Source organism: Sardina pilchardus, chromosome 12, assembly GCF_963854185.1.
Source record: "Sardina pilchardus chromosome 12, fSarPil1.1, whole genome shotgun sequence".
NCBI lineage: Eukaryota > Metazoa > Chordata > Actinopteri > Clupeiformes > Clupeidae > Sardina > Sardina pilchardus.
Window position 1 is genome coordinate 8,718,699 of NC_085005.1, and position 55,847 is coordinate 8,774,545.

A 55,847-nucleotide genomic window follows, 5' to 3' on the forward strand; every position below is an offset into this window, starting at 1 on the left:
TCAAAGAGAAACAGCTCTTTGCTGCCCCTAGCTGCTGTACCTGGTACCCTACATGTCAGTTTGACTATAGATCCGCATTGCAGCCCATTATCACAGCCTAGTATTGTGTCAGCCTAACACACACACACACACACACACACACATACGTACACACACGCGCGCGCACACACACACACACACACACACACAAGCATGCATACGCACAAGCATGCACACGCACACATACACACACATTCACACACAGACACACAGAGGCACACACAGACACACACAGAAACACACACACATACACACACTCACATAGAGGCATGCACACAGACACACACACTCACATGCACACAGACAGAGGTGCACTCATACAAGTAAATATTCAGACATTCTTTATATTTATAAGTGTGCCAGATTATGGTGTATTTATATTATAAGCATTCCAAATAAAAACCTGTCACTTTAGTTTGCAGGGAGGCTGGCTGTGTTTCCCCACATACATTTCTTAGATCGGAAAAAATGAGCGGATTATTAGCGAAGTACAGAGCCCAGGAAAGTCCCAGGATGTTGCGTAACAGTGCCCCTCGTCGCTCTTGGAAAATAATTGCTTTTGACACTTCATTCTGTCCAGTTCGATCACAGACAATATACCACAATTCAATTAAGTGTAATGCATGAAATGAAACACAATAAAACTCCATTACAGTCGTGTCCGAGGGCAAATTGTTTGCTCATAAACTGGAATGACTGACAACAGTGTGGGGAAAAGAGAACGGTGGTGCCCCAAGCAGGAGACTAAAAGGTGTTGACAATAACAGGAACACTTTCACACAGCTTGTCTGTATAGTTAAGTCAAGTCAGTACATTTTAAAACCATGTATGCTGTTACCCAACAAACACCATGACTGCTCAAATCCCCAAGTAATAGTTTATACATCTTAGAGCTTTGTGGTGATTTCTTCATTTGATTTCTTGTCTTAGATGTGGTCATCTTAGATGTGGCGTAACAGACAATCACCTCATGATCTTTTCTCCCATTCTTCTTTCCCCAGTTTTTCCCGTACGGCGATGCCTCCAAGTTTGCTCAGCACGCCTTCAGGACCTTCGATAAGAACAGCGATGGCACGATCGACTTCCGGGAGTTCATCTGCGCACTGTCCATCACCTCCAGGGGCAGCTTTGAGCAGAAGCTCAACTGGGCCTTCAACATGTACGATCTGGACGGAGACGGAAAGATCACACGAGTGGAGATGCTGGAGATCATTGAGGTGACAGAGTCCACATCATGTCACTGTTTAGTTTTACATCCACAAGCTCCGTTAACTAGCTGTGTTAGATAGTCGGAACGTCAACAAGCTCTGTTAACTAGCTGTGTTAGATAGTCGGAACGTCAACAAGCTCTGTTAACTAGCTGTTTTGAATAGGTTAATATCTACAAGCCCTGTTAACTAGCTGTTTTGTTATTTTTCGCAAAAGTAGCTTGAGCAGTGAAGAAATTCTGAAGCTCTGAATTCACAAGTCGGTCACACGCATCCTTTAATGCACACTTTAAAATGAATAATAGCACTTTAATATGTATTTCCTCATAAGGAGTCCGCTAACCCTGCTGCCTCTGGGCAAATCTGCCAGTGGTTCCCGGCCGAGACTTGGCATACTTTGATGAACTTGCTCAGCCTTTTTCCCCAGGAAACCTAATTAGGTTGAACAGTTACATTACATTCTTAGAGTTGTTCTTCTTGCCCTGAAGTCATCCCTACACAGTAGCTGCCTGGCCATTGATAATGATGAACTGTGACGAATGGCCATATGTGCATGTGGTCTGTTGTTACCCCCCTCTGACGTTGAATGCTTGCCTGTGTCGATGATAGTCTCTAGTTATTTATTCTACTTCTGTTTGAAAAAAACAAAAACAGGCAGTTTGACTTGCTGTATAATACAGCTATGAAAAAAAGACTGTCATCTCTTGTTTTTTTGGGACAGTTTGGAAGTTTTTGGGACATCAGGGAATTTAGGAAACACAGTTCCACAGAAGATAGAAAGGAGCCTGCAACCTAGCCTAGCTCCGCCTTCTTACGTACTTCCGCTCAGTATTCATTTCGCTTGACTACGTAGTCTGGGTCTGCGGCATATTCGCGGGTTTTCTCAAGACAAAAATGTGCAGGTCCAATCAGCGAACAGAGGGAGTAGCTGAGAACGATGATGTTGAGGTCGTGCACTAGTTTGAGCACGTCAAGTCACGACCAAACGTTAGCGATTGGTAATGGCAGATCTGAGTTGCTCTGGGCAGATCCAATAGTTTTAAACATCAACAGAGTATCCACATTCAAGGAAGTTCACGCTTGGCAATGGAAATTGGCCAGAATCTCTGTACATTATGAATGCACAAGAGTATGGTAGGACCAGGCTAGGTGCAACCACAGTTGGAGAAAAGAAAAGTGCTTTCTTTTTCTTTTCCCCTACTCTTAAAGAAACCAAAGAGTATGAAATATAGCTCATAACCAGGTGATGAACATTTCTGCATTTACATTTAGCAGATACTTTTACCTGAAGCAACTCGGGGTTAAGTGCCTCGCTCAAGGGTACAGTGGTGGAAGCTGGGAATTGAAGCCACAACTTTTTTTTTTTGTTTTTAAGTATACATGTATTTTTTGGGGCTTTTCATGCCTTTTAATGAAAGAGATAGTAGAGAGTGACAGGAAGCGAATGGGAGAGATAGAAAGGGGTGGGATACGGAAAGGACTTCCCCGCGGGAATCGAACCCGGGTCGCCGGTGTACGGTGCAGGTGCCCCAGCCAGTTGCGCCACAGCTGGGGCCTTGAAGCCACAACTTTTACCGGATACTGCATTCTAGCCAAGCTCCTTAGCCACTCTGCTACCACCACCCTCATTTTTTTGCAAAGAAAGATTTAAGAGCACCTGTGCTTACTTGGGTTTGTTTGTTTGTTTGTTTCTTCTCTCCCTGTCACACTCTGCAGGCTATCTATAAGATGGTTGGCACGGTGATCATGATGAAGATGAACGAAGACGGCCTGACGCCAGAGCAGCGCGTGGACAAGATCTTCAGCAAGATGGACAAGAACAACGACGACCAGATCTCGCTGGAGGAGTTCAAGGAAGCGGCCAAGAGCGACCCGTCTATTGTATTACTGCTGCAGTGCGACCTGCAGAAATGAGCAGCCACCCTCTCTTCTTCACTTGTACAGAAAGAGGAAGGGGAAGAGAGAGAGAGAGAGAGAGATAGAGTGAGAGAGAGAGTGAGAGAGAGAGAGAGTGAGAGAGAGCGAGAGAGAGCGAGAAAGAGGTAAAGGCGAAGGCGCCATGGACTGCACAGAAGATTAATGTTCCATTCAGTTTGCAGCTATTTCCACTGATAAAAAGAAGAAAACATTATAATTATGATTATAATATGCTTGGACTACCTTTCAACAGATTCCGCTTCTTGTGTTTGAAACACTCGTGTGCATGAGAATGTTATTTGCTGACAAATATTTGCCACACTACAGAGTTGTCCCACACACAAACACACACATGCAGACAGACAGACACACACACACACACACACACACACATTCAGACATGAAACACCATGCACAAATATATATATATATATATATATATATCACTGATTCTTGAGAATTTGCCAAAAACATGTCTCACTAAGAAAAGTGCTGATTCTGTTGGAAATGAATACCATTTCCATGAACAAAAAGAATCAAGGTTATAATCAGGGGGTCCTTTGCACAAATGTGAGGTTCTTTTAAAGGTTTATTTTATTTTTGTATTAATTTAATGATTATATGCTGGCCCATACCCTACAAAATCAGTTGTCCTCGAATAGGAGATAATCATTTTGACTTGATTAAAAACACTAAAAGCAATCATTTAATTTAATGATATCTTTACCACATGAAAGAGTACATTGTATTATGTATTAGAAACTCCAAACAGTACGTTTTGAGCAATATTTACTATTATTTCGTGGCTGCTCAAAATGTGTCCCACATTTTCGTCACCACCGTCAGATATTTATAAAAGGCAATAAAATCAGGCAACTACAAGGTCAACTACATTCTTGAGGACCTCATTTTCAAACCTTCAGCCGTACTGCATGCTTTAAGATCACTCAAGCTCCCATTAGTTTGCTATTTTCTCTTAAAGTTGTTCATATTTTTGGACACTGCTACTGTCACAACCATAACATGTCAACACCGTCTCTTTTGTATACAAAATATTAGATTAGATTATAAAATAAATGTATACTTTTTAAGAAGAGGTTTGAAGTAGCCAGCAATAGGATGCAAACAGGGTGGATAATGTGAACAATTCATGCATATCATGTGAAAGAGTAGATTTTTGTCACCACCGTCAGTTGTCACCCTCCGTCAGGTTTTCTGCTTAACAGTGGTGAAAAAAGCCTCCAAATGGTCCTCAACGGAGGCTTTTTGGACCAAATAGTTAAATAAAGTTGTCAAGCAAGACTTGAGTGGTATTCATTTTGGAATTTTATGTTGTAATGAAACCACTGTCAACACCGTCAGATTAGTGTCACACCGTCAGATTCATTTTTTATTTGTTTTAAATAAATATGCTTACAATATGTTTCTTCAGTGGTGTAGTTATTAAAGTAATAGTCTGTTGTAATTCAAAAATATGGTTGTTGGATTAAAAAAGCATACTTTTTCTATTTCGGCCTAAAAAAACGTTGTATAAGTACTGGAAAAATGCCTATTTTATGAAAAAAATACAAAAAGGGGAGGTTGCACCGGTACATTGCTGAGCAGCTAAGACCTTGGTCTATAATGACATACCTTCAGATTTTGTAATTTAACTAACTTTTTTTTTTCAAAATTAAAACCTGTTTTAGGCAAATTCTCAAGAATCAGTGATATATATATATAATTCTATAAATATATAAATATATATTAATTATTTAAAATAAACTGCCAAAATGTGAACAGTGTGCAAAGTACTTCCTGTAGAGTCCCATTCCACTGGAGCCTGCGCATCAGTGCTGTGCTATGTTGAATTAAGCTACTATTTATTGTTCAAGTTTACTGATGCTAGCTATGTGGTTCATTTACAGAGTAATGTTGACGAAAAACCAAAATCTCACCCCAATGTAATCCTGTCTAATTTATACATTTATCCACTCCTTATGGAAAATTTGAATCTGAGTAGACGACACGCTGAATTATGATCTCTCCAACTTCACCTTCCAAATGTGCTTGTAATGTGGGTGATTATAATAGTAGTTTATTTGCATGCCGTTAAGTTTTGCCTTACAAAGAAATGACACTTTGCATCCTTCCAGACTGATGAAAAAATCGCCTTATTGGAAAATGCAATTGAAAACTGAATACAAAAGACGGAACAGGATACTCACGTTACATTAGATACAGTATTGTGTGGGATGTATGTTTGTGATTTGTCTGAGCATTTTTTTATTATTATTATTAACATTATTATTTTCCTCTATACCTGTTGGAGCATGTTTTCCACAACACAGTATAGAATAGTTACTACTTCCCATCAAAGCATTTTCCTAATTTAAATCCATTTCATGAACTTAGTTTTAGAATGGTAATCTTCAACATAACATTGCAAATACCAAAAACTACTAACAGTCACTTAAACTCCTGTAGAGGTATGACATATGAATTTGCCTGTATGCTTTGCATCTCCAAGGCTTATAGATTGTGACCCTCTTATGAACAAATTTTTCCATTTAGAGCATTAGAATCACCCAGTGTCATTGTGTTGTCCAAGTACGAACAGTACTATGCTGTAACCACAGTTATAGCATGCACCTCCACTGCCTTCAGTGTACATATTTTCCAACACTGTCTCTTCAAGCCACGTATTCCTGTCACAAAGGCACAGCTTGCATATCAGAGCGATAACAGTTTTCTCGGTTAGTTTCCGAACGGAGAGGGTTAAAAATGGAGCGAAAGCTTCTTGTTCTGCTTTCTGCTCCTCCTACTCTCACTCTCTCCCGGCACAAACTGAGAGGCGAGGGTCCAAACACATATAGAACCAGTCAACAACGCATCCTATTCAATCATTTGTGGCAATAGGACATGGGATGGGTAGATGGGTTTGCTTAGTGTCACCCTGAGCTTGATGTGTCTCTTTTTGTATCTTCTTTTTTTTCTCTTTCTTTCTAACTTTTCTCCTCTAATTTCCAGTCCACGTGTCTTGATGCATACTTGTATGCCAGCTCTTTTTCCCTGTTTGTCTCTGTGGAGAGTGGATGAGGAGTCCTTTGTGTCTTTGCTTGTGAATGTTGATGAAAACATTTTTAGAGGGCCTCCAGCCTAGTCTCTCTCATTTGTGCAGTCTGGAAACAACGCTGTTAGTTCATGCACTGTCTGACGCATTAAGAGCTCTGTCCAACATAGATTGGATTTTAAAAATGAGAAACGCTGTTTCCAGATCAGGTCAGTGATGACAAGATACACTGGGTCTTGATTATCCAAAACTTCTTTGCCAAGCCGTATGTACTTACCCTGTATTGTTATCAGACTCCAGATTGAAGCAACTGTTGGTAAAAATGTCAAGGATTCTTTTGTACATGTAGCATGTATTGTTCCCTTGATGACATGGCTGCACTTCTCCTTGTGTTGTGGTTTAAATAAAACATTTACAGGCTGTTTTCTGAAGGTGTGAATTGAATTGAACATGTTCCACTTCTCACACAATAATCATTCAGTCTTTTCCATCATTACATTTACACAACAACAGCGGCCAATCAATTCATCCATTGTACAACACATCCGTATCAATTATCAATGAATGGTCGTCTTCTGCACTGAGTAGGCTATTGTAACACTGACATTGAATTACCTGATAAACAAATGAATGTTTAAAATAGGCCACTAGATGGCAGGAGAAGGCACCAAACGCCTGAGCCGTAAATAGAGAGTTCAGACAACTCAAATCATTGCGGAAATGCTATGTTGAATCGAATAAGTAATTTTCACCATAAACAAGCCTATAAATGTTATAATCAATGCATGCCAATATGTAAAGGGACCATACAGAAATATCCCAATGTCTATTTACCTTCGATATCTTAAATGGGCCTATAAAATGCCCAGTCAGTGTAGTGATCACATCATCTAATGGTCTCAGAGCAGCAGTACCTCTCTTTTCCTCTTCAGCCTCCCGAGTCCTGACGTAACCTTTCGTAGTTTATTCATCGAGGACAGCTTAAACTTACTCAGAAATAGCGAAGAATGGTGAACTATGGTTTAACTATCTATTACTGCATTGTTATAGGCTATTATCATTATTATTACTAGACACAGATAAACCCTTCCCATAATGTCAGATGTTATGTGATACTGATGATCTGATCGCTAGTTATTAGCACCTAGGCCAACAGGTTTGTCCCCCCCCCAAAAAAACACTCAGTTGCATCAAATTATGTCATCAAGACAGTAAGTCTTTGAACCAGATCTTTACTTGGGGGTAGCCTGCTGAGCACATAGTTTTCTGCTTTAGCACTTTATTGACAAACTACCCAATGACATCATACAGGCTGCTCCTGTCTGCATCTACCAGCCATCTTAGAATGGACGGGCAGAGTAATGTCAGGGCTACTTCCCGAGAATGGCTGCTCAAGAGTTTGCTTGAATTCAAGAGTGGTGGTAGGGATTGGATTTTTCATCTGAAGAGATTTTCCAGGCAGTCATGGGAGAACAGAGATGTCCGGACGAACCTACGGCTACAGAGACACTCGGACTGAACATGAAGAACTGACGAAGTTGAGAGGATGCACCTGTCTGCACCGGTCCAGTGGCCTTCTTCCCCAAAAGACATGTTCTTCATCACCCATATGGCAGGGCACAGAGATGATAGCACAGCTTCATGAATCCTGGTTGAGCTGACTCAATGCCATGCCAGGGTATCTACTTGACATGAGATCAAACCATCTGTTGAAAAAACAGGAACCAAGCTGTGGTAAGGAGGTCTGGCTCTAATCCTTTAGAATCCCCCACAGCGCAGAACTCCCTAAATGGCTTCTAAAGAAGTTTAGGCATTACAAACTTTCATTTTACTGGCGTGATGGTGTCAAAATACTTCTTGTCAGTTTGGGTGCAAGCTTCACTTTATATTTCTGAAAGTCATGAACCATCTTATATAGTCTATGGTCAGCAGAGGTGGAAAAGTCCAGCTTCAGTAAGTAAAAGTCCCACCACATATCTGTGCCAGAGCCATAGAAAGAGAGAGTTGCGACACTCTTTGATGTTGCCACCACACGATCAAAAGTAAAACAAACTGTGCTGAATGGCTGATTCACAGGAGGGTGGGATGAACTTCTGGATGCTGGAATGTGTAATCAATTTACTCATTGACTACTGACCAAGAGATTGGCTGTAAATAGTTCCAAAAGTCCCATAACGAGGAAATAGCCTGGACAAAGTGCTGCCATTTTTTCCTATGGAAGTGTATGGGAGTGTCACCACGCTGTTTTATCGACCGATCTGATCTGTGCCAATCACGCTTTTAAATCAGCTGATTCTAAATAGCACAACTTTTCCAGCCAGGGCTGTGCAGCTAATTGATGAGATCACCTGTGTTAAATGCAGGAAGAACCAAAACATGGTTGGACTTTTAGGCTACTTAGCCTACTGAAGCTGGAGTTTCCCCACCTCTGATGGTCAGTAGTTTATTGCAGACTGCAAAGACGCTGACAAAGATTTAGCCTAATGGTGTTGTAGTATTAGTCATTTGACTTTGAGTTTGCAATTGTAGGCTAAACATTACTGAAACTAGGCCTAATAATAAAAAGGTTGCAATTAGCGTTTTGATTGATATATCAACACTTTCAATAAAAAAAACTATTAACACCTAATCAAGGATTCAAGGATTTTTTCCCTTTTTTTTAATAACAGCAAGAGTGAATTTATATCACCATTTTTTTTTTCAATTATTATTTGTGCACATTAGGCTATAGGCCTACTAAGGCCTAGTCCTAGGCCTATGTGTGCATTTTGCACCCCTGAACTCATGGAGATAACTAATTTCCACTTTAATCAGTTCTCACTTGACCTTGAACATTATTTAGGCTACCTTTCACTTCAAGGGATGCAGAACAGGATGTTGAACAATAAGAATGGTCGGGTAGGCTATGCATTGTTGTCCACCAACACACACATAGGCCTATCTTTTGTCCTACTTTACTCGGTGGGTTCTCCGTAGAGCTTTGGTGACCAAGTGCGTTGGGACAGCATTCGGCTTGAGCCTTCTCAGGCTATCAACTCAACTCTGCCACTCTCGTTTCATCAAAGTGGTCCAACAAGCAAACCGACAGGAACTTTTTAATGGATGTCTAGAGGCTGTAAATAAATAAATAAATAAATAATATTAATATATTAAAGCTGTCAACAAGTGAGCCGTTTGTTGTATCTATTTCAATAATCTATTTCAATAGTGTGTAGGCTATTTTCTTTGATAGGAAAGGCTAATAAATATAATGATTATTTTGCTACATTCCGTTTCATAACAATACTCTCCTTTTGTCTTGAGTTGTCATGTACATTATATGGGCATATTGTAATAATTGTTCACAAACCTATTATTATTTTTTCCTTTATTTACTTTAGGCCTACTGTGATCATGGGGATTTGATCATAAGATTTGATTTGATGAATGTTGATCAGCAAAATGGCGTCAATGAATCACGTGACCGCCTCGGAACCAATCGCTTAATGGGATAGCTCAGACCACTCGATTCCCTAGTTGTCCAAACTGTACAGCTTTGCCAAAAAGTACATGGGTTACTCGATAGGATGTATTTTTTTTTTTTTTTTTTTTTAAACATTATTTCATACAGACGCTTTTTCTCTCTCTACATACTGTTTTTTTTTATGTTTCAACAGACTTGCTTGTCCGGAAACGACATCATCAAACCGGATGTCAGTCATCATACAGCGCCAGTGTCTGTGTTGCGCAGATTCTGTAACGCTAGCTGTTTTTTTGTGATTGTACAGGATTTGTGTTCTTTTCTTCGTTGAGTTTGACTTCGAAATAAGATCCAACCATGGCTATGCAAGCAGCGAAACGTGCGAATGTAAGTTTAACCCATATCTGTTACATATCGTTTGTTTCTGTTTGAAGTTAATGTTAGCAAGCTAGCTATCCTTTGGTGTTGCCAACATACAAACGGTGTGAAACATCGAGTGCCGAATGTGGTTAAACAAGTTTAAATTCTATACAGAAATGCTAGCATCATTGTTTGTTGTTGTTGTTATTATCTAGTACTGTATAGTTAGTACTGACAAGCGCTGTGCCTATTCTCGTTCTTAGTTGTTTGGTCTTATGCGAGGCAATCTGAATCTAGCTAAATAGCACGCGCTTGTTTTGACTGGTTTGGCCATGAGAATGGAAGTGAAAATATATATTTGTGTTCACACATTTTTCTAAATGCCTCGCGGCTTTAATTATCTCATCTGACGGCCATAACGAAGAAAGGCACGACCGCAGCAGTGACTTTTGAGAATTTGTGGGTTGCAGCAAGGCCGTAGATGTTACTGGCGTTAGTCTAAAAAGTGGGAGGACAAAAAAACATAAAAGATTTGATCCATTGATTCAGTTAAAATAATAATAATGAAATGGTGATTGTTTGGAGTATATGGTGGACACAATCTACTACTTTCATTATCATGGCCTCTGCATTAAATTCTCAAGAGTATTGTGTGTGTCTGTCTGTCTGTCTGTCTGTCACATATCTCTGGAACTCGTAAAGTCAGAGCCGACAGAATCCAAACGTTGTTGATTTCAAATCGGATTGGAAATACAAAAATGTTGTTAAAAGAAGCACATAATGCTTAGCTGGAATTGTGTTTTTTTTTTCTCGTACCATTGTCTCATTGTGAAAGGCGGTCTACCTGCGGGCATACAATTGTTTTCTACAGGATTAGGACTGTTTTGAGCGGGCACTGCTCTAGTTGTAAATGATGACTCCATTTAATCATGCTTGTTCTCTTTCAGATTCGGTTACCCCCAGAAGTAAACAGAATATTGTACATTCGTAATCTACCATACAAGATCACAGCTGAGGAAATGTACGACATTTTTGGAAAATATGGACCTATCCGTCAAATCCGAGTGTAAGTTTGATACATATTAGGCCTATGGTCTTTACATTGAGTTATATTAATATTTATGTATTTAGAATAGAAGTTATTGGCCACTCATTTGGCCCTGTAAACATAAGCATATAGCACACACAAACAAGACTACACACAGCAAGTACAATCAGAATCAGAATCAGCTTTATAGGCCAGATTTGCGTAAACAAACAAGGAATTTGACTCCAACTTGCAAGAGTTTCTGACTCTGATTATCAGACATGTAAATGGGCAAAAAAAGGCTGATCTCAGTAAAAAGCGATAATTAAATAATGTAAGTTAGTCCAAGTATTAAAAGTGCACAGTGTGTAAACCGCTGATTATGAAACATGTAATTTATGTAGCAAAATAATGGATGGTATAAAAGATTTCTTGAAAATGTTTCTGGTTGATACTCTATCTTCTTCCTGAAGGGAGTATTTTAAAAGGGTGATGAAGTGGATGTGAGATTTAGGAGATACTTTAATCCAAAGTGAAGCATTTATATAATTACAAACTTGTAACCATTAAAACTTTATTTGTACTTGCTCCTTTTTAGGGGGAATACACCAGAGTCACGAGGAACGGCCTATGTTGTGTATGAGGACATCTTTGATGCGAAGAATGCTTGTGACCACTTGTCTGGATTTAACGTCTGCAACAGATACCTGGTAGTATTGTACTACAACGCAAACAGGGTAAGTGCTGCAGTACAATTTGAATGGTTGTTCAAATAGCCTTCCAGTTTAATGCCTTGTGTCATACAGTTTGCTATGTTCGCTGTACACTATCTTGTGACCCCCCCCCCCCCCAACCCAACAAGAAAATGTAATATCAGTATCAGACTCTGTCAACAGTTTTATTTTCATAGATCAACTTTGACTCTCAGGCAGATTGTTAGTTTATATTGTAAATGATTGCAAAAATTGCACTTTCAGTGACACATTTGCCCTGAAGTAGTAGTAGCAATAATAATCATAATTTAAAAAATAGGTCAGCTACCCAAAATGTATCTATGTTATGTTTTTCTGTTATGTTATGCTTTTGGCCACAAACATGTAGGCTGACATGAGTGGTTAAAGGTGGTGTTGAAGTTTGGCATGTCAGGGTGGTATTAACCTTGATATTTAAGTTGTGGTCAGATAAGTAATATATATTATTTATTCCCTCCTTTAGGCCTTCCAGAAAATGGACACAAAGAAGAAAGAGGAACAGCTAAAACTTCTCAAGGAGAAATATGGAATAAACACAGACCCACCAAAGTAGACAACCATATTGACCAGTGCACCCTTTTATGACTACCTTTTTGGCTACTCATTCATTTTGTACCGATTATGTGATTTTAGGTTTGAATTACGCATATAAGATTGCATCGGATTTTGTATATAACAAAGTGTTTTTCGTTGGTACAGAGGTTTAAAAATGTTGAAAATTACACAATTGTTAGGCTACTGTCAATGATTTTCTGTATGCTTATTTTCTCAATTAAAAAGAACATGTCTTTCCCATTCAATGTCTAGTCATGTGTGTGTGTGTGTGTGTGTGTGTGTGTGTGTGTGTGTGTGTGTGTGTGTGTGTGTGTGTGTGTGTGTGTGTGTGTGTGTGTGTCTCTGTCTGTGGGTGTGTGGGTGTGTGTAGAAGAAAAGACGGTAGAAGAAAAGAACAGAAGTGTGACATTTGAGAATATCTGAAATATGACCATATTCATCAAACGAAATTTCCTGTCAAGGCAGGCACTTGATCGAACTTCCATTTGACATTACTGAAAAACTTAGTATTAGAAGTTGTGAGTAGGGGTGGGGGGGGGGACGAAGAGTTACGTAGTGATTAACTAAACCAAAATTACGCCTGTGGCCCAATCAGAATGTATCTATCTGAGAGTGGGCGAAGTGTCACATGTGGAAGAAGTGTAACGTTCGAGCGGGAGACCTCAACTTGAGAATCGTGAAAACTTAGTATTTTCGGATCATTTCTGGATAACATTAAGTTTTTCCTGAAGTCTGTCTGTATGATGAATGTAATTTATACACATTCCTCTGTCTGTTAAATCAACCTACCAAGCGTGGAGTGAAGTTTTCGACGCCAAACCTGCCTAATTAACAGGAACACATTTGAAGCGAATCTGAGGAGTCAGTAAAGGTAAGTGCTATCCAAATAGTTCAAGGTGATAGTAAAACACTTTATGAAGCTTGCACGTAACCGAACGTGGTTCAGTTTATGAAGTGATAATGGCCAGGATTTACATGAAGCAATTTCTAGGATATCCTTTCGTCACTTGTTTCCTAGCCACCTGCTCCCACATGTAGCCAACACGAGTAGCTGCTAGCTAGGCTTGAGCGCACAGCTGCTAGCTAACCCATTAAGTATGTTTTAGCGGCAACATAATATGTTGTCCAGAAATCGTATGATTAGCCACAGTGACATCAAAATGTCCCACATAATGGGTTTACTGACTTAATTGTGGAAGTAAGTAGAAGTGTTGTAAAGCTTCAATCTGATTTGGCTCATGTGTTCGAAAACTTTTACGTTAACGTTAGCTTGACGTAAACCTTAGCTAGTTAGCAGCTTGCAGCTAATCGAGCGTGTCAGCCATGTGCTGGCTGTCAGAAAGGTAAAGCAGCACTCTAACCTTATACCAGTCCGATATATTATGTACGTTTGTGTGCTAACCTCGAACACTTGCCAAGATGTATTTTAGGGAGGGGTTGGGGATGGAGATATCAGCTCCGTAATATGTTATACATGTTGAAAGTCAGGCATTTGCAGGGAAATTCGTAAACTGGTCCTCAAGAGGACATGATTGTGTGTGGATAAAGGCGAGCATGTGATCACAATCCACCTTACATTATTATAAACTAGTGCAGAGCCCTTATAGATGTGGCATTTTTTGTTCGTATGACATGAAATTTGGCACTGCACACACTCGTGCCATTAAGATGACACCCACCAAATTTGAGAGCAGTCAGATGAGTGGTTCGAGAGTTCTGCGTGGAACAGACAGACTGACACACAGACAGACAGACGTTCCTTGCATTAATAGATAGATAGATATCCTTAGTTTCCCTTGTGGCTTGATGATTATTATTAAGGTTTGAGTTAAAAGTGCCGACATGATTAAGTTAAATATTCTTCTCCACTAAGAGTAAAGAGCAACGTCTGCCAACACTAGCAGCCTAAATATTATCCTTAGTACCAGGATACATCAACCTGAAGGATATTGTGAAAACATGTTATTGTTCTGTACTGCCCTACAAAGCAAGAAGGCAGTAACTGCGTTTTTGGTCTATTGTGCTTCTAAGTTAGCTACAAAAAGCCAGGGACAGGGAAAACAAAAAAAAATTGACATGATAAACTGACTGATAGATGCTGACTGTTTTTGATGTCCTGCCATGTAGGTAAGGCGGGCTGGTTTGTCAGGTCTGTGATATCAGAGTTTTCACATGGCAAGGCCCGGGTGGTATTTCCAAAAAAGAACTCATTTTTGGAAAAGTGTTATTCCAGGCAAATGAAATGCTGTTATTTTGACATGACCAAAGCAGAGGCTTGATTTTGTGTCCTGTAAACATTTATCTGGACCTGTGTTTTGGTACATTGATGTGCTGATGATCCATAGTTGAAATCGTTCATGATGCCATGCACCTCAAAGATATTCCCAGGGAATAAAAACAGCTCCACAAATTCACAGGGCCTCCAGCATAATTATCATTAAACATGGGGTTCTTTTCAATATAGCCATACATACATCTATGTTTACAAGCCAAACCCACATAGTGTGTTTCGTGCCAAAACTTCATCTGACAATAGACCTAGATTCCGGACAAAGTCACTCTAGCATTCATTAGCTCCTATCATATACATTTTGTAATGAACTGACAGGAAAGGCTTTGACCTAGTGTAAAGGTCCCGGTAGAGTCAACGCGCCCGACTTGTTGTGCAACAATGTGACGTCATGGGGAACGCTGTAACCATTTATACTTGTGCGTGGTGGTCGCGACACTATTTGCAGTATTCTCCTAAACAGAGTTGTCGCTGTTTTGAAAAGACTGCTGCTAGCTATTGCTACCTATTAAACCATAGAAGAAGACATCATTCGTTCGTGTATCTTTTGTTCCAGACAGTAAAAGTTGGTTCTCACCAGGGGGTCAAGACTGTGTTGATTAGCTTCGGCATGTTAGCATACGCCATTTTCAAGTATGCCGCTGCATGGAGCATTTAGAACCAGCTCCGTGCATGAAAATTTGTGTTGGGCACGAGCTCTCATGTGCGTGTCATGTTGGTGGACGGATACCTATCCGGCGGCTACAGCCAATCGTTACTCAGTGCGGGACTCCACTTGGACTCAGGTGTGTGTTCCAGAGCAACTTTCACTAATTCTTGTTACGCAGCAAGCAATTATGTGCATTATCGCCACCTGAACAGGATGATGACTCTTTTTTTTACAGAATGTCCAATAGAAATCAATGTAGGTCCATGTGTCATTTCCGGCATTGGAACTTCGCGCATGGTCGAGAGCCGATTGGCGCTGGATCAGAGCTCCAGTGTTCAATATGGCATTGACTATGAATTGGCCGGATTTACTAGCCTAGCCTCCGCCATTCATTTGAATGGAGGGCGGGACTTAGTCACGCTCTCCAGTTATATATAATACCTCCATGGTTCTCACAGGGCATTAGGGCTGGGACAACGCATCGACTTAATCGATTAGTTCGACGCAAAAAATACGTTCGTTCAAAATATGCGAATCGATACGTCGTCAAAATCAAAACAAGGTTGGCGGCAACGTGAGTGACTCCTCCTCAGACTTTCAAAAGTGCATGGCAGCACGCAGTCGTTCCTCTGCAGCGTTTCTCTAACTATGGGCCGCAGAGCTGCACCGGTCCATAATGTGGACTGCTTGTCCGTGAGGCGTAGAGTGAAATTAGGCTCGGTGCTTCACCTGATAATTTGTTGCGCATTTGATCAAGCAACCGCGGCCCGACAGAAAAAGAAAACAAACGTTTCAGCAATCAGGAGGAAATACTTTCTAATTCGATGTGATTAAACATAGAGCAACACAATTAAGTGTTGGTATGAGCGTTCATTGAATGCATGCATGTGCGTGTTTGCGCGACAGAAACTGAAATTAAACGATAACGTTGGCCGCTTCAACCTGTTGGAAGGCTGTTTAATTATTTAACGACATTTAATAGAACAACGTGGATTCTTGAAACAGAGCAGAGTATAGTTCAGTCAAATCTTAATATGGTCAAAAGATTGTAGCCTTAGTCTTCATTTAAAAATCTCCAGATCAGTGATTTCCCAGCTAGCAATTAGGCTACAATCGGGCCGCTTCCGTAAAACCTCCAGCGCTGTCGGCTGAGACGCCTATCTGCTCGGCCGTAATACATAGACAAAAGTTGGTATTGTGTTTCCTGAATCCTTACATTCAGAGATTCAAATGGAATTTCATTAAAAAGTAGGGGTGTAAATCGGAGCCTTCATGCCGATTCGATTCGATATCGATTTCCTAGGTCAGCGATTCGATTCTTTTCGATTATTTAGAATTCCCACCGATACGATTCGATTCGATTCGATTCGATTTTTACATGATATCTATTAAGTTTAAAAAATCTAGAAAAATAGAAATAATTTGCCTTTTATTGAGAATACAGAAACAGTAGCCTATTCTATTCACATGATGTGTATGTTACAGTATAAACAGGGCCAAATGATCTTTCTACCAGCCTTTTAGTGCAGTTTCTTCCTCCACACGCTGTGACATACAGTAGGCTACCTGCTGACTGTGAGATAACCTAATACAAATTGTAGGCCCAATATATCTGCTATTGCATATGCATTTTGTGTGTAATCAATATTAGAAGATTAATTAGCTAAACGTTTAACTTTAGGTAATTTAAGTCATAGGCAGCCTTCACTGTATTGGCGATGTGAGATTAAATAGGTGTCTGTCACTTTAAGGACGTGAACTTGCGAAAACGTTCTGAAGTTGGAAAGATTCCCTGGCCGTGTTGTAGCGGTACAGGCTATGATAGTTGTCACTGTTCAAAATAAATCAGTCCACAACTGGAGGACTTTTTGAATCTGAGGTACATGCTCAGCAAAGACAGTATGGGAAACGAACACAAATCATAATCTGAAGCATGTTCAACTAACGGGATAAACGTTTCCCCAAAACTTTAAATTGATTCGTTTGGACACTTGTTTCTCCAATTCCACTTCGTCCTAATAACTGTTATTAAATAACACCTGCTACTCAGAACACAGAAATGTTCAGAACACGTAGCCTAACTTGTAAAACGACACAGTAACTAAAAGGTCTCTAGAATGCATTGGCCAAATGTCATTGCGTATAATAATGAATGACTAACGTCACTGTTAGCGTGCTCACTTGATCTGACGAATTCATCAGCTGTTTTCCACAGGGAAAAAACGTGTGCATCAGTGAAGCTATGGTAGGCCTAACAGTGAGGGTCATTAAATGCCAAACGTAGTCCACCAACTTATGCGATGATGACAAAATTCGCAGCCTAAACGCTTTGTTGCGGTGCTGAACGTTTACAGTGAAGCATGTATGTCAACAACCCGCCAATTGCGAATGACCTTTTAATTCTACTCGCCAATGCAGATTTTCACTCACATTTGGCAAGTGGCAGAGGGTGCCAATTTTAAACCCCTACTAGGCTATAAAGTAGAAGACAATAATGAGGATAGCGCTACCCGCAGATTAGGAGCAGGTAGTAGGCTACGCATAGGAGCATATGCTGAAAATAAACAGACGGAAAAATACTAAAATAAATACATAGGCTAAATTGATTATCTTGCGGACGTATCGATGCATTGAATCGTCGGCTGTAGAATCGATGCATCGATGCAAATCGATTAATATTTACACCCCTAATGCTAACCGAATATAACAGTCATTTAGCTAGCCGTCTTCTGTGCGTCAATGCGTTCGCGATTGTGAATGTTTTATTTGAATGAAATGTGCATGTGGAGGGCGGGTGTCCATTGAGCACGCACGAGAGCGGGCCAAGGAGAATGAGTTAACTTCTACTGTTTGGTAATTAAGTTGCACGCATAGTCTACAAAAGTTGCGGGAGAACTTTATGCTTCTACCCGAGCAGCGTCAGGTGCATCAGTGCGACCACCGACTAGGCTTCCAGGGATGATCTCGTTGGTTTTCATGGAGACAGACAGCTGCGGTGTGCACGGAGGGGAGGGGCTGTGTGTGTGCGTGTGTGTGTGTGTATGAGAGACAGACACTTGAGTGACAAAGAGGGAGCGTAGGGAAAGGAAATCCAGCTTTACAAATGCTGCGTGTTTTTCAATAGCGTTTCAAAATAAATAAATAAAAGAATAACGAAACGCAATATGTGGCGGCCGGTGCTGAATCTGTGGCGCACCGCCACAAATTTGTCTATGTGTGGGAAACACTGGCATGGTCTATTCTGTCCTTAAAACACCCCTAAACGTTCGTTTTTAAAGAGACCCTATGCAACTTTCTGCAGGAGACGATCGCTCCTTGTTTACATCTGGAAGTCTGAGACGAAGAACCACGCTTGCAATTTATATATTTAAATATAGATACATGTATAAATATACACGCTAAAGCTGTCGGGGAAGCTCTGCAGAGAAAATGCAAGCATAAAACGACCGAAAACGAAAAACGAAACCGAAACCAGAGATGAAATCGCCAATCCTGCATAGTTCCTCTTTAAAAGTGTGCAGCTCACCGAGTGGTTACTGGTCTTCAACGATCTTCTATAGTAAGTTTCGCTGTGAAATTCAAATAGTGTTATATTAGGCACACACGGTTGAAAAAGTACTTCCGGGATTTCGAAAAGATTTTCAGATGACAGAAGCTGTATTTTTGTGCTAAACTCGCTATAGAAGATCGTTGAAGACCAGTAACCATAGAATAGACCATGACACCACACCAGACAGAATAGACCATGCACAAAGCGAGCAATGTTAAAGCCATACAGAGCTCCATTCTAAATCTGCCAAATTCCACAAACGGGCTCAATTGTCGAGATATCGGTGTCAAACACTAATTTTCATGCAATACAGAAAACGGACTTAAAGTGGAAAATACCGAAATATTCCTTTAAATTCGTTTTCAACTAAATTAGACCTAAATAGTTACAGAAATGTCTTCGTTCAGACGTTCGTTCATTTGCTAGGTACGAGGCAACATATAATTTCATTGCTCTCTCCTTTGCTAAGTTAACTGACAGACTTACCCTAGCTAGCTGCATGCTACCATTGGAGTTTCATACGTCTTTCTGCCGTTCTGACCCTGTTTGTAAGTCCAGTGAGTGACACGAAGTTGGATGCTCAATAAAATGTTTTATTTATTAACAACTAAGCAACTGAAATGATTAAGTTAATTAAGTTCATTTTCGATCCACATGCTCAACTTTCCTGCGGCACGACAATTACAGTTAACCTGCATTTCTGATTGGATATTAGCAGCACAATCAGCTCCACTGATTGGTTCATTGACGGAGGCACTTCCGCGGAGGATCTTCCTCCCTTTGGCCATTGACTTCAATGATATTCACGAGCCGCGGTAGTCTGGAGATTTATATAATGGGCACTTATGTGTGCGGGAATCTCCCGCATTAGAATCATTAAGGTGCGGGAAATAAAAAAAATATGTGGGATACCCGCAATCCCGCGCACAAATTCAGGCCCTGTAGAGTAAATAGTATTTTCAGGTTTTAAAATGTTTTATTTTTCATGCACATTAGGGCTGGGGGTAACCGATTATTTTTAAAACGATTAATCGGGCGATTATTTTATCGATTAGTCGACTAATCTAACGACTAATTGGACGATTAGTCTAACGATTATTTTTCTGTTGTTCGATTAATAAAATTAATAAACAATATAATGTATCCATAAAAAATCTTAATAATATAGTATACAAAAATCACCAGGATAAAAATATTTGCTTTGTCCTGAACACACAATATCAATGTGTACTGGAACAACAGTTATGACAGTGGGACATTTTAAATCTACTCTTTGCAAAACTCATTGCAGTGCTATGTAGGGTTGCCAACTATGAGAAAATAAAATGGGGATGCTTTTGCATGGTTGCATGAGAAATAGCCTACTTCTGAAAACAACAATTATGTGGGTGCTATTGTTTTGGGATGTTTCCCTCATGCAAGCATCAGCCTACTCTGGTAGGCAAATGGAGAACACATTGATATGCTTTATAATGAAATTTAATTTGAATGCCTGAATGTAATGATCCAGGAAACATTAATACAGGTGGAAATCACTAATCTGGAGATCTTTAAATGAAAGACTAAAGCTACAATATTTTGACCATGTTATATTCAAATTTCACTAAAAATGTTCTATGCAAGTTAAAAAAACCTTCCAACAGATTGAAGCGGAGCTTTGCCAACAACGTTATTGTGTAGTTTCAGTTTCCGTTTCTGTCACTCAAACACGCACACGCATGCATTCAATGAACGCTCATACCACCATTGAGCAGCCTACGGAACGGTTGGCAACCCTAGTGTTATGATTAGCTTTTCTTGAGGGCTAACGTAGTTACTTTTAAAGTAACGTTAATGTCAAGTCTAACAATGCATTTCATGTTCTAAAAGCTTGTAGAGTAGGCTACTGTATATCTACACAACATTGAAAATAGTTGGTAACGTTAGTGCAACTCGAGCCCTAACACACTTGGATGTGATGTTCAAAAATGTTCTCAATGCTCATAAAACATTGATTCATTCATGACCACTGCGTGCGCAAAGCCCTGGCCTGGACATTGTTTGGCTCCGTAGTTGACACTGTCGAACCTACCTAATTGCGCTTCGAGTCGCGTACGCATCTGGTGGGCGTCCCCCTGTTGCGCTTGATTCGTAAATTACCACAACCTGCAACTCCGTATGCTGGTTGTTCGTGCCGGCCGGGCTGGCGGGTTACTGGAGCTGTGTTATGCAGCCGTCAGCTAGCCATTCCAGCCAACAATAAATGCTAACAAATACAATACACAGCTGACTCGCTGCCAGTGACAAGCTAACATAAACTGCCTACCAAACAAGCACGAAAAAACTGCAGAGAGCTAGGATAGTTAGCGAGCACTACCGAAGTGCACTCAGCTCAAGCTGCACGACACACTACACAAACGTGAAATTAAAGTAAGTATTCCCATTCGACCACCCCAGGCGAGCAGTTTTTCAGGGCTTTGTGCAGGGCTTTTTTGGTTTGAGGAAGTGCAAACTGTTTGTTTTGTTTTGGTTTTGTGACTCAAGTGTTTTTTTTCTGGCGATATGTCGACGCCTAAATATGATGTCGACGATATTTTGAAGTCGGTTAGTCGACGTCATCGACTCCTCGCTACAGGCCTAATGCACATGCACACAAAACCCCAAATAATTCTAGCTTTATTGATTCTTTCCAAATAGAGCTATTCAAGTCAAGAAAATTATTTTATTCTCCACATCACAACAAAGGCTTATCGCAGAAAAAATATATATAGTAATGTTGTAATAATGTATTTTTTGCCAAGTTGTTGAATACAGATTCTCTTACCACTTTAAAATTGATGTGAACGTTTTCAGATTTGAATTAATGTCAGTCTAGTGTGCTTTGCGTTTAATTCAAATTGACTAAGTGTAGTTGTTTGCTGTTTTTCTGTTTGGTCCTTATAGGCATTGAATGTAATGCCAAATCTGGATATCTGGAATTGATGGATGAACCCAACTTGGGAAGACGCCACCATGTGTTCCATTGCGGGACTCCCATCGGCAGGTTCAAATGTTGCTGTGCTGGTAACCCGAGTGAACTCAAATCCACTCTGTGTTATGGTGGAATTTTGGGGGAATTTTTGCATGGAGAGAAAGCATATTTATGAGCAGATGCGAAAAGAGATTCAGTGTCAAGGAGAGAGATTTCGAGAGGCAGATGGGAGCCCAGGAGACCAGTGCTTGGTCCAGATATGTGATACATGGTATAGGGCTCGTGTTGTTTCACGTATATCATCCAATTACAATGTGTTTCTTTTTGATGAGGGGAAGACACTGAATGTCAAGACTAACATGTTGGCCTGGGGCAAAAGAGAGCATTTCCTTCTACCTCCGGAGGTGGAGTTGTGTGTTCTTGCCAATGTTTTACCATTGTCTCCTGATAACAAATGGTCTCCCATGGCCTTGGAGTTCATGAGATCTCTAAATGGTAAGATGGTGAATGCATATGTACAGGAAGTCCTTGTACCTCATCGGACTCTTCTCCTTGACATCCCAAGTTTTTCACGGCAGATTTTGGAAATGGGTTTCGCCAAGAAGCTTCCGCCAGAGAGGTTCAGAGAGTTTGTATCTCATCATTTGCAGCCCTCAAGCAGAGGCTCACCCACAAATCTTCCAGCCAATCAGTCCACCAGTGACAAATCTACAGAGGTCAGGCACCCAGAGTCCCAACTGAGCTTTATGTACCCGGAGCTGCAACCTGAAATGGTAGAGACGGTGGTTGTTACTGAGGTCACAAACCCCTCACGCATATTTTGCCAGCTGAAAGTTTTCTCTCAGGAGCTGATGAAATTAACAGAGCAGATCACCAAGCATTATGAGGGTAGAGTTGGAATGTGTCCACCACCTGAAACATTGGGGTCTCCTTGTGCAGCTAGAGGACCAGATGGCAAGTGGTATCGAGCAGTCTTGCAGCTGGTCATGCCATCGAGTAATGTAGCAGAGGTATTGCAAGTCGATTATGGCAAGAAACACTTTACTCAAATTGACAGCATAAGGCACCTGACAGCAGAATTCTTCAGAATGCCTGTTGTGACCTATGTGTGCTCCCTACATGGTGTTATTGACAAAGGTGTTGGATGGACTGCTTCTCAGATTGACTATTTGAGGTCCCTGCTGTTAAACAAGACCTTGATCGCCAAATTTGAGTACCAAAGCCTGTCAGAAGGGGTTCATTATGTCACTCTTATTGGGGCAGGAAGCAGGAACCTCAACAAAGAATTTGGCACATCTGCGGAGTGTCTCTTGGAAACAGAGAAGATCATTCAAGATTACAGCATTAACAAGAACACATCTCAGAAATTGCGTCCACCTAACCATGGTGAGGAAATGGCAAGCAAGTTAAACATGTCCAAAGAAAGCCTTCCAGTGAACACCACACAGAAAGTTGTTGTGCAGTATGTCGAAAGTCCATCTGAGTTTTGGGTTCAGACTCAGAAGTATGCAGATGAATTTGACCAGATGATGGATGCCCTTACAGATTTGTACTGTGATCCAGCATCTGCAGATGGATTTGTAAGAAACCCGGCAATTGGTCTCTACTGTGCTGCATTGTCTAAAGATGGCTCTTACTACAGAGCTAATGTTTGTGAGGTGAACGGCAAGCAGTTGTTGGTTTACTTTGTTGACTATGGAAATACAGAGATTGTGGACAGTCAAAGTATCCGTAATTTACCTTCCAAATACCAAATGTTGCCACCTCTTGCCCTGAAATGTGCCTTAGCTGGGATCAAACCTGTGTGCGATGGATGGAATCTAAAGGCACTGAATTTCTTCTCAGACTCAGTCATGGACAAAGTTCTTGACCTTCATGTTACTGGCAAGATCGAGGACAAACATGTTGTTCAGTTGTCTGATCCATTGCTAGATGGTGAGAAGGACATTTGCCACCTGATGTGTGGTGCTGGATTGGCCAGGAGGGAAGAGGCAATTGCCAAGCCTGTTCTCAAATATGCCCACAAACCGCAGACTTTGTCTCAAGACAAAACCAAGAGTGAAGCATCGTTAGACAGTGGGGCAGCAATTCCTAAGGCTACCAGATCTGCCTTCAAAGAGTACTTGTTTCAAATAGGAAGCTCAGTAGAGGTTTTTGTGTCTCATATTGACAGCCCAAATGACTTTTGGTGCCAGATTGCCAGAAATCTAGGGCACCTGAAGTGCCTTATGCAAGATATTCAGATTCACTATGCTGACAGTGAATACCAGGAACTTGCTGAAGCAGCATGTGTAGCCCGTCATCCTGAAAATGGAATGTGGTACAGAGCTTTGATCATTCACAAACACCAGACACCTCATGTTGATGTACTTTTCATTGATTATGGACAAACCAGGAAAGTGTCTGTGCAGGAACTCCGTCCCATCCACCTGTCCTTTTTGAAACTGAATGGTCAAGCATTTCGATGCAGCTTGTACAACCTCATTCATCCACTAACGCATACTTCTCAAGAATGGGATTCTAATGCTACACATCTGTTCAAGGAGTTTGTAAATGAAGCGTCATCCATGCACATTACTCTGAAATGCACCATATATGCCGTAATGTATGACATGCAGAAAGTGGTTTTCAATGTGGTGGACTTGGAAACGCCATTCCAGAGTGTGTGCAGTCTGCTAGTGAAGAAAGGGCTGGCTTTAAGTGCTCCTCCGAAGAAGGCTCCTGTCCCACCATTTCGTTTGGACACCTATTACTACTCACACCACAATCTCAAAATGGGGTCTGAAGAAGAAGTAATAGTGACCACAGGGAAGAGTGTGACTCAGTTCTACTGCCAGCTCACTAGGAACACTGAAGTGATTCAAGAGCTAGCAGACAAAGTCAACTGCCTTTGCCACCAGCTTGAGTCTGTGCAATGTCCAAAGACATTTGGAACTGTCTGCTTTGCCAAATACACAGATGGTGAATGGTACAGAGGCCAAATCAAATCTATCAACCCATCCATTGTGGTTAACTTTGTGGATTATGGAGACACGATAGAAGTACAGAAGGCAGATTTGCTTCCAATCCCCATTGAAGCTGGTGAGATCATGTCAATGCCTGTTCAAGCTATTGAGTGTGGACTTTCTGATATTTGTGTGGATGTCCCAAATGAGGTAAACACCTGGTTTGAAAAGTATGTGATTGATCATTTCCTGAAAGCAGTCATTGTAGCAAAGGAACCAAGTGGAAAGCTATTGGTTGAACTTTATGATGGAAAAACACAAATTAACCGCATCCTGAAAGAAAAGTTTGCTGCTGAGCTGCAGTCAAAAAGACAGGATGCTGCCTCAGAGCGAGACACCAGGATTGGCCAAAACCCAGTGGAGAGGGAAATTCCCAGGTTTGAGTCAAAAGCGCAAGTGGATGATGACTGGCGGAAGAAACACACTCAGAGCACTTCCTACAGAGATATTGACGTGAGAAATGGATCAAACCAAGACTCAAAATCTCAAGTGAATGAAGTCTGGCGAAAGCAATACAACTCCACACCCATCCAGTTCATCAAAGGAGATGCAGGGAATAAATCAACCAAATTTGAGTCAAAAACACCAGTCAACAACACACATGTATCTCTTAACAGAGGTGATGGTCCAAATCTGGGTAGCACTTATTCAAGACCTCAAGCAAATGTCTGCCAAGAGCGAGATCCAACACCAAAACCAAGATCACTTGGCTCAGGAAATGAGAAAAGCAAAACTGCGACCGAACCAGCAAGAGCCTCTTTTGGTAATGCATCTGTGTCTGTGTCAGCAGAGTCTAGGGTGACTTCAGCCAAACCTGCAAAACACAGCATCCCTGAGGTCTGTCCTGCACAACCCATTAAAACTTCTGCCATCTCCTCAAGTGAAGACACAGCTCCACAGGTCATTCCGAAATTGTCTGATCTTCCACCAAAGTCCATCATGCCTAGAACAGAGTCAGAAGTGTATCTGTCACACTGCAATGGTCCTTCGAGTTTCTTTGTCCAGCTTACCTCGGATGAAGATAATATCTTCAATGTTGTAGAAGAGTTGAATAATAACAGCGATTATACACCTCTGTCTGTGAAAGACATCCGAGAAGGACATTTGGTTAACGCTCAGTTTCCAGAGGACGAATCTTGGTATCGCGCTGTCATAAAAGCACAAGTTGAGAGTGACACTTACAATGTGGAGTTTATTGACTTCGGTAACATGGCAATAGTGCCCTCTACGAAAATCTGCTGGCTTGCTCAGCCCCATTTGGGTTATCCCAGGCTGAGTATTCATTGCTTCCTGAGTGGTTCCACAGGCGATGAGGGAAATCCAGGTGACTTCAAGAATGAGATCACTGGGATTGATGGACTCATACATTGTACGTTTATTCAAGAAAAAGAAAGTAGTTGGGAAGTGATCCTAGTGGCAAATGGCAAAAGACTCGGAGAGGACACAAAAAACTCAACTGTAACATCTGCGCTGCCAGCAGGCAAGGAAATAAGTTCGAAACAAAACAGTTCATTGTCTGAAAGTGCCAGTCAAGCCTTGGATGAAGTTGTAGTTTTGTACAAGAAAGTTGATTTATCTGAAGGACAGTCTCTAGATGTTTTTGCCTCCACCATAAGTGGGCCTGAGTTCTTTTGGTGTCAGTACTCAGAAGCAGACAAACTCCGAGAGATTTCTGATCTTGCTCAACATATTGGAAATGCTCCAGAATTCAAATCTGTTCATGTAGGATCACTTCATGTTGGGAGTGCCTGTTTGGGTCTCTTTGCTGATGATCAACAATGGTATCGAGGTGAAGTCTTGTCAAATGAGGGAGACACACTCTCCATTCTCTTCATAGACTATGGCAATGAATCATACGTCAATGTTGACAAAGTAAAAGCGCTCCCCCTGCAGCTACACAATATTCCCCCTCAAGCTTTTCTGTGTCAACTGGATGGTTTTGATTGCTCTCAGGGTTCCTGGAAAGATGATGCAGCTGACCAGTTTTTTGAGCAGCTAAATGATAAACTCCTGAAAGTGACAGTTGTAAAGCCTACACAGCCCGAAGATGGAAGGACATCATACATGGTCAAAGTTGAGTGTGAGGACCAAATCATCAGTGACATCATGAAAAGGTACTGGTGTTCATCCTCTGACAGTGGCAAGGTTCCTGAAACCACCACAGAACCAGTTTCAATTGAGCCAGTAGTTTCTCTCCAGTCTACTCTTCTTGCCTCTGAGTTGGAGACAGTTGAAGCATCTAGCCAGGAAGTGCAGACTTGTGATATGGATCAAGTTTTAGATGACCCCGTAGCCAGCCCAGAAGCACAGGATAATCTACAGGACTTATCAGAAACCATAGAAGGGGGTTCTGCCATCCCTGTGTTGCCCGTTGTTGAAGATCTCAATGTACACACAGAAGAGGAAAAAGATCCAGTTGCTATGGCATCTTCCTGCAACCAAGATCAATCAGCTATGCTTTTGACAGACACGGGTGATCACCTTATGAAAGATGTTGTTCAAAAAGTCATCAATGATGTTGTAGAGATGATAAGCACAAGTTCAGCACAAGCCCCTGAGGAGAATGTAGAGTTGGACAAATTTGCCAGTAGCACTGTGTTCATCTTGGAGCAGGATTTAAACGAAAGCACCCGTATTCTCTGCATTGATGAAAGCTGTGTGTCTTCAACCTCACATGATCGGAGAGAAGATGGGCATGAGGACAGCCAGGCAGGTGAAAATGAACTTGAACATTCTAGAGATGCAACTGCTGCAAATACTGAAACTGGAGAAGATACTCTTGAGGAGGGAAATGCCAGTGAAGTTTTTACATCCAGTAAGTAATGAGTAATAAACATTAACTAGCCAACATTAAATTGTTTTGTCATTTTAGATGTTATTGCTACCTGTTATTCAAAATAGTGTTTGTAATGTGTCTGTATCTTTCTATGTGATCCTCAAAAAAGATTTTGGCAAACTTAGAAGAGCCACCGGAAATGCCACTGTTGGAGCAGAATGTGTTGTCTGGTCCCAAGCTAACCAGAGCTGGTGCCGTGCTAAAGTGTTAAGCATTTCCAAAGAGACTTTACTGGTAAGCATTTTCTCTCCCGCCTAAAAACTATTGTAGCAGTCATCAGACGTATTTTCTGGTGAAGTCACTGTCAATTTCTTGCATGCAGGTATTGTTACTGGTGCAAGATTATCAAATGGCAGTTGATCCACAAAACCTCTTCGAAGCCATTCCAGAGGAGAAAACCCAGGTATATCTTGCTAATCTTCTTAACAGTATTACATAAGGGTTTCAAAAAGAACATAGAGCCTAACACCAAATTAATTGTTTTCTAGAGTACACCCGCAGACACAGATTCCCCCTCGTCAGATGATCTTCCACAAGGTAAGGTTTTGGTCAATATAGTTCCAGAAATTTGAGGAGTAATTGATGCTAATCTTGTTGCAATCTGTTTCCAGTGTCGAGCAAAGAGATTGAAGTGAAAACTGGTGTACTAGTTGATCCTCATGAGTGTGTTTCAGATGACGAGGTAAGGATGTCCAATGGAGGACAGATTTTTCATAGTTTTCAATTTCAAACTTTCAATGCTGTACAGCTTTGACTATAGATGCTCAGCTAAAGATGGGTGCAATGATGACTGTTTCCCAAGGTTAACCAGGTTAAAGGGATAGTTCGGGTTTTAAGACACGAAGTTATATGGGTTCCCTGTCAGCAACGTTGTGCATCAGCACTGACTTACCCCCCGACAGCGTCCTGTGAGCCGAGATCCAGCCGGTTTTTGATCGTTTTTGATGCCGGACTATTTTCTTCAGCAAGTTTCTGGGGTCACGAAAGTAAAGTGTTTTTCTTCTCAAAACCATATGCGTTCAACAGAGTGATATATTTGCACCACAAAAACGTTGTCCAGCTGTCAGTAGCGCGCAGTGATAGGAATCGCGAAAAATAAGTAAGTGATAACGAGGTTTGAATTTTTCCTGGACAACGTTTTTGTGGTGCAAATATATCACTCTTTTGAACGCATATGGTTTTGAGAAGAAAAACACTTTACTTTCGTGACCCCAGAAACTTGCCGGACTACTTTCTTCAGCATCAAAAACCGGCTGGATCTCGGCTCACAGGACGCTGTTGCGGGGTAAGTCAATGCTGATGCACAACGTTGCTGACGGGGAACCCATATAACTTCGTGTCTTAAAACCCGAACTATCCCTTTAACCTGTCTTGGAGCAAGACAAATGGACAAATATACAAATGGCAAAATGATTTGAGCGGGCCTACATTTAATGCAAACAATTTTCTTCATAGGGTCTGCCAGAAGAGATTCGGAGTGATGAAAATTCTTCACCTGTCAATCAAAGACCTGGTAGTTCTTTCTGTTATTCAGATGTACTGCTGGGCATTTGATTATTTTGTATCATTGTGAGGAGGAATGTGTGTTTAATCTGTGTTTGAATTATGACAGAGGAACCCAGTTCTTTTGTGGAGGGACTTGCATCTTATGATGTGCAGACAGATTCCGTGCCTTCACCCCAACAGGAAGAGGTAGGTGATTGAAGTGAAATGAGATCATCCTGCTCATACTGAAAAATGCTTACTGTATGTTGTACCCTGTGAAAATGTAATTTACACTGTATTTCAGGATCTGGTGCAAGAATGCCAGGCTGATGTGGATGTCTTGGTTGATGTTTCAGGAACAGCTGGTTCGTATTAGTTATTCTGATTCAGTTCTGTTATTGCATGAAGACCATATCTTCTTTAAGTAGTCAAACTTTTGATGGCCTAACTAGTTCGCTTGCCACTTCTGACTGACCACTTCAGCCAAGCAGCTAGGTTCACAGCCCAAGGCAAAATTTGGTAGGGAGAAGTTTCTGAGGTGTTTCGCCGAGTCGAAACTTACCGTTATTTGGTGATGCTTCATCACATATGTTAAATGTGTTATATAGTGAACCTCAAACTGAAGCTTGACTTTTAACTGTTATTCTGATGTAGTGCTTGGCAACTGAAGTTATCTGAGAAGAAGACTTTGTGTTTAACATGTGTTTGAATTATTATGACAGAGGAACCCAATTCCATTGATGAGAGACTTGCGGCTTATGATGTACAGACAGAGTCAGTGCCTTCACCTACACGTGAATGCCAGGCTGATGTAGATGCTACAGTCGTCATATCAGGAACAGCAGATTCTGTGCCTTCACCTCAACAGAAAGAGGTAGGAAAAGCAACTTGTGAATAAAATGAAAACATCTAATCTTGAAAAGAAAGAAGAAGCAGCCTTTTGAAGAGTTTGGAATTTGCCCAAAAACGTGCCCAAAAACGATTGCACAATGTCATACCCTTTCAGACTGTAATTTACTCTATATTTTTGGATCTCTTGCAGGAATGCCAGACCGATGTGGATGCCACAGCTGATGAATCAGGGACAGCAGGTTGGTAATTATTTAGGGGTCCAAACAGGGAAACTGCTGGACTAGGCCTACATTCAGGGCCGCTAGGCCTACAATCTTAATATCAGACATCTTGTAGTCTTTTTCAGAGCAGGACCTAATGTTATGAAAAGTTAATGCTGCTTTACATAAAATACAAAGATGCCAAATTGGTGGTCTGAATAGCAATTCTACAGTCTTTGAAAATTCCTCATATTTACTCAATTAACTGTAATTTGGATTAACACCTGCTTTTGCCACACAGAAATATTCTCCTCCCATCTTTTAACACAAAACTCCCACTTTCCCCTGACCCTCCTATGAATGGATGCACCCCCCTCCCCCCAAGTACAACCTGTTTGTGCATACCTTACCATGTTTTTACGTGCATGTTGTGAAACAAAACAAACAAAAGTACATCTGGCCTTGTGAGTTTAATCTGTGTCGGAATTGTTATGACAGGGGAACCTGAGGAGGCACTTCCATCTTATGATGTGCAGACAGATTCTGTGGCCTCACCCCAACAGGAACAGGTAGGTGGAGCAACTCGGCAGTAAACTAACAGAATGAAAACATCTACACTTGAAAGAAAGACATGGCAATTTTTTATTTTTATTTTTATTTTTTTTTACTTTCACATGGCAATTTTTAGAAATGAATAACGTTGAACAACTTTTGAAGAATGCCTACCGCATGTCATATCCTTTGAAAATATTTTTCAGGATCTGTTGCATGAATCCCAGGGTGAGGTAGATGCTACAGTTGTCATATCAGGAACAGCAGGTACAAGTTGGTTGTAATTCTCTCTAGTTTAGATGTATTGCTGGACAACTGAAATTTTCTGATGGGGGTTGTTTAATTTGTGTTTGAATTGTTATGACAGCGGAACCCAGTTCCATTGAGGAGGCACTTCCATCTTATGATATGCAGACAGATTCCGTGCCCTCACCCCAACAGGAACAGGTAGGTGAAGCATCTTGACAATAAACTGAAAATAAAAATATCTAAACTTGAGAGACATGGGCAGCCTTTAGAAATTAATAACATTGAAATGAAATCATCCTGCTCCTCCTGAAGAATGCTTAATGCATGTATTACCCTTTGAAAATATAACTAGCACTATATTTCAGGATCTGTTGCATGAATGCCAGGCTGATGTAGATGCTACGGTCGTCGTATCTGGGACAGCAGGTTAGTAGTTATTTGGATTCTATTCTGTTGTTGTTATGACCCATATTACTCTTAGGACAGACAGGTTGGAGGAGGTTTGAGGTGCATTTCAGACATTTAAGATGTGTGTATATACTTCAATATCCATATATTTTTGATTGCCTAAATAAATTACATCAATGCCCATAGACTGGGGGATTAGAAGATACTTCATCTGATGATCATAGGCCTGTTGGTTGGTTGTAATTCTTTCTGGTTAAGATGTATTGCTGGGCAGCTGAAGTTATCTGATGGGGGTTGTTTAATTTGTGTTTGAATTGTTATGACAGCGGAACCCAGTTCCATTGAGGAGGCACTTCCATCTTTTGATGTGCAGACAGATTCCGTGCCCTCACCCCAACAGGAACAGGTAGGTGAAGCAACTCGACAACAAACTGAAAATAAAAATATCTGAACTTGAGAGACATGGCAGCCTTTAGAAATTAATAACATTGAAATTAGATCATCCTGCTCCTCCTGAAGAATGCTTAATGCACGTATTACCCTTTGAAAATATAACTAGCACTATATTTCAGGATCTGTTGCATGAATGCCAGGCTGATGTAGATGCTACGGTCGTCGTATCTGGAACAGTAGGTTAGTATATATTTGGATTCTATTCTGTTGTTGTTATGACCCATATTACTCTTAGGACAGACAGGTTGGAGGCGGTTTGAGGTGCATTTCAGACATTTAAGATGTGTGTATATACTTCAATATCCATATATTTTTGATTGCCTAAATAAATTACATCAATGCCCATAGACTGGGGGATTAGAAGATGCTTCCTCTGATGATCATAGGCCTGTTGGTTGGTTGTAATTCTTTCTGTTTAAGATGTATTGCTGGGCAGCTGAAGTTATCTGATGGGGGTTGTTTAATTTGTGTTTGAATTGTTATGACAGCGGAACCCAGTTCCATTGAGGAGGCACTTCCATCTTTTGATGTGCAGACAGATTCCGTGCCCTCACCCCAACAGGAACAGGTAGGTGAAGCAACTCAACAATAAACTGAAAATAAAAAATCTAAACTTAAAGAGACATGGCAGCCTTTAGAAATTGATAACATTGAAATTAGATCATCCTGCTCCTCCTGAAGAATGCTTAATGCATGTCTTACCCTTTGAAAATATAACGTGCACCGTATTTCAGGATCTGTTGCATGAATGCCAGGCTGATGTAGATGCTACAGTTGTCGTATCTGGAACAGCAGGTTAGTAGTTATTTGGACTCTGTTCTATGACTCATTTGACTCTTAGATACGAACAGATAGGAGGTGGTTTGAGGTGCATTCCAGACATTTGAGACATGTTTATACTTTGTATGTACTTTTTCTGATCATGGGCCTGTCGATTGGTTGCAATTATATCTGTAGTTCTGTTGTAGTGCTCAACAACGGAAGTTACCTGATGGTGGGGCTGTGTTTTTAAATCTGTATTGTAATTGTTACAGAGGAACCCAGTTCCATTGAGGAGGCTCTTGCATCTTATGACGTGCAGGCAGATTCTGTGCCTTCACCCCAACAGGGAGAGGTAGGTAGAGGACAGAAATGGCAGCCTTCAGAATTCAATGATTGAAACTAGATCCTCCTGAAGAATGCTTACTGTGTGTTCTACCTTTTGAAAAAAATAACATGCACTACATTTCAGGATCTGTTGTATGAATGCCAAGCTGATGTAGATGCTACAGCCGTCGTATCAGGAACAGCAGATTATGTGCCTTCACTCCATCTGGAAGAGGTAGGTTAAGCAGCTCCGGGATAAGCCGAAAAACATCTAAAGTTGAAGAAAGACGTCATTCTGCTCTTTCTGAAGAACGCTTGCTGCATATCCAACCCTTTGACTGTATAATTTATGCTATGTTTCAGGATCAGTTGCCCATATGCCAAGGTGATGTGGTTGCCTTAGATGACGCATCAGGAACAGCAGGTTAGTACTTATTCAGATTCTATTTTGTTATTGTTATATTCCAAAGGATTTGGCTGATTGCTATGTGATTGTTGAAATCACATTTGGAGGTGGTTTGAGGTTATGCATCAGTATCAATACACTTAATTAAATCACATCAGTGTTTATTGTAGGGGAGCTTAGGCTAGCTGAGTGACATTTCACCCCCAAGTAGTTAGCCTAGCGCCTAGCAGAAATCATTCTTTCAGAAATCTTCAGTGTGTCTGTATGTGTATTTCTATAAAAAATATTGGCAAACAGAATGACCAGTTTGCACATTTTGTCAATTATGTGAGTTTCATAGCTTAGCCATTAGAGTGCAAATTGTGTAAATATGTAGTCTGAGGCTGGAGCAGCTGATGTCTTGGCAAACCAAAGCAATTGTTAACCAAATATACCCATGAAACTATGGTCACAACCCATATTCTGCCATATTCTTCAGATGGCAGACAGCAATCAGCGAAACAAACATAAAAAACTGAGATATAAGCAAAATAAAGAGCTGACTGACCGACTGCTGGTTAGTAAAAACCCAGAGTTTTGTAAATAAATAGCTGTTGGATTTATGTTGTCATTCATCAGATTTGGACAGCAGTTCAGATTTTGTCCGCTCAGTTTTCAGATTGACTAGTAGTTCTGTAAAAGTATTGAATTGAATGATTTTTTTAATGTTTTATAGATCTGGACGAGGAGGACTCTAATGATGTTGCTGACGCAGTGGATCCACCTGTTGCTGAGGAACAGGTGAATTCATGAATTATGGCTATGGCTATGGCTATGGCTATGGCTATGGCTATGGTTATTTAGCAGACGCCTTTGTCCAAAGCGACATACAAATAAATAACAATACAAATTAAATTAACAGTGAACAATTACAAACTAGGGAGAATAGTAATATTATCAGTAAAACAATAATTTTAAGCACTAACCTAATGAGAAATAAAACAGTGAAATGAGAATAGCAATCAAATAAGTCACTCAGTTAATTATATATAATAATAATAACTAAAGCATGGTATGGCTAAATTTAAGGACAATAGCAAAATAAATTTCAAATTCTATCAATAGACAAATTATAACAAAACAATACTATTATACAAACCATAACACATCACAAACTCAAAGGACTAAGTGCATATTAAATAAATATGCCTTAAGACCCCTCTTAAAAGATCCAAAGCTGTTGCTTTGCGTTGTAATTATGGATGGAGGGTCCCAGAGAAAATATTTGCTGTTTTGCCAACATATTATACATACGTGTATGTGTGTGTGTGTGTGTGTGTGTGTGTGTGTGTGTGTGTGTGTGTGTGTTTGGCAACGTGATGTAGATTGAGGAGTGCCTGACTGCTTTGGATGCTCCAGATGAAGTGGTTCCTCTAGCAGTTGAGGAGGCCCCCCTGGAAGAGCCTGAGACTGCTGGTTGGTTATTCAAGTTATTCAAGTTATGAGCTATTTAGTTGTGATGATGTTACTTTATACATTATAATTAACTATTCAGTCTGTTTTGTATGTGTGTATCACAGATTGAAATTCTAGAATTCTTTTTTTGTATCTGGATCATTTGCACACACACACACACAAAATATATTCTGCAGGGACAGATCTATCCTAAACCTACAAATCATTCATCCTACATTTTTAAAGGAATCTTACAAATCAGGACATGTTCAATCAATATCACATACAACTCTAACCCACAGTAACAAATCTTTTCTGGCAGCTACGATGCTTGTTGACGAGGCTGTGGTGATGCTCAGATTTAATTATCCAATCAGGAATTTAATTTCACTATCCAATCACATAGCCGTTGCTGTGGGTGTAACAACCAAAGGAGAAAGCAATGTTTGCTTTCCTGTCATTGTATTCGGCCTCCTTTGACTAACAAACCAGTTAAACAGTTGCGTTCCCCAACTAGCACTGTTACCATTGAAATGTAAGTCTGCTAACCTGTCAGATTGCCAGATCTAATCTCTCTTTTTTTCAATTTGGCAGCTTTGTCAAATCAAACCATTTTAATGTGGTCTCTTTAACTTGTTTGTGTTTGTGTAGTATTGTGGGGAGCATGTCTTGAAATTATTTGTAACTGTGAAGATCATTTGCATAAAGAAATATTGGTTTTAAGTCATGATGCATGTTGCATAAATTTACTTCAAGCTCAGTGTACCTTGTATATACAGTCTATGGTTTATACAGGTCAACAACACCATGAGCAACAGCGTTCTATCTCTTGAATTCTCAAAATAAAATTCTCAAAATTCTCAAAATAGAATTTGGATGTGTATGGTGTGATCAAGCCTGTTTGTGTTTATCTTCTTGCCAGCAGAGCAGGACCCGGAACAAGACAATGCTTTGCATGCTAATCTCCAAGGATCTACTTCAGAGGAAGTGGTATGTGATGAGCTGAGCAAACCATGCAGTGTGGCCTCACCACTCAAACACTGAACCGGTGAAATGCAGTTCCAAGTTGTTACCCAAAAATATCATAACTTAGTTGCACACCTGTGGTTTTGAGCTATTTTAGTTTAATGATCTTAGTGTAATGAGTAATTCATGTCTTGCAGGTGACAGAATTGATGTATTTTATCTCCTCAATATTTACAATGTAAATGGGAAAGTCCAGTTACAACCACCCCTATTATAGAAAGTCTCTAAAATTCTTAAAGGTGCTCTAAGACAGTGTTTTTCAATCTTTTTTGAGCCATGGTACATTTTTGACATTAAAAATTCCCACAGCACACCACTAACCAGAAATACAACAACATTACACATTGCAGCAAAAATAATGACAATTCAGCTTCTCCATTTGTTTACAGTTCAGTTCAGAGTCTGCCATTTTCCTTTTCAAGTATCGGTAGGCTTATCCATAGCTGTTTTATCTTTTCACCCACAAATATCAAAAAGCTCGATACCACATTGTCCGTGAAGTTCTATTAAGTGGCATAGGCTATGTGAACTCGGCCGTCATATTGCTGTGGGCAAACACCTTACTGTCTATGGGCAACACTCGCTGACGATCAGAGACACCTCTCTGATTTTCACCAAGAGACACGCGAGAGAGACATATTTCTCCATTGGCCTCCAGTGATTGTTGCCCCCACCATAATGGCAGCGCTATTTACATACGCTCTGGAGCCCAATGCGGAATCTAGCTGTTTAATATCTATTTTTCACCACAACTTCTTGTGCGCATCGCTTAATCTACCGCGTCATTATTGTGCTACCTATGGTCACCCACTGACATGGGTATTTATTTACTTAACAAATCACTACATTGCAGGCACAGACGATCAATAATGGCATAGCCTACTATTTGAATCAACCAGTGTTGGGGGTAACGAGTTACAAAGTAACGTATTACTGTATACGCATTGCAGTTCAAATTTCAGTAACTTTTTTACAGTTCCTAAACTAGAGTAACGCTCATTACTGCGTTACCCACGTTTTTGAGTAGCCTCCTAGTGTAAAAATGTTGACCAATAAAACGAATAGTAGGCTCCATGAATTCTCTCTCCTTGGCTCTAGGTTAAATGAGACGGAGCTACTAGCGCATGCGTACTGCTGCGGAGATCGTTAAGACGAGAGATGGAAAGGAATGCAAAGTTTGTGTGTGTGTGTGTGTGCGCGCGCCTGTGTGTGTTGATGGTCCTGCTGTATATATCTGCTGCGGAGATCGGTTAGAGTGAGAAAGCGAAAGCAAATGGAAGAGAAGCTATGGAGGAACTGGAAATATTCACATTATTTCCAGTTTGTTGGACACAAGGGAAATAATATTTCAGTTAGGTACAAGATATGTCTACGCAAGAAATTGCTCTCCACTGCAGTGCTGTCGATGAGTAATTTGTCAAAGCACCTGACAAGACAGCACAGCAATACCAAGAATAGGCTGTCTTGTTTGTGCGTGCATTTTTTGCATACAGGATTTGAATGAGTGGGGGAAAAAGTAAAGTAAAGTAATGAGTAGTGAGTTACTTTTTAAAGTTAGGAATGAGTAAAGGAATCCAATTACAGTTCAAAGCAGTAACTAAAGTAAAGTAACCAGTTACTTTTTTCTTAGTTACTTACCCAACACTGGCAACAACTAAATAATAAATGTTTTTGGACCAATTAAGTGAAATTTGACAAATTCCCATGGCACACCTGATCTCTCACGGCACACTGGCGTTTGAAAATCACCGCTGGAAGCTGTGTGACTTGGTTTTTAAGCTAAAACACTTTTTGTCACATACAGCAAGCTGTCCGTGGTCTAGCCGTGGTCTCTGTGGACAGCCCAGGCTCCAAAAAAGGCATGGCTGGCCCAGCCTGGACCGTGAAGCATAACAAACTCACCGAAGAGATGCACATTCAGGAGTTTCAGTTGCAAGGGGGTGTGAAGGGCGAGCTAGCTCTGTTTTTTTGAACATCAGCAGAATTGACGTTATCTAACATCACATAGAGCACCTTTAATTAACATAAATGTGAATGTTTCAGTATGAATGGGAAGATCAGCTAGATTTCACAAGCAACCATTCTTGTACAGTTAATAGTGATGTCAGTCGAACTGCTCATAGACTGACTGAACATTTAAAGCCACGTTCTTGTGCGAACTAATGGCATCATGTGGCATGAGGCAGCTTTTAGCTGACCTACTGCTGGTTGTGCATAGGATCTTTCTCATTGTGTTACATTTGCAAATAGATTGTGCAGTAATCAAGCAAGCAAGGTTAGTATCAACTTGGCAGTCTAGAGCAGCTACTGATACAGAGGATGCACCCACAGAGAAGAGTGACCTACTGCAAAAAAAAACATTCTCCCGTACTGCTAAAGTCACAAAATGATGTGCTCAGAGACAATACAGGAAAGAAGATATGTCAAAGTAGATTAAGTGGAAGAACACAACAGGAAAACAGTTGACTATGGTTGAATTCTTCAATCATAATTCTGACTGTAGGAAGCATAACAACATCCACCTATGAATATAGAGATCACTATTAGACACGGGTCCTGATTTAAATACTCTCAATTTACCCACAGGTCCTACAGGAAGTCCAGTCAGAGAGTTCTTCAGCCGAAGAGACAGGAAGCACTGGTTAGTAATCACAATAGAAGGACTACTACAACGTTTTTTTTATAGTTATTTGTTCCAGCTGATTATGAAATTATAATGAATTTGTTTTGTTTTGCATGGTGTCAACAGTCTGACAAACTGTGTTTGATTACAGAACAGAGTCCAGAATTCCCAGAGAGAGCGGTATTGGAACTTTTAGACTTTTCTCCGAATGAGAAGGTATCTGAGAAGATTCAATGTGCCTTGTTTTCTTTTGAAAATCACAAATGACCTGTAGTTAAACCATGTGACACATCTTATCACGGCAAAGTTTAAAGCAACACTAAAGAGTTTTTCGTACATTAAAATAATGTTTCCAAAATAATTTCAGCAGTTCGTCAACTCATAACAGGGTGAACGGCATTTCTGCTTTCACTTTGCGGCCCTCTATCGGCTATAACCGCACTATGTAACTTTACGAGGTGGGGTAGTGTATCTGTAGTTCGATGAAATGAGACATCAGAAAGTACAAATTTGACTTGCTTCGGTGTCACAATACATCATACTTTCATAAAATCATGCAACATATTCTACCTTGTCTATTATTTGCTGGATAAACAAATAGCGTGTGTGCAACAGAGGAAAAGTGCTTTAGTGTTGCTTTAAGATGTGTTGTTTTCAGCAGACGACAGTTGAAAGTAATGGTGACCATGATGATCAGACTGGGGCTGCAGATGTTATCGAGGCATCAGAAGGTAAGTCAGCCTGAAATGCAGACCAGTAGCCACTGATGGCGTCTTAAATCAGTTCATAGAGGGTGGTTTTCTTTTTCTTGAGGTTGAGTTAGTGGGTTGTATTTAATGTTCGCTTGGCTGTTGTTGCACAAAAAAACACCTACAGGTAACCATCATTTCTCCAAAGTAGCTACAATAATTCATTAATCCAGTTGACGTTGTAACTTGTTATACAGTAGTTACTATAGAAGTTGTTGGAACTTTTCAGAAGAATCACTGTTTTGAAAAGTTTCCTGTCAGTATGTACTTAATGGCATTTGTCCACTGAACAGGTCTTCCTGTGGAGGTGGATCTGATTGACTTGACCTCTGATACAGAAGACTCAGACACTGCTTCAGATGATACGGTAACTTGCATTTAACATCTTTGTGGACATACACTCACACTACTTCATCATCATATTGCACACTGCCCACAGACTTACACAGGGAGAAATTATGTTATTCCACTGAAGATAAATTTCAAATATCTTTGAAATAATCAATACTGATGTCATTACAGGTGAAAGACCGCAGTGAAGAGTTAGAGAGGAGTGCTGAAGAAGGCCAAACATTAGGTAATACCGGTCACTTCATTTTAAGTGCCTCTTTAAATACTGAAACACTTGGGTTGCATCAATCACAATTTGCACTGTGGTATTATAATTGGACATACTCAAAGAACAGTAGGTGAGTTCCCTTGACTGAACATGGATTAAGACATTTTTAATTAACTGGCTAAGATATCCAATACTCAAGTGATGGGTCGGAATAGAACACCAGTTCTCTTGTACCAGTTGAATACCTTGAAAATGTGGAAATGGTGGATTGCAAAGTTATGGTTCTGTCAGAAGTCAGATACTCAATCAGATATTGTTAAAATATGTATCGTAACAAACTTGTAATTTCTCTTTTGTCAGATGAAGTCTTAAGTGAAGTAACACATCTCAGCCTGCGAGCAGAGGCGGCGTCTGGTGATGACAGCGATGACAGTGTCATATTTGTGGGCGAGATGAGGGCCCCCATGCCATAAACCCATCAGAGAGGTGACTGTACTGTCCAAACAGAAGTTGATTTTTCTTTCAGTCCTCTTAAGAGATTAATTAATGGGCCGCTTTTGGATGTGGAGGAAATCTGCAAGTTCCGCAGATAATATTATTTGATTTCTTTGTTAATTATTTTTCTGATGCAAATGGTGAATGTTTTTGTTTCTTTCAATATCTCTGCAAATGAGTAACATGTGTGAAGTAAGTACTCATCATTATGTTTTGGTGGAATGTTTCTGAAAAGGACAATAGTGCTTAATTCTCGCAGAAATATGTTGACTTTGATTTAGTGTGGTCATTGCTGTACAAAGGTTTCTTGTTCTTTATCTTCTTTGATGCCAATTTTGAACCATACCACATGACTCAGGTCTTCCGTGATGCATAGTTCTTGGTAACTTAAAGAAAATTGAGAAATGTTTACTAATCGAATAATAGAGTAATTTACTTTTTGAGGCTAAATAAATAAGCAAGTTTATAAATTTAACTGCATTTCTTGTTGTTGCATACTTTCAAGACTTTACAATTTAAGCCACTTAAAGCCATGTAGCTAAAACAACTTCATAGTACAAAACAATAACGGTTTATAACTTATTCTATAAATAAATCTATTTGATTTAATTCTGTGTAATTGGTTGATGAATGGTGTACAAATAAAGGAGTCCAGATATAATATATATATATTTCCATTTTAATCAACAATGTTAAAGTACAATGAAAACATATAATGAATGTCTTATTTAAAAGGATCACAAATGAATGTTTTATTATAGTTGAGGAAAAGGATATGGATGGCATCTGAGGTCTTTATCACATGGAATTCAATCAGAGACTTTCTAATTAGAAGACACAGCACTCAAAAAATCCTCCACAGAAATGCATGGAGCAAACTGCAGGGAAACGCAGTTTGTAACACCAGCATGGCAGTTGTCGACACATATCCCGCCCCTTACGTGGCAAAAAAAGTCGACATATGAATAATTTTGCCATACATTGTGCCAATCATGTGGTGTGTTGTGAATACATCATGCCAATTATGTGTTGTTACTGGAACAAGATTGGTGTTGTGAAGCCTTGTTGCCCGAATAGATGCATGATGAGTGCAATATGGCTGTGGAGAGACTTTGATTCAGTCAGCTGAAAGGAAAGTGATACAGATGCATTTTTGTATTTATAGCACAACGTATGAATACTGAAAATACAATACTATTAAAATAAGATTTGGCATAGTGTTTATGATTACAACAGAAAATATGTTGAAATTAAGGTGAGGAACCAGAGTAAGGCACAGTTGTAGGTTAGTGAATACTGATCACCATCTTGGTGAAAATGATACCTTTCTAAAGGCTTATCTTGAAATTGTGTAGCTGTCTTATGAAGACTGCATCCTTTTTAATGAGCACTGTCCAATGATTTTACAACACCTTAACCCACTTCAACCCACAGAACAGATTTCATTCATATTCTATAAAGGCATAAATTCATATAATCGATCATTTATTAGAGCAGAAATACTAATGAGCAGAATATTCCAATGTTCTCGGCCCAGTTCATAAAGGTGTATATTAAAGTCTGACTGATGGTAAACCTGCACAGCTGCAATTCAGGGCAATAACCAACCAAATGTTCTCCCAGCATTGGCTCAGCCTTATTGTACATAATATACATGCAAGTACCCATCAAATACATACTATTCTTCCTAAGAAAAAAAAAAAAAATTGAGTATGATTTAAAATTGTAGAAACAAAAATAGTGGTACTGATATACATGTAATTTAAAACTCATCCATGTAAGAAGCATCACACGTTATCCTGATCATAAAAATCACACATTTTGGGCTGGACCGTTAATATTCCACTGAGTGGAGTAACAGGGAGCCACACCTGGTGCGTAACTTAAGTGTTCCGTTTGCAAAGCATAAAAACCATAGTGGAAGCTAATTGTCGCAGCAGACACAACGCAAACAAAATGCTTCAGTTATGAGCCTGGTGTAGCTTCCCTGTTAGAGTGTATGCAGCTGGCCTTTCTTTTTTTTTTGCTCCCCATTCATTTCCAGTTACATTGTGAATACAAAACAACTTTTGGAGCAAAAGGCTCTCTGCCTAGAGGATACAGTTCATATAGACGAATGCGGTACAGTAATGTTGGTGCCTTGAATTAAGTTTTCATCCTTCCCATCAATCAGAGGGTCCCACTGATTAAAGTCTCTCTCGATAGCTGCAATACAAAAAAAACCTTTTAAATTTGAATTGCCATCATTTATCATCTATTGATCATTTTAACTTTGTAAACACTATAGTTTTGTGAACATTGATAGTTTCAAGTCTCAGGAAGTGTGCATTCTCTCAACTACATAAAGCATACAAAACTAAACTAAGCTGATAAGTAATTAAATGATCTTAGATGTGTGGCATTATCTTGCATTTGTTAGCAATGTGCAAAGAATGCATGTCATAATAAATCAACTCACACAGGTGTCTCTGCAAGAATGCCAAAGAGGCTTTGTTGCACAGGTCCATTGCAATATATGGGTTAATGTCCCCTTTCAACTTCAGCAACTTGCCCAGCCAGTTTCCCGTCAGGAAGGTGAAATCAGGAAAGCTTTGGTGCACTGTACCCCTGTTGGAGCGGAGGAGCCAATCATGAAGCACGTAGTTACAAATATAAATAAATAAAAAAACAATTCTCCTGATGTTGCAACATTTTAACACAGTGACCAAATTACTCAGCAATTCCACAGCTGGTGTTTAACATTTTTGAAAGACAACACGCATCTTAGTTTTAAAGATGTGACATACATGTCATGTCATGTCAGGAGAATCCTTTGTTTTTGTGAAGGCTTCTTTTTGTCAGTTTATCCAATTAAAGGAACACTTCACCGTTTCTTCACATTAAACTATGTTAGTCCCCTAATTTAGACGAGTTGATGCATACCTCTCACGTTTCAATGCGTACACTCACTGGCTCTGGCGCGGGGCGCAACTTTGATAGCACTTAGCTAGCCCAATGTATTCATTAGGATCCAAGCAGAGATGAAGTTAGAAGCGACCAAACACCTCCATGTTTTCCCTATTAAAATACAGTTACACGAGTAGTCACACGACCAAGTATGGTGAGACAAAATAAAACGTGGTGCATTTCTAAGCAGGTAAGAGGGATAACTATATTGTGTGGCGCAGTAATATCCTCACTCTTGCACTTTCAGTTTCACTTTGGAGTGAGGATATTACTGCGCCTGAGTCTAAGTGCTCCCAATATTATTCCGCCAGACAATATAGTTATCCCTTTTACCGGCTTAGAAATGCACCACGTTTTATTTTGTCTCACCATACTTGGTCGTGTGACTACTCGTGTAACTGTATTTTAATAGGGAAAACATGGAGGTGTTTGATCACTTCTAACTTCATCTCTGTTTGGATCCTGGTATGTATCAACTCGTCTTAATTAAGCGAATAACATAGTTTAATATGAAAAAAACGGTGAAGTGTTCCTTTAAATTAATCTGTAACATTACCCCATTTACTGATCAGTGCCCTCTTTTGGTAGAAACATTTGAATGACCATTACATTCTTGATGGACTGCAGAGAATCTTTAAGCACAACCAGCAGATATAGTTAGCAAACCTGATCGTAATCATTTTACGGGGAATGAATGCAGAGTCCAGCTTCTTGATTCGTGAGATATTGCCAGCCCACTGGAATTTCTCTGAGTTTATGAAGAAGATGGGCTGCTTGACTCGTGGGAAGATCTCCTCATCTATTGGGAACATCCACGTGTCCAGTGCAACACCACACCTTTAAGTAACCAGATTTCAAAGTAAAATTACCCCAAATGTGATGGAATCTGGGAAACCCCAGCAACAATTCTTGATTACTGCGCCGTTTCAACCCTCTCAGGTGAAATGTCACCAACTTCAAGAAGACTGAATCAAAAAACATTTTTACCTTGTCTTTGTGACCATTCTGACCCCCCATCCCCTCCCCCAATTCATAATGAGGCTGGTAGTTATACCCGAAAGGATGCCAAATAGGTGCAAAACTAGACTTTAACATCCCCCACCTCCTGCATAGCTTTCTTAGGGAGGTATTTAGGAAGCTTCTAAAGCATTGCAGACCCAACCAACATTTTGTCTAATACGTAACATCACAGATGGATAAATACTCCGTTCAACCACTCTTATCACCTTTTAAGACTCTGATAGCCACATCCTGTTATCAGAATCTACAGTTGGTGAGATTTCACCATGTGATGGGTTTTCCCAGTCACAAATGGAATGTCAGTCACATATAATTGGGTCTGTTCCGATATCAAATTTCACAATCTAAAAAAAGTTAATGAAATTGTGTGGTGCTTACTTGAATTTGCCTTCCTTACACAGACCTTCAATGACGGTGGCTCCTCCAAAGGAATGGCCCATAATAGCTATCTTACACAGGTCCATTGAGTTCTGTCCAGAAAGGAGCAAAGAAAGTACAAATTAAATACATTAAAGACACTTCGGTGGCATTACTTTTCTGTAATTTCCCCTTGGGGATGAATAAAGTATATCTTTCTATCTAGAATTAACAAAGATTGTTAAGGCGGGGCAAGAAACTTCATCAGAAGTCACTTCTGGGAACTTGCATGAGATTACGGGGGGTGGGGTGGGGGGGTGGTCGGTGGTCAAAGCCCCCCTGTATGCAGAGAAGAGGCCATAGACTTCAATGGAACTCTGCCCTGCATAACGGGGAATTTTGACAACCCCGCCCCCATTTTCTGGATTCCCGGAAGTGGCCTCTGATGGAGTATCTTGCTCCACCTTAACAATCTAAACATACAGGATATCTTGTGACACTTGCCTCCAATGTTGTGAAGTCGAACTGGGTGCGCAGAACATTTTCCACAGGGCTTCCAGAGTTGATTTCGATGAGCAAGTCCAAAGCCCGTATGCACTCGTCAGCTCTTTGCTTGACCTTATAGCAACAATTCAACAACAGATACAAAGCTCTAAACAAGCACATATTTACAAATTCACACTGATGGCTAATATTTCCTTTGGTCTCTTATCTCATTATTCCAGCCGTCAGGAAAAAAAAAAAACTTTCTTGGTACTCTTTCAGCTTATCTTTTAAAGTTCATTAAATATGGTCTTGTAGAAAAACAAAAATACAGCAGGATCACAAGAGTGAACATGTCCTCATCTGAACCTAAATTACCTTGTATTAATGTAATAATTGATATTTCCTGTTGGTTTTGGAACATGAAGTGCACATCCTGTACAAGTTGTACAGAAGATAATAATCACATATATCGTACATCACAAATTTTCATGCAAATTTGTTCCTGATTACTGTTTGCTATTCTGTCCGTGGCCTTGGGTGAGTGTAAATGGCACCTGTTTGTTCCTGAGGGGGAACTCATTCTCCCCAGGTTTCAGAGGTCTGTAGTACATCCACTGCAGGTCCAGATGAGGGGGGTTCACGCTGGGTCGTTTACACGAAACCTGCTCCTTCTGCTGTTCTGCTTCTGCCTTCTCCGTGAAATAGAATGTCGCAGATGCAGATTCGTCCCTTTTTTTAAAAACAAAATAATAATTTAAAAAATAAGTAAATTAAAAAAGATTGTGTGAAGGTGTATCACTATTTTAAAATCGGCTTTAGTCACTGAGATACTACGGTCTTCCTTCACTCATAGAAAAACAATCATAAGTCCCCTTGGATAAATAGTGACTACTAGACAATCAAACTTTTTTTCACCCAACTACAAATAAGGGGGAAACATACAGGCCTATTGTACAACAGTCTTTATTAATGCAAAAAAAAAAGAAATCAAAAGGAAGAGCAAAAAAGCTCACTCTCCTGACCACATGATGATAAAATGTATAGATTCTCTGTACTGTGTCAAACTAAACAAACACTTAGCAAACCCAGTATAGCGTTTTTCTGCTCGACCCAAAATTAGCTTTCACTTTACATTCAGGCATTGGGGCCCTTCAGAGACTAGACTAATGTGTTCCAGGCAGCTACCATGGATCAGTCTATAGACAGACATATACAGTGACCACATTCCCACGCTGACCTTTATGTTTGTCAGAGAGGCTCTGTTGCCCCCACCACCCCTTCCAATGGAAATGTGATGACCTAGTTTGTCTCATTGTGTGCAGCCTCTTCATATGTCTAGGAACATAAACACCACATGGGGCATATAGGAAAGGCTGGCTGCTCCTCTATGCGTCTGTGTGTAGAGTCAGGTATTCATGGCAGAATGTTTTTCACTGATTGAGGGCATAAGTGGTTTTAGTGTCCACTCCATCACATCACCACACACACAGACACACACTCTAAGAATTGACCTAATTTACCACACGTGATTATTTTCCCTCAAAGATAAATTTGAAAATGTTACCTGTGCTCCACAGCTGCAACAATGAACCCTTGAGAGGCCAGCTCGCAACATATGGCTGAGTACAAAGTCCTATGGAAACCAGAAGACGTTTAAAATATGTTTTAGCTGTTTCGACTTCATGCAGTTCATCTCGGCGCATATCAACATCCTCTTAATACACTCACTTTAATAAAACACACACTACAAAAAGTGACATTTTATTAATATAACCTTACAGTTGTAGGGCCCTGTCTGCTAGTTAAGATACTCTGAGGTTAGAGGGAGAGGTTACCTAAAAGCACCCAGTCCATGTGAGAAGATAACCACTGGACACTTTCCAGATGGTTTGTATGAAGCATTCCAAAAAGCTGGGATTTTACATGCCCCTGATTGACCACAAAGAAAAATCGGTTAAGTAACAAGTCATCAAAGAAGCCTAGCTTGTAGTTCTATTAATTTTTTACAAAGTTGCAAGACTTGAGAAAGTACACATATTCGTAACAAACTGCTGAGGAACAGGATGTTAGATTCAATACAGGTGTGTGATTAGTGCCATCATTAACTGTAATCAACAGCAGGCTTTTTGTGCATGCAGACCATGTTTCAAATTCAAGTTCACACAAACATATCAGTTGGCAGTAGGGTTGCAAAATTCCGGGAATTTTCAAAGTTGGAAACTTTCCATGGGAATTAACGGGAATATACGTGAATTAACGGGAATAAATGGGAATTAATGGGAATAAACTGGAAATATTGTATCTGGCAAGTCAGTATATGACAGAGACCTTAATGTAGTTGGAAAAAACCCATCTCTCAGCATAATGTTAGCTAAAACAACCTGATTTAATGCAAATTCAGTTGAATTTCTACCCTGCACACAGGTCAATTACATGCACACAACAATCAACATAGGCTACTAGTAGGGGTGGCACGGTTCACAAAATCCACGGTTCGGTTCGTATCACGGTTTAGGGTCACGGTTTTCGGTTCGGTACGGTTCTTGTTGTTATTTTTTCTTTTACTCTTTAACACTCCAGAAACATATTTCAGCATATAGCTTAATCATCCACAATTAGGCTAGAGTATTTAGAGCAGGGGTGGCCAACCAGTCTAGCATGAAGAGCCAAAAAAAAATCCACAAAACTCAAAAGAGCCGCACAACAAAAAAGGTGTCCATACTACAACAGCACAACATTAGGCCTACAGTTAGGCTATAGCTCCTTTGTTTTTCATTTAAAGTAAGACACTTGGCAGATGCTCAATGATCATTGAAAAATGATCAGTAAAGCAACAAAGATCAGACACACATCAAATTCCCCCTCACTGAATGACTTAGTACTGTTATGTATTGAAGTCGTTTTGATCTGCTGGCCACCGTAGTAGGAATTGCACTATTCTAGTTTTGATATATGACGGCCACCGTATTAGGAAGTTCGAGTGCTTGGTGTTGTTCCTGACTGTAATGATGCACGTATAACTTCAGTAAATGTTCCTGAACATTAAGCCTGGTGTCGCCTTCTTCCTCTTCCACAACCGACTTAAGAAGTACCATGAGCAATGCTCCAACAACTGATAATTAAATGTGACCGTCAAATAATCAAAAAGAAAACGAGTGACTGACGTCTATAGCCATTTACCTTGTAGCCTACTTGCAAAAGTATGTAGGAAATGTTCAGGTTTGAAGCTTTATGAATCAGTGGCATACCAAGTACCAAACTAACGTGTAGGCTAGAAACATATCACCTCCACAAATGAGGTTATGTTTTCATCGGGGTTTGTCTGTTAAGCAAGATGTTAAGCGGAGGCGCGAGATGTTAAGCAGGATGCGCGAGGCGGAGGTTTGCGATCTCGGAGTGCTTTTGTTTTGATTACTTTGACATAACCAGAGGGGTTATGCTACAAAACGATATCAACCTCCTTTTTAATGGCACGTGTTCCTTCTACTTACGATTAGCTTCCGGGTATTCCTGATTGCAACAGTAGCTGAGAATAAACACGTCTGCTTCTTTTTGGCAAATTCCTATCCATATATAATGACGGTAAAATTATTATTGTTAACTATTAATACTTACTTTTGGCAGTAGGCTACAATCAAATTCTGACATTAATTATTATTTACCGGAAATAAAGGCTATTTCAAAAAGAAAACGTTTAAGTCCGAGGAGAAGTGAGAACGTTAGTTGAGCAGCCGCGAGCCGCACGAGAGGAGGCAAAGAGCCGCATGTGGCTCGCGAGCCGCGGGTTGGCCACCGCTGATTTAGAGAATAGTTATCATGTAATAATGCACAAACTGAATTTGACTTCACATAAAGCACATTATTGTCTCAGGAAACTTTAAGCTTCAGTTGAGATTTTGATAAAGCAAGAGGGAAGACATTGATGATTTCAACAATCTTTTAATTTATTTGGCAGGGATGGTGCACCAGCACAAAATGTAGGTCGTCCACCCATATTTTTCATTGCATCGCCTTTTCATCGCTCTCCTTTCATATAGTGTGAATGATTTTTTAACAAGATGTAAAGCTTGTCTTTATTTGAAACACACACACATTATGTAATTATTTATACATTCACTGACATGTCTGATATTCATAACAGCAAACTTTATGCAGATTATATAGCCTACTATTCATTATAACTCCACCTCTTAAATTCAGCTGTCTGGCTGAAGCCTCACAATATTGTAAACAAAGTAGCAGGCTAAGCTCATCATAACCTACTGGTTGGACTGTTCAGTTTCCCCGTTTCAAGGTAAGCTAATACTTTTTCTCCTTGGGACAGGCCCTTTTAAGCTTTGGAGTTGAAAACATTGGTATTGAGATGGTCAGTCAACTTGAATGCAATAGCCTTCTAATGATGCTAACCGTTTTTAACAGTAATTTAGCTAATCGTCTTCTGTGCGTCATTGCGTGTTGTGTTCATGTAATACAGTATACATACATACTTTTACAGTTCTAATTCTATTACTTTGGATGCCTGTTTTACGTTGCACTTTTGACACTGTAAGGCCACCGTAGGTGCGTGCTAATTGTGTGAGGTTTTGGAGAAAATAAACAAGTGCGTTGCTGCATCCATGAAGTGAAGACTAGTCGTTATTTTAGCAACATAACATTGCGTTCACGATTGTGAATGTTCTATTTGGATTACTGTGCATGTCGAGGGCGGGTGTCCATTGAACGCGCAAGGAGAATGAGTCTACTTCTACTGTTTGGTGAAGTTGCACGCATAGTCTACAGTTGCGGAAGAACATGCTTCCACCCGAGCAGGGTCAGGTGCATCAGTTTGACCACGCTAGGGATGATCTCTTGCACTTGCCATTTCTAAAACCTTGCGCGCAGCACTCAAAACGCCATACTCCTACTCTCGCACGTAAGGGAAACACGTCGTCACATATGGGAATCAATTGCGCATGCCATAACTAGCCTGAACCGTAGGACCGTACGACGAACACACACTCCGAACCGTGACATGCGAACCGCACGGTTCGGAGCATTTTTCAAAAACCGTGCCACCCCTAGCTACTAGACATATGGGAAACCTAATTTTCCCGGTGAAAACGTCATTGCAAACGTTATCTCATGTGGGAATAACTGGTGCGAAACTGGGGGAAGTTTGCGAACTTCACTGTTGTCCTCATGTAAATGGAAGAACGTAATTTTGCATAAGCTCTAATGGGATGGTTAATAATCATATGGTCATATTACTGGTCTGATTTAGCTTGGCACTTTTAAAATAATCACAATCTGTGAGGTTTGGGGTCATACATGTATGTAATATCGGCATTTTTTGGCCAACCGAGGATTAGAATAAATTCATTACACATTTTTGTAACAAGTCGAGTTAAGTCAGTGTTCACGGCAGTCTTGGCTAATGTAAACTGCTAGTAAAAAACTAAATTCCCGTAAATTCCCATTAATTCCCTAATTTCCTGTAATTCCATAAAAGTTTCCCATTTTGAATATTTCCAAAATTCCCCAGCTTAACTTCCCATGGGAAATTTCCAGAAAGTTTCCGGAAATTTACCGGAAATTTTCCACCCCTTTGCAACCCTAGTTGGCAGTCCATATGTTAGTCCATATGTCAGTTTACTTAATTGACAGCAAAAAACATCTGACACCTTCTGAAAATACTATTACAGCACATTGTGTTGAGCATCGGCAATATTGTCAGTGACTTGCTGCGTTTACATGAGAGCTTTAATTCCGAATAAAACGAAGTTAATTCTGAATAAAAGTTAATTCCGCTTTAAAAGAGACCATGTAAACGCTTATTCCGCTTGAAAATGATTATTCTGAATTAAACTTAATTCCGATTTAAGTGGTTGGTTTATTCCGATGTTAAAGCGGAATTAACTCCCCTCCTTGATCATGTAAACCTTTATTCCGATTAAAAGTTTATTCCGTTTGTTTGGCGCATGCTCGTACAAGGAGGAAGAAGACGCGCATGCTCGTTTCATTGCTAATTTGGCTCCGTCTTCTTCCCCCCTTCTCCGACAGTCTTCTCCCCCTCAGCTAGCAAACGTGAAGCTTGACAATATTCTCGAGCTGCCGGTTAAATAGAAGGCCTATTATCAGAATTACTGTGAAACCCGTTTTCATTATGTTATTGTCCATGCTGTAACGTTAACCCGAGATGACAAAAAAGTTGCTAGCCAGCTAAAGTTTGTTTTCTTCCGGTAGACCTTATTAGGCTACGTTCATGCGCCGCCTGTCCAATCGGAACCCTTCCCGACCCTCAGACGTTCAGCGGAATACAATAAAGCGTAATTAACGTATGTTCCATGTAAACGCCAATTCGGAATTATTATTTCCATGTAAACTCGAAGGAGAATATTTTAATTCCGATCTATTTAATTCTGAATAAACTAATTCAGAATTAAAAACATCATGTAAACGTGGCCACTGGAACATACGTTAATTACGCTTTATTGTATTCCGCTGAACGTCTGAGGGTCGGGAAGGGTTCCGATTGGACAGGCGGCGCATGAACGTAGCCTAATAAGGCCTACCGGAAGAAAACAAACTTTAGCTGGCTAGCAACTTTTTTGTCATCTCGGGTTAACGTTACAGCATGGACAATAACATAATGAAAACGGGTTTCACAGTAATTCTGATAATAGGCCTACTATTTAACCGGCAGCTCGAAAATATTGTCAAGCTTCACGTTTGCTAGCTGAGGGGGAGAAGACTGTCGGAGAAGGGGGGAAGAAGACGGAGCCGAATTATCAATGAAACGAGCATGCGCGTCTTCTTCCTCTTCTACGAGCATGCGCCAAACAAATGGAATAAACTTTTAATCGGAATAAAGGTTTACATGATCAAGGAGGGGAGTTAATTCCGCTTTAACATCGGAATAAACCAACCACTTAAATCGGAATTAAGTTTGATTCCGAATAATCATTTTCAAGCGGAATAAGCGTTTACATGGTCTCTTTTAAAGCGGAATTAACTTTTATTCAGAATTAACTTGGTTTTATTCGGAATTAAAGCTCTCATGTAAACGCAGCAACTGTTAGACTAGCAGAACAGTGACTTCAAACACCGCGGTATGTACCAAAATTGACACATTTTACCCTAATAATCATGATCATTTCAACCAGTTATATCGTATCATACTCTCAAAAAGAATATCACAAAAACGTTTTTAATGGTACCAAATATATCCAGAATACTCACCAAAGAGGTAGCTAAAGATTCTTTCACTGAGTGAGCGGTTGATCTTCATGAAGTCAGCCAGGCCGTTAAAATACTCCTGACTAGGGATCCAGTCTGGCCTTTCCGAGTCCTCATAAGTAGTGCATGGATAGTACAGCCTGAGGAAAGTACCCTTGAATACAGCAAAAAGAAGATTGTTATACATATTAATTATGTTTTTAAAAGCATACTGTAAATACCATAATCTCTTAGTGATAGAAAGAAGAGAATAATATTTAGCATTGAGAGAGTATTACAAAAGTCAAATTAAATCTTGAAATTAAACTTTTCGCATCAGATCTGAACTATGATTTTCACATCATATCACCGCTCACCAGGATATGCATGACCGTCTCAGATGAGGTCAGCCAAAATTGTAGGCTTAAGGAAACCGCCTTGCAAAACCCAGTGTCGTTGACTTGGGTTGCATAAGTCAATATTGGTCAGAGATGGTGAAATGCGTTTTTGTGTTGTGTTTTTGATCAGTTCACTTCTGTTTTGTGTTCCTGTGTTTGACCAGGAAGATGTGAGAACATTACAGTATCAACAAATACAAAGTTATGTCAGCTATGAGTCGTGCTTTGGGTGACCAGACGTCCTGGTTTAACCAGGAGAGTCTGTAGGGACACTAAAATGTCCCGTTTACACCAACCACTATTGAAGTGTCCCAGTTGTCAGCAATTACGAACCCGACCATTAACTAAACCCATGTAGAAAGACTATAGCCTGAATGTCCGGCATATGATTTCGATAATGTGTGTGTGAACGTGTCAGTCAATTATAGGCTAGCAGTCTGCATGTTATCTTTGCAGCCAACGTTACAATGTATCTCTCTAAACATTGCAACACCTCAGTACGACAATGCCGAATAGAAAGTCATTATTCTCAAAATGACCTATGGCTGTGAGTTAAATGTTTTCATGCATGTCTGGATAAGGGGTGAGGAATGTTTAGGAGACGAACAATGGACTATGCATGTGTGTTTTGAGGTATGTGCAGGCGCTATTCTCTGACTGACAGTGCACAGAAGTTGTGCATTTACATAGGCAAACAATATTTACTAAATTGTCACGGTGGTGACACCGCAGAATCCCCTTTGAGTTTTGGGCTTAACGAAAAAAGTGTCCTGTCACATGTCTGGAATCAGAAATCTAGTCAGCCTAGTCATGCCGAGACAAAGGCAAAAATAAGGAGAGCTGCAGGCAACTATTGGAAAATAAGGAAGATACAGCCACACCATTGACAGTCACATCCCTTAATGTCATACCTCAATATGGTAATACTAATGAGAGTTCCTCCATGGACAGGTTCATGTAATTTCTCAGAGTCATGGTATTTCTCTCTCTCGCTCAGACACACAAACACGCATGCCTGGCTTAGAAACCTGATTTACATTTTTATTTACATCTTCTTACCTCTATGGTATGGCCCACCATGAGATCTGTGCAGCCCACCTGGTGGGGGCCATTCCCTGAGGGGATGCGCATGCCGCCGGTATGGCCACTGGTATTCCCCATGGCCAGCGCTGCCCAGGTCCACTTATTCCTTACGCCTGATCAGACAACACACACACACACACACACACACACACACACACACACACACACACACACACACACACACACACACACACACACACACACACACACACACACACACACACACACACACACACACACACACACACACACACACACACACACACACACACACACACACACACACACACACACACACACACACAGAAACTACATAAGAATCAGCTGACTCCAGTCCGCAGCACGAGTCGTTTCGCAGGGATCTGGCCGCTAAACCCACAAAAAGCAGAACTGAAATTCTGACCACCCTGCATGACATGACGGATCGATCCCTAGCGTAGTCTACTACAAAGTTTATACACATTGGTATTCTCGTGCAGTGACAAACAGCATCGCCACACATCAAGTGGCTGATGCTGCCACATTATTCTCGGTAACAATAGAGCAAACAGGGACAACAGCGAAAACAAACCGCACACACGGGGGCTAACAAAATGGTAATGCACACATCTACAAACGAACATTAGCTTAAGTGCAGTCATATCAGGGACGCAATGTAATCAACTCGTTAAACTCATAATAACATTGACATTAACGACACATTAAGAAGTACCAGCCGGTTTGATCAGTGACATTCTCTGGAAGTACTGACTCGTTCAGCAGTGTATGCGCCATGACCAAATGAAGTAAACAGAAAATGGTTACTAAAGCAAAATATCTAGGTCCACTTGGCTTAACCCCATTTACTTAAACAATGTCATCCTATACATTAGTGATTAGCAATTAAAAACAGGGCTGTTCGACATGTCCACGCGTTAGCAGGGCTTATGAAAAGTGTTAACTCACTAACTGGCTGTACTGTTCGCGTACTAGATTCGCATAACAAACTGACAGCTAGTAGTAACAACAACAGTTAGTCCTTGCGCTGCGAACGTGCAAATCGTCTCTCACATAACGCTAGGTTACAACTTACCTGCTGTTGATTTGGACAAGTCATATATTTTTTTTACTAACGCCAGCTGTACGAATCCAGTAAAGGTGAACATTGAAGGTGGTTGGCAGTCAACACTGACTAGCCTCAAGCTAGTGTTAGCTTAGCCCCGTACACAACAGCATGACCCTTCCCAATGGTTCATCTCGGGAGTGGCTAGAACTAATAGGCTACGTGCCGTGTGTGTGGGGCAACATGCCTTACCTTCGCTGTTGCAGGGTCAGTGTCTATGGTTTTCTCCCGACAGACAGTAGGCTACAGCCGTTTGACAGACTATAGATATATTTCAGCTGATTTAACAATATGATTTCTAACCAGCTCAAAGGATGGCATCAAAGAAATATTGAGTAGGGTAGGTTATATAACTTTTAAAAGAAAAAAATGTCAACTGAAAACTGAACTGTACTGAGCCAAGACTCAGTCACCAAAGTCTGAGTCACTAATTTCCTGGAACACATATCCTTTCTTTTAATCCTGGCCTAACATAACCTGCTTTCTTGAATTCCAACCTCTTTTAAGACTCGTCTATTCTGCCCTCTAGTGACAAAGCCAAGGCCATGTCCATCCTCTTGCAAGTCAGTCTATGATCTTGCCACTGATGGGCAAGTTGTCCTGAACATATTGTGCTTTTCAGAAATGTGTTGTCTGTAGAGAAGTTTAACTCTGTCCTCTGTTGGATGATGTAATTATCATATAGTCTGACATGGCATTCCTGGATGGATTCATCATATTTAGATATAGCTACTATGTCCAGAAACAAGTGCTAAAACAGTGTACTGGTGCATCATCCAAAAGTAGGTTGCAGAACCATTCTGGGTGGGTTGTGGATCTTGTGGTTAAAACACTTAAATAAAATATATGGATTCACTTAAATTGAGACAGATTGGGACAGAAACCCCAGTGTGTGGTGTTCACTGAATTGCTGGCACATGAGAGAAAGTGCCACATGGAAACAAAGCACCCCTGTCAGTGACAAACCTGTCCAGTATGGCTTTGAAAGGTGACATTAGGAGTTGAAGACTTAACCAATGTAATGCCAAACATCA

The 55,847-nt window shown here is 40.3% G+C and overlaps 4 protein-coding genes across 7 annotated transcripts in view; 3 read left to right on the forward strand and 1 right to left on the reverse strand.

Moving 5' to 3' along the window:
* Nucleotides 1-3,570, forward strand: part of vsnl1a (visinin-like 1a) — a 34,108-nt gene extending 30,538 nt beyond the window's left edge. The window contains exons 3-4 of the mRNA XM_062550713.1: nt 1,041-1,256; nt 2,964-3,570. Of these exons, the coding sequence (XP_062406697.1) occupies nt 1,041-1,256; nt 2,964-3,161 (414 nt within the window). The 3' untranslated portion in view covers nt 3,162-3,570. The remainder of the gene's footprint in view (nt 1-1,040; nt 1,257-2,963) is intronic.
* Nucleotides 3,571-9,904: 6,334 nt separating this feature from the next.
* sf3b6 (splicing factor 3b, subunit 6) lies at nt 9,905-12,610 on the forward strand. Its single transcript, XM_062550617.1, has 4 exons — nt 9,905-10,063; nt 10,984-11,102; nt 11,662-11,800; nt 12,279-12,610. The coding sequence occupies exons 1-4, from the start codon at nt 10,034-10,036 to the stop codon at nt 12,366-12,368; spliced, it is 378 nt and encodes a 125-aa protein (XP_062406601.1). The 5' UTR covers nt 9,905-10,033; the 3' UTR covers nt 12,369-12,610.
* A 429-nt stretch (nt 12,611-13,039) lies between these two features.
* tdrd6 (tudor domain containing 6) lies at nt 13,040-40,702 on the forward strand. 3 transcript variants are annotated; one of them, XM_062550207.1, is made up of 31 exons: nt 13,040-13,241; nt 21,782-27,629; nt 27,760-27,884; nt 27,973-28,053; nt 28,139-28,187; nt 28,262-28,332; nt 29,106-29,163; nt 29,263-29,342; nt 29,440-29,500; nt 29,858-30,009; nt 30,178-30,226; nt 30,686-30,756; nt 30,946-31,006; nt 31,107-31,186; nt 31,354-31,414; nt 31,723-31,802; nt 31,969-32,029; nt 32,338-32,417; nt 32,584-32,644; nt 32,884-32,963; nt 33,081-33,170; nt 33,299-33,359; nt 34,057-34,121; nt 34,706-34,796; nt 35,698-35,765; nt 38,388-38,442; nt 38,576-38,640; nt 39,083-39,155; nt 39,467-39,540; nt 39,696-39,750; nt 40,093-40,702. In XM_062550207.1, the coding sequence occupies exons 2-31, from the start codon at nt 21,824-21,826 to the stop codon at nt 40,203-40,205; spliced, it is 7,977 nt and encodes a 2,658-aa protein (XP_062406191.1). In that variant the 5' UTR covers nt 13,040-13,241; nt 21,782-21,823; the 3' UTR covers nt 40,206-40,702. The 3 variants fall into 3 exon arrangements, with proteins under 3 accessions (XP_062406191.1, XP_062406193.1, XP_062406192.1); XM_062550209.1 differs by having other exon boundaries at nt 39,086-39,155; XM_062550208.1 differs by having other exon boundaries at nt 35,701-35,765.
* Nucleotides 40,703-40,888: 186 nt separating this feature from the next.
* pla2g7 (phospholipase A2, group VII (platelet-activating factor acetylhydrolase, plasma)) lies at nt 40,889-55,217 on the reverse strand. Of its 2 annotated transcripts, none has more exons than XM_062550212.1 (11): nt 55,006-55,217; nt 53,688-53,824; nt 52,255-52,405; nt 46,872-46,965; nt 46,601-46,669; nt 45,591-45,765; nt 45,055-45,168; nt 44,572-44,663; nt 43,840-44,010; nt 42,686-42,834; nt 40,889-42,432 (listed from the first exon to the last, which is right to left on the reverse strand). In XM_062550212.1, the coding sequence occupies exons 2-11, from the start codon at nt 53,787-53,789 to the stop codon at nt 42,332-42,334; spliced, it is 1,218 nt and encodes a 405-aa protein (XP_062406196.1). In that variant the 5' UTR covers nt 53,790-53,824; nt 55,006-55,217; the 3' UTR covers nt 40,889-42,331. The 2 variants fall into 2 exon arrangements, with proteins under 2 accessions (XP_062406196.1, XP_062406195.1); XM_062550211.1 differs by lacking the exon at nt 55,006-55,217 and adding an exon at nt 54,784-54,958.
* Between the last annotated feature and the right edge of the window lie 630 nt (nt 55,218-55,847).

Coding starts and splice junctions, on each gene's coding strand:
- pla2g7 (XM_062550211.1), bottom strand. CDS start 54,856: ATGTTCACCTTTACTGGATTCGTACAGCTGGCGTTAGTAAAAAAAATA. Junction 53,825..54,783: donor CTTGTCCAAATCAACAGCAG/GTAAGTTGTAAC, acceptor TTGTCTGATCAG/GCGTAAGGAATAAGTGGACC. Junction 42,835..43,839: donor CGTAAAATGATTACGATCAG/GTTTGCTAACTA, acceptor CCGCTCCAACAG/GGGTACAGTGCACCAAAGCT.
- sf3b6 (XM_062550617.1), top strand. CDS start 10,034: ATGGCTATGCAAGCAGCGAAACGTGCGAAT. Junction 10,064..10,983: donor AAGCAGCGAAACGTGCGAAT/GTAAGTTTAACC, acceptor GTTCTCTTTCAG/ATTCGGTTACCCCCAGAAGT. Junction 11,103..11,661: donor CCTATCCGTCAAATCCGAGT/GTAAGTTTGATA, acceptor GCTCCTTTTTAG/GGGGAATACACCAGAGTCAC.
- tdrd6 (XM_062550207.1), top strand. CDS start 21,824: ATGAACCCAACTTGGGAAGACGCCACCATGTGTTCCATTGCGGGACTC. Junction 28,188..28,261: donor GTCAGATGATCTTCCACAAG/GTAAGGTTTTGG, acceptor ATCTGTTTCCAG/TGTCGAGCAAAGAGATTGAA. Junction 35,766..38,387: donor GATCTACTTCAGAGGAAGTG/GTATGTGATGAG, acceptor ATTTACCCACAG/GTCCTACAGGAAGTCCAGTC.